Source organism: Erpetoichthys calabaricus, chromosome 9 (assembly GCF_900747795.2).
Source record: "Erpetoichthys calabaricus chromosome 9, fErpCal1.3, whole genome shotgun sequence".
Taxonomy (NCBI): Eukaryota; Metazoa; Chordata; class Cladistia; order Polypteriformes; family Polypteridae; genus Erpetoichthys; species Erpetoichthys calabaricus.
In genome coordinates, this window is record NC_041402.2 from 88,696,145 (window position 1) to 88,768,233 (window position 72,089).

General features: G+C 36.7%; 1 protein-coding gene across 3 annotated transcripts; it reads right to left on the reverse strand.

Annotated features, from left to right (window-relative positions):
• Positions 1-6,946: 6,946 nt before the first annotated feature.
• Positions 6,947-48,056, reverse strand: def8 (differentially expressed in FDCP 8 homolog). Of its 3 annotated transcripts, none has more exons than XM_028809848.2 (12): positions 47,861-48,056; positions 38,456-38,560; positions 25,989-26,086; positions 23,222-23,371; positions 22,393-22,534; positions 18,101-18,265; positions 15,796-15,923; positions 15,405-15,518; positions 11,787-11,867; positions 10,057-10,197; positions 9,596-9,705; positions 6,947-8,958 (listed from the first exon to the last, which is right to left on the reverse strand). In XM_028809848.2, the coding sequence occupies exons 2-12, from the start codon at positions 38,544-38,546 to the stop codon at positions 8,868-8,870; spliced, it is 1,311 nt and encodes a 436-aa protein (XP_028665681.1). In that variant the 5' UTR covers positions 38,547-38,560; positions 47,861-48,056; the 3' UTR covers positions 6,947-8,867. The 3 variants fall into 3 exon arrangements, with proteins under 3 accessions (XP_028665681.1, XP_028665682.1, XP_028665683.1); XM_028809849.2 differs by lacking the exon at positions 47,861-48,056 and adding an exon at positions 36,556-36,638; XM_028809850.2 differs by lacking the exons at positions 38,456-38,560; positions 47,861-48,056 and adding an exon at positions 33,354-33,372.
• Positions 48,057-72,089: the final 24,033 nt, after the last annotated feature.

Consider the following 72,089-nt stretch of genomic DNA (forward strand, 5'->3'; position numbering starts at 1 on the left):
GCTGATTGTTCATGACAGCATTACCGACCCTGGAGTAATTGTCAGAGAGAAACCCTATAGGCTCCCGGGAGGCAAAGAAAGCAGAAGTTGGAAATTAGGCGAATGCTAGAATTGGGGGTTATTGAAGAAAGCTATAGCCCTTGGTCTAGTCCAATTGTCCTAGTTCCTAAGCCTGATGGGTTGTGGAGGTTTGGCAACGACTTCCGTCGTCTTAATCAGGTCTCTAAGTTTGATGAGTATCCCATGCCGTGAGTGGATGATTTTCCTGATCGACTGGGGAACGCACAATTCCTAACTACTCTTGACATGACGAAAGGGTATTGGCAAATTCCTTTAGCGGCCTCCGCTAAAGAAAAAAACGCATTTAGTACCCCAAGTGGACATTGGCAGTATAGGGTTCTTCCTTTTGGTTTGCACGGGGCACCAGCTACATTCCAACGTCTGTTAGACACACTGCTATGGCCCCACAATTCATTTAGTGCCGCCTACCTGGATGATGTAATCATTTATTCCGGCACATGGAAGGATCATGTAGTGCAGGTTAAAACTGTTCTCTCCACACTAGCGTTAGCAGGGCTTCGTATTAATCCGAAGAAATGTTATTTTGGGTTATGTGAAGCCAAATATTTAGGCTACCTGGTGGGCGGAGGTACTGTTAAACCACAATGCAATAAAGTAGATGCCATCATTAATTGGCCCCGTCCGATCAATAAGAGGCAAGTTCAAGCTTTTTTGGAGTTGGCAGGTTACTATCGCCATTTTGTACCTCATTTCTTCGAAATTGCTGTGCCCTTATCTAGTCTCACAAAGAAACGTGCACCTTTAAAAGTGGTATGGGATAATTCGGCTGATAAAGCATTCGGTGACTTAAAGTTGGCCCTTACTTCAGCACCTGTTTTGAGATCTCCTAACTTTTCTCTTCCTTTCATCCTCCAGACCGACGCATCGGCCACAGCATTGGGTGACGTGCTGAGCCAATGCACCGACGGTGCTGAACACCCCGTTATGTACCTCAGCCGGAAACTATTACGTCCTTAAGGTACTATCTATTGGGGCATGAGTTCACTCTGGTGATGGATCATGCCGCTTTACAGTGGATGTCCCTTCATTGGGAGTCGAATCCACGCGTCACTAGGTGGTTTTTGGATTTACAACCTTATCGTTTTAGTGTCATTTATCGAAGAGGTTCCTTACAGGCCAATGCGGATGCTCTCTCCCGTGTCCACGACCTCTCCGTGCAGGTCGCCCGACCCGATGAGTCTGGGCTGAGGGGGGGGTCATGTCACACACGTGCGATTAGGAGGCAGTCAAAGAGCCTAAAGGTGAGTGAACTATCACGAGATATGGGTGTCACATGGTACTTACCTAGATTACTTCTTTCTACAGAAAACGCAAAGAAAAATAATGGCCTCCACTTCCGGGTATCAAAATGACCGCGACTATGTCACTTCTGGCCATCGTCAACAACATCACTTCCAACTTCAATGACGTTACTTCCAGTTCCTGTTCATAATTTCACTTCATGCCAACCATTTCCTTTTCCCATAATCCTGTCTGTATTTAAACGATCATTTTCACAAAGTAAAACTGTCAATTGTATTTTCAATCTTGAAGACTTTTGATCTGTTTTTTTTTTTTTCATATATTGTCTTAGGGCAATATATGGGGACGGTCCCCAAACCTTTTTCTTGTCTTTTGACTTGTTTTCTCTGGATTTTCCCACAATATATATAATTATATAAATGTAAGCCACTTTACGTCTCTGCCACTCGTGTTGTGAAGAAGGGGGATGAACGTGGTCGCTCCTTCAAAACCCCCTCTTAAAACGGTGATACAATGGGAAACAAATATAGTTTATTTTCCTCCTCTTTGCTCAATCAGCAGCTGGCATGATCTGCATCTTGAGTGACACTTCAATCAATCAATATATATATATATATATATATATATATATATATATACTAGCAAAATACCCGCGCTTCGCAGCGGAGAAGTAGTGTGTTAAAGAGGTAATGAAAAAAAAAGGAAACATTTTAAAAATAACGTAACATGATTGTCAATGTAATTGTGTTGTCATTGTTATAACTGTTGCTGTCTTTTATATATATATATATATATATATATTATATATATAATATACACACACACATAAACATTTATATACATATACATATATATACATATCAACATATACACATCTACATATATATACACACATACATAAACACACACATAAGACTTACTGACTGAAACGGGCTTTCATTGACAATCATGTTACGTTATATTTAAAATGTTTCCTTTTTTTTTCATAACCTCTTTAACACACTACTTCTCCGCTGCGAAGCGCGGGTATTTTGCTAGTATATATATATATATATATATATATACATATACACACATACATGCAGTTTTAATAACACAGAAATCAATATAAACATTAACATCATTATCATATGAGAATATGAAGTAATATATAAGAAGCACATTTCATATAAATATAAATTATTAAACAGTAAAATCTTCTTCTGTAATTTGCTACCGTGGCAATTTGTGTGTCTGTCCAGGATTTTAAATGACCTGTAGCTCGCAAACCGTTTCACCTATACACTTGAAATGTGGTACACATATAGTACGTCACGTCTACTATCCGCTTTATGGGTGATGATTGTTTTACTCTTTTTATCTTTATTTTATTTTATTGTAGAATCAACTCCTATCTGCGCACAGCAGGGCGGCCGTGGGCGGATGCGTATGGTGTATTCACTCCATGTTATCGTGCATTGCGCTGTCAGTGGTATTTTGATAAAAGAATTTGAACAACATATAAGAAGCGTATAAATTATTAAACAGTAAAACATTAACATTTAAGAAGTAAAGTTACATTAAGTACTACTGCAGTGCCTTCGGGTATACCTCATTTTTTGTTTGCCCATTACATGCTTAAATGTATACATTTTTTGGTGCACCTACCCGAGAACACACGACATATAACCGAGCGTGGGAGAAGCATGGATTTTAAACACGCGTTGAGTTCATCTGCTGGTCTCCCTCGTGGAATAACTGGTAATGTTTGACTAAAATCTACAGCAAGTAAAACGACATTACCTCCTATTTTTTTTTTTACGATCTCTGAGATCTTGCTTTTTTCGGTTCAAGGCTTCATAAGCTCTTTTATGTTGTATGGTGTACTTATCCCAAACCATCATCTTTGAATGTTGCAAGACTTTCGCCTTGTATGTAGATCGGGGTAATTACATTCATTGCATTCCTAGTCTGAATCACAATCTGATTGTATGGGTGGTTACCTGGCACTGTAGGGTTGCCACCCGTCCTTTAAAATACGGAATCGTGCCGCGTTTGAGAATGAAATTGCGCGTCCCGTTTTGAATCAATACTGGACGGGATTTATCCCGTATTTTTTTTATCATTTTTTTTTTAAAGCAGCGTCTCATGCAAATCATCCTACACGCATTTTATGAAGATGCCTCCTTTCCTACTTTTGATTGGGTAATACTTGATGTCATCGTTAGTTTGATTGGTGTTTTTAACTGTCCAGTGAGGAGGGCGTGTCTTTTAAGTACAGTCTGCATAGTGTTGGCACTGAGATGTGGCGTCAGCGCCATAGTTGAAGCCCCTAACGTTGCGGTCAGCAAGTCGGCTAACATCCGCCATGTGCCGTCTTTCAGTTGCGAGAAGCAGATCATAGAATGGTTGAAACTGTTGCCCCTAACATTGCGCCACGGCGTGTGGTTCGTTTATACCTCGTGTCTTCTCATTAAACTTTTATCTCGCGAATATGTTATTGCAATCCGCAGCGGGAGCGTTTCTATAAACTTAATTTAAACTTACGTTTTACACCGTGCTTTGTTTCCCTTATGAACATGCTTGTATGCTTAACTCGCTCCGTTCTCAATTGTTTAATTAATTTTTTGCTCTTCGCTGTTTGCGGCTGTTCCTCCATTTCCCCCTACTTCGTTCTTTTATCTCGCGAATATGTTATTGCAATCCTTAACGGGAGCGTTTCAATAAACTGATTGAAAATAGTTTTGCATTTACCTTTTTAGTAAAAGGCGAGCTTTTAAGCCTGAGAAATCACCCCGTAAATGCACACGTTTAATTGGACATGTGTTAATATGTATGGTTACACAGTATTAAAAGACAGTGAACAACGTCAGTTACCTTTCTTCCCGCGTTTGATAAAAGGTGAGCTTTTAAGCCTGAGAAATCACCCCGTAAATGCACACGTTTAATTGCACATGTGTTAATATGTATGCTTACACAGTATTAAAAGACAGTCAAAAACTAACGTCATTTACCTTCGTTCCCGCGTGTGACTCGTGCTGTAAATGTCTTCCTTGTTTTTAGTTCACGTGATTACGTAGGAGGCGTGATGACGCGATACGTGACTCCGCCTCCTCCATTACAGTGTATGGACAAAAAATATGTTCGTTATGACCATTACGCTTTGAATTTCGAAATGAAACCTGCCTAACTTTTGTAAGTAAGCTGTAAGGAATGAGCCTGCCAAATTTCAGCCTTCCACCTACACGGGAAGTTGGAGAATTAGTGATGAGTGAGTCAGTCAGTGAGTGAGTGAGTCAGTCAGTCAGTGAGGGCTTTGCCTTTTATTATTATAGATATATATATATATATATAATATATATATTATATATATATATATATATAATATATATATTATATATATATATATATATCCTCTGTGTGTGTCATAGATGCAAGCAGAAAAAGTGGCTTGCTGGTTTTGAGGGAATGATAGTTGGACGACACATTCTCCTGTTTGCTTTTCCCTGGACCAGAACACAAATTTTCAGGTGTACTATCACATCACGTCTGCCCCTCTAATATATATATTATATAAAAATGTGCCCCTTTTGGACCCTAATTCTGAAAAAGGACAGAACTTTACTTTGCAAATATAAGAAAGCTTGTATTTTGAGGATTACAGTTCATTGCCTCGTTTCTCCATTCCCCCCCCCCCCCAAATCAAATTGGCACCTTGGCACTTCAACATCCTGATGCCCTCTGGTCTTTTAATTTACTATGTTATATTCACACCCATTAACCCACTCAGTGTTTTTATGTCACAGTACTTGTTATTATAACATATGGACATGTGTATGAAAACCGGTCAAGTGCCAAAGTTTCTGTACTGTATACCTGAAAGGAGGGGTAAGAAAAGTGACTAACCAGGATGGCTGAGGTCTTTAATTATGTCATTTGCCTATCTAAAGCAACTCTTGTTGTATATCTCCAGCTAGGTACTGGTAATACTCTGTGCCATCTTCACTACCCACTGCAGTGCCTGATGCTCTCGAATTGAGCAGGTGCTATACACAGGATGCAAGTATGGACTCCAATGTGCACCTGTAGAAGTTAGTGAAAACAGTTGGAGAAATGCGATCTGTCCTTCGACATCTATAGTGGCATTAGTGAGACTTTTTAACAGAAATGTGTTGTTCCCACTTTAGTTTGTCAGTTATAGTCAATCCAAGACATTTAAAGCTGCTCACTCTTTCAACAGCATCGCCACAGATGTAGATGTTAGTGCAGGGGTAGGAAATGTCAGTCCTGGTGAGCCGCAGTGGCTACAGGTTTTCATTCCAACCAAATTGCTTAATTAGAAACCAATCACTGCCAATCTCAGACCTTATTTCATTTTATGGCTTGTTAGTCTGTGCAATGTAAGGCTCTTATATAGTAGATTTTTTTCCTTCCCAAGGATATCATCCAAATGATTGAAAGCCTAAAATAGATCATTTTTAGTCTGTCACATTTTTCTATTAAGTGTTTTATTAAATCAAACAGTGCATGATGAACACACACAGATGTAATTGGAAAAAAGCTAGCTGGAGAACTGCTGGCTGCTTTGTCTTTTACATCTTATTGCCAATAAGGAGCAATTAAAACACTGAATGCAGCAGTTTAAGATTGAAATAAGCAATTAAGGTTGGAGAACCTTAACAAGCGAGACCACTAAAATGAAGCATCAAAATGTCACTTAAGCAATATGTGCTTCGTCAGCAATAATTGAGTTCTCGTTAAGGAACTGGGTTGGAACAAAAACCTGCACATACTGCGGCTCTCCAGGACCGACATTGCCCACCCCTGTGTTAGTGGATTCTGCTGTATACTTTCTGACGCCTTTGGTCAGCTTCTTAGTTTTGCTGATATTAAAGGTGAGACTGTTATACTAGCACCACTTTGTCAGCAAACAAACCTCTTCTCTGTGAGTTGTCTCGTCATTGTTAGTGATCAGGCTTATGATGGTTGTGTCATCAGCATTATACCTTCATTTTTCTGGGTATTTTTCTTAAATGTTTTGAGACTCTCTCCTGGAATTTGTTTCTTTTAATTCTTCTTTAAACTTCCATTATTGTCAAAATTCATATTATTCATGAGAAAGTGTATTTTAGTGTCACTGTTAGAAATTATTACAAATTGTTCCACCTAATTATCTTAATTTTCAAAAATGCACAACTAAAAAGCAAACTGAGGATGTGCAAGACTGTTTACTATAAATCAGTATGTGGTGTGATGACATTTTTTTAAATATTCAAGCATCTCCCCAATGTGATGTTTTCAAATATGTGTATATTTATAAGCAACATAAAACATACTATCTTGTTATTTTTTTTCATTGTAATCATTTATAACAAAACAGTTCCAAGCAAGTGAATGTATAATGTGCTCTTTAATTTAAGATGGTAAGAGTTAATCCAGATTATAAAAAACACTACGTAACTTTAATTAGAAGTAACAGATTAAAAAAACTAAAAACAGGGCCATGACATTTTATAATTAAATGACCCACCAAAGTTACCACCATTGTGACATAAAACTGAGTTTATAATCTTGAATCCAGGATAACAAAGTGTCAAGTGCTCAGTTTTAAATTCAACACTCAATTGTAATCAACAGCACAGAGCAGTTTCATTTGTATTTTATTCATGCACAGCGCCTTACAGTACATGGATGACTGTCAAAATTTAACACAAATACATTCACAAGCATAAAATACAACTTTATTTCAAATGAACAATTCACACATTATCGAAAACAATTGCACAGTTGCATTTATTTCACTATGTATATGTATATTATGGGCATTATACATAGCATACCAATGTAGAAGTGGAATAAAAAATAACTCCATGTAACACTTTGAACAGTGTATTAAATCTGCATTTATAAACAAAAAATACAGTATAGTTACCCTTAGGTAAAGCATGCCTTTTGTGTATCTAGGTTTGGATAGATTTTACGATAGTTCAAATAGTAAATAATTCTAGTTATAATGATTATTGTATCATATTAAAAAAAACACACACACAAAACACATTTTTAGGTTTGTGTTTCCTTTGAGGCTAGAATAAATTTTAACATTGGGACATGCACATTTTCATTTAAATAATTGAGGTACACATGATCTATTCTGTACATGAACATTTAAGATATTCCCATCATCTGAAGATGACAAATATATCATGGCTAACACACTGAGAACAATACTTTTCAGGAGACAGGTGTTTATTTTATTGTTCTTTTAAATCATTGCTTTTAACCCGTTTCCTAAGTAAAGTGCAACACATCTAAGCTAAATGTAGTTTTCTGTGCAATAATTAAGCTGATAGGATAGCATTAAATAAAAGTGCAGCCTAACAGCTAATATCATTTGATTGCTTCCTGAGGTAATGGTTAATTATCAGGGTGCTAAATATTATAGCAGGCTCAAGCATTTGTTACTGTCATAAATAACTGTTTAAATATGGACATAATTAGTATATTAGATTAACTATACATTTTAATTAGGTCATTCAATTTTTGGGAAAAAGGCAAATCAGTGTGATAGCATGTATGTGCTGTATTGATCTCTTATGACAAAAGTGATTTTTTTAAAGCACAATTAAATTGGATGAATTTAATATAAAGCAGGTTTTTGAAACATTGATCTTCACAGAGGTATATACTTTAAAATCCTCAAACCAATTTATGGTCAGAAGAAGCCAAAGATTAATTTGGTAGCAAAAGGCAGCAATGCACTGTGGGTCCTATAGCTGATCTAAACACATATATATCTGTGATTTGACAAAAATTGAATATTACTGCAGCCAGATCATTTTTTAACATTGTTTCAGTTATTTTGCATGAGATTTATCTTTTCTACACAAAAAAGCAACTGCCTTTTTTTCACACTATAGGAAAATTACCCAACTGCATTTGTAGTGTTCTTTGCACCAGCTGCATGGTTATACTGCAATTTCAGCCTCTTAAATATTCATTTTGCTGTCAACCATTTGAGACTTTTAAATGTGATAAACCTTTTCCTACATTTAACACAACAATGTGTACTTTTACACTAAATACTAGTTTGAACTTAAATGGTATATTCAGTGTATAGTCAGTTTTCATAAAGGGAATGCTTTAGCTGTTCATAAATACTTCAAAATAGAACTCAGGTCTTCTCAAAATTGAATTCATCTCCAAATAAAGTGTCTTTTCAGTTTACTGTCAAAAAGGTTAACATAACCAAGTGTACTAAAAAAATTGTATAAATTTAACATTAAATGCCATGCGGTTTTAATACAAGGCAAGTAACAAAACAAAATTAGGGAAAAATAAATAATCACAGGTTTAATTTTCATAAAATATTGTCTTTCAAAGTGGAGATGGAGTTCGCTACGTGCAAACATCACATCAATCTTGGACCCTGCAGTAATATTTATACTAATAATTTACTAAATGTAAAAAGTCTCAAATTTATTGTCTATCGTGTTCTCAGACCTACTGTATCTGACATCTGTTACAAGTCACTACTGCTGAAGAGATCAAATGGTGGTATTAACTTCTCACTTCTCACAAACATCAGGCACAGTTTGCTTGCGTTCCGACATCCTTGCACATTTTGGGCAAGTGGTAGAGTTGTCATAGTAACAGTCTCTGGAAGCAAAAAACAGCATTATAAATCCTTTAAATAAAATATTTATAGTTAAAATGCATCCATTTATAAAACGCAAAATTCAGATATAGCATGAAAAACTACTGTATTACCATAGAAGATAATCACACTACCACCAATGGTACTGGCCTGATTTAGTTACTTACAAGGAAATAACTGCAACACGTTTTATAACATTTTGTTAAATTATGTCATGAGACCTATTTCAGGGCCTTTAAATTTAGGGACGTGGATACATTTTGTGATACTTTCAGATAATTTTCCCAGTTTTTATGCTCACATGAAATTAAGGAAGAGAACAAAAAAAACTAGTATTATAAAAAATGTAAGCATATTTTGCATTTTAGTTAATTACATTTGTAAATACTAAATAAAAATTCTAAAGTTAATATATATGCACAGAAATAAGTGCCAGAAATAAAAAGGTAACATTTTAGCACTTTATAAATTAAACATTACACCTCAATCTCTTGTGTATGTAACAGTTTTTAATTTGTCTGTCCTTGTATAGAATTGTGGCTGTTAGGGACAGTAGTATATTGTACATATGGTATGTTAAAAATTATTTTGTAAGATTGAACAGCGAAAGAAAATGTTAAAATATGCTTCTCTACTGACCTGTGGAAGACTGCAGAACAGTCCTTGCACACTGATGTGTGGCTGTCAAAAGGAAATAAGATGTCTCCTTCCTTGCACAATTCACAAACAAACCCCTTGGCTTGACACTTCTAGAACAAGTAGATGACTTTGTTTACAGTTGTATGTTAGGTCTTAATAACATTTACATTACAAAACAGTGCAACAGTCTCTTTCAGTATAGGTTTTGCAAGAAAAAAAAATTTGATCCACACATTTTAGAAGAAATTGGTTAACTTTTCCTTACTGGACCACTCTACAGTGAGTAATTAAAATGAGAGGTTTTTGCAGATACGGACACTTGAGATGCAAGCTAAGAAAAACAGAAAAATAAAAGTATCTCTTATATCCATATTGTAATTGGGAATAGGGTTGTACATCTAATCCGATGCTGTAATTTTTAGAGGAAAAGAGTATAGGAAAACGCCACTGTGCAATCTTACCTCACAATCCAGTTTGATGTGCTTTGCAAATGTTGTGTGGATTTCTGTTAAAGAGCAACTTAGGCGGCCACTATAAATATCGATCAGATCCTGTAGAGAATACATTTCGTCATTCTCCACAAAATGCTGGCGGTCCTGCAGCTAAGAGAGAGTTATACTTTATTATGCATTTACACTAATTATTTGAATGCCTATAAACATTTAATTCTACAATAAAGCAAAAAAATATTACTGTGAAGTTTTTTCAAATCAAATTTGTCAAACCAACTGTTAATCTGATCTTGGAAGACACCGGTGTTCATGAGACCCAAATACTAAATTCGGTAAACTCCTGTTCTTTACTGCATCTCTGCCCTGCTCATCTTAATCCTCAGTGTTTCAACTCACTCCATGGGTATGACTGTGGCTAAGAAATACTAAAATGCTAAACACTCTTATAAATGCTGTAGCATGCCACTCCTTCTTAGGTATATCTTCAGTAGAGACATTATGGAGCCTTATTTAATTTTAAAACTTGTGCTTTCCCACTTCACAAAAGTTAGACGCTGGGTAGGCTGAATTGAGACAGGCTGATAATGGTTCGTCATAATGTTTAAAAAGCAAGCTAAAAAAGAAAGAAATGAATGATAACTGCATACAAACTGCTGCACTTGTAAACAAGCAGCCTTTTGACCATGTCAGATGAAAGATAATAATACCAAAGGCAGTTTCAAAGCACAATTTAGGATAGGATTTGTCAAGCATTGAGTCAATTACCTAATCTTATTTTATTTTTGCATTCTTAGACCTTAGTGTGAAAGTGACCATTTCTGATTTTTTGATTGAAATACTTTATTAATCCCCAAGGAGAAATTGTATTTTCACATGACCTTTGGAGGTCAAAGCGCAGGGTCAGCCATTGTACAGCACCCCTGGAGCAATTTTCAGATATGCATATCTATAAGCTGAAAACTGTCAAAGTGTACATGTATGTCATCTGAATGGCACATTTACATTAAGAATTGGTTTCCAAATTCACACTACTGTATATACAATCACACTATGTTTTGATTTAGGCAATTATAAATAAAGTTATTGTTTTTAAATATAATCAGCTAGTGCACTATCACATGGGTTTCTTCTGTCCCTTGTTGTACACGGTGTGCATTTGATTAAATGTTACAAAAAGTGTTGCTTATATTCTTTCGGTTTTATATATATCCCCTCACGATTGTTTCTACCAACATTAGATTACAATAATCAGCACGAAGGACTATAAACACCCGTGTTAGAAACTGCACATGGTAACTGACAATATTGCCTCAAATCATAAGTATGGAGTCATAGCATTTAAAAACATTAAATTTTAGAAATTTAAATCAAATCATAATTCATAACACATTCCATTACACAACACTGTATATCTTTTTTTTAAATGTTTAAAATCAAATATGCCTTAAAGTGTCAATGACATTTTGCAAGAGATCACAGTAACCATCTTAAAAATATCAGGTGGAGGTTAAATGGCTGTCTGGTTTTCCAAAACACATTCCTTCAGGTCTGCACAGAGCACATTAAGTCATGCATATGTGTCTTTCCCACATAAAAACAAAACAGTAGTGCCTGTGAAGGATGCTATATTGAAATAAAGATTTTACTGCTAGATGAAGGGAATACCAATAAAATGACCACAAGGTGGTGATGTTAAGCAAGAAAAAAAAATTGAATTCTTTCATTTAATACTATCATACCTGAAGTAACAGTCTGGCCTCCATAGCTTCTTTGCAAGTTATAAAATATGGCTTCATGAGAAGGATGTCTTGACGAAGTTTCTTTAGAAGAGGAAGTAAAACATCATAAGTGATTCAATAAATATTATATGGTATATTATATAAAATAGCCAGAAGTAAACAAGAACAAAAGCAAGAGAATTAAGCCATCTGAATGCTGCAGTAATATGTTATCCAAAACCCAGTGTCACTCCTGCATCTCAGGACCATTTTATTAAAAGTGCAGACACTCAAACTTTTGACACATCATCTTAGTCCTCCTCTTAAACACAGCTGAAATGCAGGTTTAGCAATCCTATTATTTATAGACTCATTTGTAAAATGAAACGAAGAACTAGTAACTTATAGCTAGAGAAGTTATAATTTAATTTTTTTCTGTGCTTTGAATTTGATGACTTAAAAATATACTGGTGCCACATACTGTTTTCGTCTTTGTAGTCACAGCTGCTGGGGCAGGCTCTGGCCCCATAATTCTGTTCATAAAACAGATGGGTGGCAGTCATGAACAGAAATAAATGCAGCACATAATGTATAGTTAAAGCCAAATGTAACCCAAAGTAGTTGTTATACTTTTTTTGCAAATAAGCATCACTTTGAACTTGTGTGCTTCTTTAACATTTTTTGTAAAGATGTAGCAGCCCAGATTAAAAAAAAGTTTTATTTTGCTCAACTTTAAATGTGCTTGGCATCTCTCAGCGATTTGTACATTTACAAAATAACTTGCTTCATTTGAACTAATAATTATAATACTTATTATTACACTATAAATAACTCTTCATCAATATATTGAACTGCAAGCAGGTTAGACACTTTCTTGAAAGAAGCTTGGATACATTTTTATAAACTTCCTTTACTATCCTGTAAAAAAGTATACTTTTTATTATAACAAAGACATGGATATTAATTTCAAACCTATATCAATATATAAGAATTTACTTCTAGATATTCTGATATTACTGGAAACAGGACCGTTGAACTAAATTTTCATATAAAGAATTAAAGTCAGCCCTCGATGAAATACATTCTCCTTCAGTCTTTAAACAGCATGATTTAACAGAACTAAAAATTGTACACACTGACACACTTCTCTGTCAATTCAGACTTTCCAAAACATATCTAGGTCAAATTCCTCCTTGTGACAGATTCCTTCAAGCACCTAGTTCTCTTTGTCACAAGATTTATGAATGTCTCCAACAATCAAAAAAATTTTCTCAGATCATCTTGGGATCAAAATAATCCCTGTTTCTCTAAAAACCCTGAACGTCTTCCACTGCTTAATGAAAATCAGCTATTGCACCTTCCACTCTGCTGCTTCAAATGCATCTTATTTTTGCACAGCTGAAAGAATCTGACCCCTTGGAATAACATAATGGAGAAATGATTTCCAATTATGTTCTTAAATTAACACAAATTAATTCACTTTATTAGGAACAATTCATTTTTTTGGAATCTATCACACATTTACCAATGCTTTCCTCAACTAACTGAACATGCAGAACATTTCTAATCATTATGATATTTTAGTATCTTAGTGGTTACATGATATGAAATCATTCACTCTAGATAGGTCTATTATTATTACAGCTACTCATCTGAATAAGATGTAGTACTCTATGTAATGTATGAACTGCAAAGAAACCATGAAATCAAAAACTTGTTAAATAAAAAGCCTTTACACAGCATCTATATTGCTTTTAAACTTTTTAGAAATTAAAAATGCACAGTGATATTACATACTTTTTGCTATTTTAGCAACTGCCAGATTAATCAGTAAATATCTTCTTATTGTGATCACAACATGAATTACAGTGCTTTTTGGTGGGTATGATTTTCTGGTTAATTGAGGTAAATTACATAATAAGAAAAATCAAAGTTAAAAGAAAAAACAATTTACTACAACAAAGTATTCCAAATTAAAACTAAAACTCTAAGCAATGTCCATTCTGTTTTACAAATGACAGCATCTATTATTTCATATGAAATTTCCAAACATTCCAAGGTATTAAATGTGTGCTTAAACTTTCTTAAATGTGATTGTGCAAAAGCAGATATACAGGACTAAACTGGTGTGCACACAAAGCCAGTTTAATGAGCGTTTAAAAAAAAAAGTTCAACATGAACACTATCTTTGGCTTAGAATTACTGTAGCACATTAATATTAAACTGCAATCTGCTTTTGCTGATAACAATAGATAAGTGACATTTGACCGGTTTCTCGTGTTGACTCAAAACTGTTTAAAAAAAAAAAAAAAAAAAAAGAGATAACATTTAAACATAAGGTTAATATGTTTTGTAATACAAGTTAACAGAAGTGCTAAAGGAAGTTACAGATCCATTCTGATACTTTATGTGGTATAAACACAAAAGAAACACATATTGTTATTCTACTTCTTTTCAAGGTATGTCATATTATCAATTCATTACTTCTTTATATGTTCCAGTTTGTTTAGGGTGGCCATAACCTATCCCAGCAGCTTTGAGAATAAACAACGCTAGAGAGGGCACACGTCCATCACAGGGTACACTCATGCATGCCCAACTAATGCCATGTATTCCCACATAATATTTATTACAAAAAAAATAAATAAATAAATCAAAAGCTTTCCTTAACTTTGATTATCATTTTGCAGCGTACCAGAATGAATATGTTAGATGACAGTTCACATGACAATTCATTTCTGAACCGAGCAAAAAAAACATGAATTCTAATTGCCCATTCTTTTTCATCGGTCACAGACTTTCGATTTAAAACTTTGTTATTTTTAAAAGTGGAAGGTATTCTCTCTTTCTCTCTATCATAATGAGCTGGGAAACTTGCAGTTAAGTCATGAAAGTGCTAATAGAAAGTATGCACATTCTTGTACTTGATCCATTCTGAACAAAAACACATTCCATACACTTTATTCAGATTGTTTAATTTCTGCTGCAATGCTGCTATACCCAAAAATTGTCTTATTTACATACTCCAAGTTGGACAGATGGACAGCCAGACACACACACAAACAGGCCTATTTGTTCCCAGGGAGAAATTTTGCTTTTTTACAAAAGCTTATTAAATAATTAAATAAAAAAAAATTTCAAATAGGTAGATAAATAAACACTATGGTCTGAACACAAACAAGAATAACTGAAAACAAAGAAAAAAATAAAAAGACAGAAAACTTCTAACTTGGCAGTCACAGTGAAGCATTATACTGTACATGCAGCAGTGGCCAGTACTGGTCCTTCAAAACTCCTAGAGACTGGGTTGAAATTCCAGCCTGCTCAATGTTTGTGTTGAGTTTATAAAGTCTATCTAAATGCATGTGTGGGGCTTTCTCGGGTACTCCAGCCTTCCTGCTTAATCCCAAAGATTTGCAAATTAAGTTCACTCTAAATCAGTCTTATATGAGTGACTCTGGGTATATGAATGAGTATCTCTTGTCATGAACTGGAGTCCTACTCAAAGCTTGATGTTCAAACAACCTCTAGTGCCCCATAACCCCGATATGGATTAAGCAGAAAACAGGAAATAAATAGATGTTTTATTCTGCCAGGTACTGTACACATTAACTTAGGAGAATGAAAATAAACACATACCCTAATCTCTACTAACTCTTCCACAAAGTTAAAGAGTAAGGGATTAATTTCTTTCAGCTTCAGGACTGGTCGCGACATCATCAGGTTAAGGTACCGTAGAGAGGAGCGACACACCTACAAGATAACCCAAAAAGTAAAAATAAAATAAAAGAGAGTACTTAGAATTCTCTACATTATTAAACTATATAGCATATATATAGTCAGAATAACAAACCTAAGCAGCAAAATATTATCCAACAGCACTAAACATGATTTCTGCAAAAATCACACACTTTTGCCTCAAATACAATACAATATTTAAGTGCGCTGGCTTTAAATTGTAATACAAGCACACATTTTAGAAAATGGAGCAGGTTACTTAATTAAAATAAATTATAACAGCAGACTCAACCTTTTTTGTATCAAATTCCCAGTTGTGAATTACACGGGCAGGAATGATAGCGGTATCGTTCCAGTGGCAGTTGCTGCAGTAATATTGTCCGGTGTAGTCACACTGCCTGGCTTCATTTGGAATACCCCCTAGATGCAAAAAGAACAAACAAGCATTGCATTTTTAGGTACAAAACAAAAAATACATTAAGCTTTTGAAAATGAAAAATGTATAACTATAATGGAAAGCTGTCATGGTTTCAGATATTACATACTGTATCTATATAATATTTATATAAAAGATTTGTTACATTCAGTTATGTGAGATAAGTTCATACTTTATCCACAAGTGAATGTCTGCTCCAATAATTCATTTCTCATTAGAAAGGTTTCAAGAACTATACTTTACAAATGTAATACATTTAAAATAGAACACAATCCAAAACACAATATATACAAATATATATAAATTCAGATATTTTAAAATTTATTTTTCAGTCTTTTGACTTCATTGTAATGGTAATGTAAGTAGATGGTATTATAATGTAAAAAAAATTAGAATAATGCAAGATATGCTAATCCTAGCAATGATCACCTGGCAAACAGATAAAATAAATATATATGTATATACAGTAGACCCCAGCGAAGTCGCCTCAGTCATTCGCGGATTTTTCCTTAGAACCTAACTAATAATTGTTAGCGGAAACCACAAATATCCTATGCAATTGTTATGGCTTTTTTCGTGGCAATACTGTATTGTAGAGAGGACAGGAAGCAGCTGTAGAGAAAACCGCAACTTGGGATGGTGAAAGTAGCCAATAGAATTTGAAACTGCAACTCCCAGCAGTCCCCGCAGTGGCACTGATTGGTCTTCTGCTGAGGGTGCTGGGGCTGTTGAGGTCAAAGGATGTCAGCACGGCTTTTAAAAAGGGGGCCGTTGACCAAAAGCAAAAAAAAAAGTTTTTGTAATTTGTGTGTCAAGTTCCTGTCTGTCTGCCTTCTGTTGGGTTACCTGCACTTATTCATTTTGTTCTGGATCATTTCGTGCGTCTGGATTGTCTGCCGTCTGCCTGTGTACCTGAGGACCGTAAGTGGATTCATGGCCATCCTGCAAAGAAAGGAGCGCTCCTGAACCCGTCTTCACCATTTCAGAAACTACCGGTAGGACTATCTGTACATTCCCATTCAATGTGTGGATCTCTGGACTATCTATTTTCATCCATTGCCGTTTTCATGAACTTTTTCATGATTTACTGTGTGTGTTTTGTTTGTTCTTTGTTGTATTTAATGTGTAATCGCCGTAAGGGGAATAGGGGTGGTATCATTGTTTTCTTATTTCATTTGTTTTCATTACATTCTTTATTTGCTGTTTGATTACCGGTTTGCTTTGTTTTTGTCTCTGTGAGTGCGCACGGGTCGAGTCAAGGCTGAATGCGTCCGTGGAATCTCCACCATAAAAATAAATAAATCATCGTCTTCTCAATTGCGGCTTCTCGCGCAACGCTATGCTTACTTTAAAGCCTGAACACTGCCAGTCCTTTTTGGCTGATTGCTTTGTTTCTCTCTTCTCCCCCAGACATTCTCTGCTCCTGTTTGGGGGTTGTGCTCCCCTATGATGTTCGTCTATTGTTTAATTGATAACTAACCGTGTTCTGTGCTCCAAGCGTTGCACTTTGTACATATTGTTCCAGTAGTTTTTAAAATAGTTATTACAGTTCATTAGCAGTGTGTAAAATGATAGTGTTGCAGTAATTGTGATGCTCTTTGCATGAAAAAAGTGTTCCATTAAAATTTCACTTTTTCTTTGTGAAATTGTGATGTTTACTTAAAGTGCACCAAAAAAGTATTTGCCATCCAGGGATGCATTAACCCCACGTATGTGGCAGTTTAAAGGGTTAAAGCCCCAAGATGCCGCCGAAACGAGCTGCACCGTCTAAGGCTTCTGGCAATGAAAACGTGCTTGCATGAATTACAGTACCTATAGCAGTAACATCAGTATTTTACATTCTAGCACAGCGGGAGACATAGCAGTACAGTATACAGGTTTACCTTTACATTCTTTATTTTTAGGTAATGTATTAAGATGAGTTTGAAATTAAATTAAAGTGTTTTGGGGGCATATTTAGGGTTTAAACTATGAAAATAGGCATTTTTTTAATGACATCCAAAATTTGAAGTTTTTCGCAATTCGCGGGTGCTTTAGGAACGTAACCCCTGCGAAATTTGGGGGTGTACTGTACAATATAAAATGCTTATACAAGTATAGTTAAATTTCTTATCTTTAGGAAAAACAAGGACAGAGACACGTGATTAAAAAAAGCACTTACTTAATGAGATGAGTGCTCGACACTCAGCACAGCGATAATCCTGGCTGTCCAGACCAATTTCAGGGCAAATATTCAATTCATACTCAGACTGGTGGCTGACCTTTGACCTCACACAAGGTTTTGTTATCAGGTTCAAACATTTGCTATGACAACGATAGTAGCATCCTAAAAATCAAAAACGTAAAAATTATAATCAAAACTTTTGATTTGGATGAAATAACTAAATCTAGAAAATTTCTTTTAACCATAAATAACGAGGGTGACTTTTTTCTGGGAGGATGAGTCATTAAGGGCCATAGCATGCAGGCATCAAAATTTGTTGTATTTTGAACTATTCTTATTTCTTTATTGTTAATTTAGTTGAAAGGCTAATCCCTTCTCCAGAACACACATAAATAAATTCTATCTACTGTGTGTACCTGTATATACTGGTACATTACATTATTTTAAACAAAGCATTTGTGCTCCGCCTTCCCTTCAGCTACATATACACAAATGTCACTTGCCATCTATTTTTCATACACCAACTGCTGAATTTGTATGAGGAACTTTAGGATGCACTGTTATTTCACAGAAGTTAAAAATGACAGCCTCCCTGGATGGGGCCAATTAGACATAAAACAGCTAGAAAGGGTATGTAGTGTGTCTAAATGTTTTCTAAACCTCTCACTACTGAAACAGGAACCCTGCTAGATCACAGGAAATAGCACTGGTTTTAATTGACTGCAATGACAGTAAGGTATTTTTTGCATATTGACTGTTTTTAATCAAGGTATCATGAAATCAATTTTAAAATATAGTCATTACTAATGTTGCAAATGGCTATCACTGATTGAAATGGCAGAGTTATTATTTATTTTTCACATATAATTGCAAAGTCCCATTTTCAGCAGTCTTTACTCCAGTGCCCTAATGATAAGCCTTAATTAATCATGTATAAATAAAAATTAGTTACAACAGAAAACTTTGTAATTTTGTTAACAAGGCTGAAACCTGTTATTCTGTTCAATAAAGCAAGTGAATTTTTTTTTTCTTGGTTTATGAGGTACTGGCATTCCTAAAGTTCAATTCCAGGTTCCACATTTGGCCAAAACAATGAAATACATCACTCTATTTTTGTTTTGTGAAATTAAGGATATTTCATACAATTGAATGCCAAGAAACAAAAGTTTTACACAAATGTGCCCAATACTGTCTTGAAAGAAGAGGGCGAGCTGGACCTAACAAAGACAGAAAGAGAAGCAGAAGGCCCAAATGCCTAACTGGCAGCACATGCATACAGTAAATTTTAAAATTTATATAAAAAGTGATGGATTTAAGGTTATGTAAGTGGTTGGTATTATCTCAAGATACTGTCTGGTATTATATCAAAAGCTCATTCCAATCTAATAACTGCAGTAGTTTAAATTTATAAATAATTAATAAACATAGAATTTCTGAAGAATGTTAAAGTAATTTAACTTCAATAATTGTACAATTCCACAAATGATTCCTTTAATTTTTTTGCATTATTTTTTTTTTCAAAACCTGTACAATGACAGCTCAATGTTAGATGTCTGCCCTTGTTATTGTATCAGTATTGCCTAGCAACTGCTGACTCATATTTGAATAAAATAAGGATGTTTGATAAGCCAATAGGATACAGTCTCTGTCTTTGGAAGCATTGTTACCAAGAGACAGCTTGACACAAAATAATCAAATCAGATCAAATAATCAAAAAATCCTGGCACCTACAAAATAAATAAATAAATAAATAAAAAATCAGCGATCCAGTAATTGATATATACAAGAACACTAGGTAGATTTACCATGGTTTGGTGCATAAACAACATTAGCAAGGAAACACCTGGAACGTTTTATTTCCTAAGAGTTCTGCTGTCATCTTAGAAGTATGAAAATTACAGTAAACTGCCTTTACAATATGCTAGAAAATATATTGACCAAGACAGAAGTTTTTCTTCTTCCAAATATTCAACACTTTTCAGAAACCTCCCTCATTTTACAGAGCAAACCAGTGTACATGAAGAAAATTCATTCAGACAGAGGCTTAGTTGGCTATATGTCTGTGCTATTTGTCTATATCCTACAGTACATCTATAACATTACAAAGCACGCACACACACACACGCACAGAGAATACATATTGTGCACCACTGGGGCATGTACAGCCACCCTAGCCCAGATAAAGACGGGCAGGACACAAGTTGCAACACAGCACACCTTTATTTATTGGTGAAGAAGCGCTTTCTTCACTCCCCACAAGAGCACAATGTCCACAAGACAAAAGCACAGTCCTTTTCCTTCTTCTCTTTCTCTCTCTCTCTCTCTCTCTCTCTCTCTCTCTCAGCCAGCTTCATCCACTTCCTCTTTATTCTGGCTCTTTGAAGGGAGTGAGGCGGCTCCTTTTATTCAGCTCCCGGGAGTGCTCCAAGTAGCTCATCAGTATTACTGGAATCACTCCCAGGTGTGGCAGCCCCCACAGAACCCAAAAGGACTGTACCAAACTCCAAGTCCACGGTGCCCTGCAAGAATCCGTGGTGCCACAGCCACCCAGAAGGACTACCCTCTAGTGTCCCAGGGGAGGCAGTGCCTCGCAGATAGTCAGCTTACATCCAGCTGGCGTCCCAGCCAGGTAATGGCCGAGGCTGCCCGTCACAATATATACATAATAATGCATTATTCTCTAAGTATTTTCCATAATATTCATGATAAAAGCATTTTATGTTTAAGAGTATTTTCCCATTTATTCCTGCTTCTACTCTTAAACACAAATATATCACATTTGGCAAAAATGATTTGGGAGGAGAAAATGTTGTTACACCAATCAGATTAGAAGCCTAGAGCTATGGGTCAAAAGAATCATCCTTTAGCCTATGAAACAATAACTTGTAACAAGAATTCAGCTGAAAGACACCATTTAATGAATTTCTTGAACCATAATTTGGATGAAAGCAAAAAATAACTACTAGTATGAAAATTAGGGGGTGCATGCACTGATACAGCACATTGTCGCACCCACAACATGGCAAACCACCCAGATTGGGACCTGAGTGCAGCTGTACAATGGGTGATGCCTAAGCACCATGCTGGAATGCCAATCCTGCCACCAACTCCCAAGTTTTCCCTGTAAGTTGGAGGACCTGCTTGCAGGGCTGGATGCAGATTAATGTTATACCCATGACGAAGCAATTGTAGGTATGGGCCTTGCTCAAGACCCCAACAGAGTAGAGTCAATTCAGGCATTTAAGGGTTTCAAACCGGCAACCTTCTGATTGCCAGTGAGGATCCCTAGCTTCCTTGCCACTGCTCCACCACAAATTAAAAATGGTTCTGTAAATCAAAAATAGTATTAAACATGGTTCTATAAAATCTACACTATCTTAAAAACAGGAAATGTATTCATGCTAAATTCAACTATAAAAATCATATAACCAATTAAAGGAAACAACAAATTGAATAGCATTTTTATATGAAAAGTAATGTCAAATGTACATTGTACTTGAAAATAAGGAAGCTAGAATTTGACATTCCATAAGAAAGCACACAATAAATTTGTTACTCAAGCAAAAATAATACATTCTATTGCATCTTGCTTCTAAAAAATAAAGCACATTTTGTTTAAATATATCATAAAATACAAAGACATACTGTTATCCTTAGAAAACAGCACTGCAAATGCTTTTAGAAATGATCAAGTAAATTTAATGTGTACCAATCATTAGGCAGTTAATGTCTACACAAATCATTTCTAATATGATGTAAACCCCGAAGAGGTGATCAAAACATTTTGAACCTGAAGCTACAATGGGTACTGCTGATTGTGTAAGGGCATAGATTAGCTGCTACATTCTGAATTACATGAACTGTAAGTCTCTGGAATTTGTGGATTATAGTATGTGTTTCTTGTTTCAAAAAACAAGTATACATGGATGCCAAAAACAGCAAAATCATGTACTAAGTTGTCACAGAATTTGTAATGATAGAAAACAATACTCCTTAAGAGATCCATTATCACATTTTTATCATGTACCTGGATCAATTTCCTTTATCTCCTCCACTATGGCAGCTCATCCCTAAAAGATGACATTGCCAGGCTGGTCTTCAAGGACAATCTAAAGCTAATGAATTCAAACTGAGAAATATTTCAGAAATGTTCACAACTGGTGATGAAACCTAATGGATACATTCCTATGATTAGTGACACCTTTCATGTTCCTAAAAAAAATCTTCATAAAGATGGACTGAACACTATATGTATATTTTTTTAAACCAAAATCAGAGTTTTTTCCCACCTGAGCATGTATACCAAGTCTGTATTAGTCCCCAGATAATAGTGCTGCACTTGTCACAGGTCTGTTTCACACTTTTGCTCTTCTCCTTGTAAAACCGGTGTTCTAGAACAACCTGCAAACTAGGTTCATCTTCATTTGGATCCTTAAGAATAAAATGAAAATAAAACAAATTATTATTTTTACATACTAAGCAGACATCATGCAAGGTTCAATGATGAATGAAAACAGAAAACTAGTTCTGGTTTGAGAAGAAAAACCAAGAGGCTGTTTAATTTCTCATGACTCTGACTAGTATAAGCAGGTTTGAAAATGTTAAATTATGTCATCTTAATTTGTAGAGAGCAGAAGATTTTATTGTCCCAAAGAATGTGAACTCTAGAATCTTTTTTCTTCTCCTTTGGAAAGATCCTCCATCACATTCAATGATCTTTATACTGGATAAACTTGTGGAAGGCTATGGTGCACCTTTTTGATTTATCCATGTGTGATATTAAAGGACACACATTCCTGAAATCCAAAAGCCATTCATTTTAAATCAAACCCATCATTTACTGTTCTAAATGTTATACATATAATGTTTTAAAATCATTAGTCACCTATAAAGGAACTTTCTTTACAGTAGCCGAATGTCAATGACAACTAAAACATCCTACAGAGACTGTGCCAAAAATACCAGCTAGCATAAAAAGAATGCAGAGTTTGTGCAAGTGGCTCAATTCCCATTTTAATACACTTGACGGAAAGGGCCATCTTGCCAGAATGTTATGCAGAATGCTGACTGTTTCATGTGTTTCAGCAAACTACCCCAAGCAAAACACTGCATAAGCACCTGCAGATCTTGGAGTTTCAAGCGGAGATGAATCAGTCTGACTACAGCATCCTTTTGTCTCTCAGAATGCTCAGGTAATTCCAAAATAAGGCGCTTGCATTCTTCAATTGCTTGCTTCAGCCTTTCGATATCAGATGCTATGAAGGAACCCTAAGAAAAGTACACATAAATTACACACATACTGTTTGAAATACTCTTTATAAATTAAATATTAGGCATAACAGTTAAAATGTAAATGATTATAAAAGTTAGAAATTTCATTAAGAAATGACATAATTATATTTTGGATACAGTGTTGTATTAAGTAGGCTATGCCTGCATACTTCATTAGCTGGATAAACTAAAACAAGATCCCACAAATATCTGTATAAAGCTTAGAAAAGAAATTCATATTTTGCATGATCCTGAAACAAGGTGTTCTTTAATTAAGTTAATAACATACACAATACGTTGCATTTATAAAATTAATTTATGTATGTGAATATTATTTGAAAACCATTTACCATCACATTTCTCTTACTAATATAAGTTATTCTGAGATGTAGGAAACCTAATATTCATTTTAAAATGTACATGATGTAGTTAACATTTTCTTATGAATATTTATAATAGCAAAAACTTTTTTCTAGAATCTCAGTTACATACAAAACAACAAAAATGATGAAATCTGATGCAGCAGAAAATATGACTGGAAAGTTATAGGTGTTACTTGAGAAACTATGAATGACTGATTATCATACAAGATACAGAGCAGAAAATTAAAGTGCTTTCCAACAGTGTCTACATATGTAGGACTTGTCTCTCTATTATAAAAAAAAAAATCTTGGAAGGCTTGGAAGGAGACAATAAGTGATTTTCTCTGAGACACTTTAATGTCCCGTGAGAGACACTTTAACGTCCCACGAGACAAGGCAGTGAGATAAAAGGACAGCTGCTGCACAACAAGCAGAACAAGCAGCTCGGTGGCAGCAGCAGAAAGACAGCAGCTGATCCGACCGCATCTCCTTAGTGTGCGTTCAGCCCCCCATTCACAACGCGAGTGCAAGAGACTTGAAGTGGCTGGTGCACAGCGCCTCCCGGTTGTGGGCAAGCGAAGCGAGCTCTCAGCCCCCAAGTACAATAAATGTTTGACATATGAGTTTATTATGGTATGCTCCTTGTAACAATTGGGTGAAAGTTCAGCATAAACTAGGTACAGAGTTAAGGAATTAAAATGTTTCAACAAACAAAGTTGAAACATAAAACATTTTTGCTTTTTCAATTGTGAAAAATCATAGTGACTAAGAATTATAAATGTGTATTATAAGAATACTATTGGCACAAAATAGCAACACAAATAACTAGGAACAATTACTGACAACAGTTTGAACTTTAATCTCAATATAGCGCAAATCTTTAGATAGGAACAAAAAATGCTATTCTTTCTCAGAAAGCACAATTGTTTTAAAGTCAAAACTATAATGACACTTTTTAGAAATCTTTCTTTAAAAATACGGTCACATTTGGTTTTGTATGTTGGTTTAGAAACCATAGCAACAAGAAGAACAACTGTTTAAACCACATTGTCAAAATGTGTGGTAAAATGATTGGTTTTCATAAGTTTTCCCTTACTGTTAATGTGTCACAAACAATTCAGAAAAAAGGGAGACTCGACTCTGTCAGACAGGAGCTATCCTCTGCTTTTTTTTTTTTTTTGAAGTTTCAGTTGTTGCCATCGGGCTAAAGATTTTGGTTCTCAAGGGTCAACAACAAATTTAATAATTCTTGTATTCCTATAGCTATAAGGATTCTGAAGTTGTGGGGATCCTGCTAAATTCTGAATGTTTGAATTTTATTACAGTTCTGTAAAGTTATTTGTGTGTACTGATTGCAACAGTGTTGTTTCTTAGCTTATTTCTTGCATTTGTGTAACAATGTCTCATATTTTGTACTTTTCTTCTGCAAACCATTTCCCTTTGGGAAATAAAAGTCTGCCTAATCTAAATGCTACCAAAATTGTTCCAATGCTGGAGCAAATAACAGCATAGACTAAACAGGTTAATATGACCAAGTTCACCTTTCAAAATATATTACACAGTACTTTGACTAATGACAAATCCTTGGTTAGAAATTAAGACGACCACTGGGTCACCAATAAAATAATCTATTAAAATATTCCAAAATATTTTCTGCTGTGAGCTAAAGTACCTTTATTTCTAAAGAACACTGAAACAATAATTCAAAAAAAGATAAATATTTGGTGCAATAACAGAAACATAAAAAAGATGTTTTTCTTTATCTTCCAATAAAAAAGTAAATAATCTCTGACTGCCACAGATGCTCCTCTGCTTAAAATCATAATGAAACAAAGCTCAGCAAGAACCAAGGAAATAACTCAGATGATTTTATATCTCATTAATATTCTGAATTAACACTGTACTATATTAGACTTAAATAATGAAATAAAAGTTATGAAATGTTAATAAAAAACATATGCATAAATACCTATCAATCCTGTCTCACTAGTCTTTTATTGTATATCAACCTGGCTCAACTACCTGGGTATATAAGTTAATGAAGGTTTATGGATTTTAACCTTAAGACTTACAAGAACAAATACAAAACTAAGAGAAGGTGCAGTTTAAACATTAACTTTACCATTACATTTAACAAAACAAAGATTGCAAGCCAATATTTTAAATTAACTGATTAAGCAAAGCTAAACGAAACAAAAAACCCTTTAAGAGTTCTGCCAAGCACTCTCATATATATCAATACTGAGACTGACCACGGGGCGTGAGAAGTGATCTTCAGCCAGCCCTAAGTCCATTGTACGGTCAGCAGTCTGTAAATTAGTATCTGAAGGGTAGGCATCGGTCTTTAGTTCTGCAGTGATAAAAGAAAATTAAATATATAACTAGTATACATAAAATGATTACAGAAGATATTAGTAATAGGTAGTGGAAAGTAAAATGAACTTTTACATATTTAGCTTTTTTATACTGATAGAAATATAAGCACATGTATGTACATCATCTTCTTTGCAAAACAGTGTTTATTAAAGAATTCAATAATGTTGACAAAACTGGTTAATAATCAACACACAGTCTGCATGTATTAACTTCAGAAATAACCTTCCAGAAATTCAAAACAGTACTAAACACAAAAGCCATTCTGAAGACATATCAAAATATACTCTTGCCTATTTATACCATTCAAACAACCAAAACGCACATGAACTACCAAAACCATAGTAATAATAATACTAACTGCAATAATGGGTAAAATAGTTTAAGAAATAGTATAGCTAAGAATGCCAATCCAGAAAGGAAAAGCACAGACATAGTAAGTCACATGCACTATAAACATGTACTTAATGCTCTGTGTCATGCAGTACATTCTTGTTATATATACTGTGCATATACACTCACCGAGTATTAGGAACACCTGTACACCCATTTAACCATGCAATTATCTCATTAGCTAATCATGCTGCAGACATGAAAAGTATAAAATCAAACACATCCAGGTTAGAAACTTCAGTTAATATTCACATCAAACATCAGAATGGGGAAAAAATGTGATCTCTGAGATTTCAACTATGGCATGATTGCTGGTGCCAGACTGGCTGATATGAGCATTTCTGTAACTGCTGATCATCTGGGATTTTCACACACAACATTCTCTAGAATTTATTCAGAATAGTACAACAATCAAAAACATCCAGTGAGCAGCAGCTCTGCAAACACAATCAACTTGATGATAGAGGCTAGAGGAAAATGGCCAGACTGGTTCAAGCTGGCTGAAAGGTCATTGTAACTCAGATAAAAACTCTACAACTGTGACAGTAGAAAAGCATCTCAGAATGCACAACATGTTAATCCTGGAGGCTGGTGGGCTACAATAGCAGATCATGTTGGGTTCCACTCCTGTCATTCAAGAACAGAAAGTTAAGGCTGCAGTAGGAACAAGTTCAGCAAAACTAGACATTTGAAGACTGGAAAAATGTAGCCTGGTCTGATGAATCTCGATTTCTGCTGTGGTACACACATGGTGGAGTGAGAATTTGGCACGAACAGCCATGAATCCATTTACCTATCCAGCCTTATGTCAGCAGTCCAGTCTGATGGTGGTGGTGTAATGATGTGGGGATTGTTTTCTTTGCACACTTTGGGCCTATTAATACCAATTAGTCATCAGCTGAATGCAATGTTATTGTTGCTGACCATGTGCATCCCTTCATGGCCATAATTTTCCCATCTTCTAAAGGGCTACTTCCAGCATGATAATGCACCACGATAAAAAAACAAAAATCATCTCAAACTGGCCCCATGAAATTAAAGTGTTCTTCCAAGTCACTGGATCTGAATCCAATATGACACCTTTGGGATGTTGTACAATGGCAGAGTCACAGCATTAGTGTGCATCTGACAAATCTGCAGAAATTGCATAATGCAAACATGTATACATGGACAAGAATCTCAAAGGAATGTTTCCAACATCTTGTGGAATACAAGCCATGGAGAAGTGAGGATGTTTTAGAGCAAAAGGAGGTTCTACCCAGTATTACTATAGTGTTCCTCATACTTTGCTCAGAGAATGTACAGTTAGGTCCATAAATATTTGGACAGACAACTTTTTTCTAATTTTGGTTCTGTACTTTACCACAATGAATTTTAAATGAAACAACTCAGATGCAGTTGAAGTGCAGACTTTCAGCTTTAATTCAGTGGGGTGAACAAAACGATTGCATAAAAATGTGAGGCAAATAAAGCATTTTTTAAACACAATCCCTTCATTTCAGGGGCTCAAAAGTAATTGGATAATTGACTCAAAGACTATTTCATGGGCAGGTGTGGGCAAGTCTGTCGTTATGTCATTATCAATTAAGCAGATAAAAGGCCTGGAGCTGATTTGTGGTGTGGTGCTTGCATGTGGAAGATTTAGCTGTGAACAGACAACATGCGGCCAAAGGAGCTCTCCATGCAGGTGAAAGAAGCCATCCTTAAGCTGCGAAATCAGAAAAAAAACCCATCCGAGAAATTTCTACAATATTACGAGTGGCAAAATCTACAGTTTGGTACATCCTGAGAAAGAAAGCAAGCACTGGTGAACTCAGCAACGCAAAAAGACCTGGGGCCTCATGTATAAACGGTGCGTATGCACAGAAATGTTGCGTACGAACGTTTCCACGCTCAAATCGTTATGTATAAAACCTAAACTTGGCGTAAAGCCACGCACATTTCCACGGTAACTCATACCTTGGCGTACGTAATTTATCCGCCCGGTTTTGCAGACTGTCGGCACCCAGCGTCAAAGCAGTGCTACTGTTCCTGTGTGATCACCTTTTCTTTCTTAGATCCACATTCCTGGCGCGGCTTTATAAATACACTGAAATTAACTGCATATTGTTTATTAGTGTAATGCATCTGATTGTAATTAACCTGTAGCAATATAATGGTCCAGGGAATAGCCATAGTATTCCAAATACCATAACTGCTTTAGCGGTATAACTCTCACTGCGTCTTCTTCTTCTTTCAGCTGCTCCCGTTAATGGTTGTAACAGCAGATCATCTTTTTCCATATTACTCTCACTGCACCACTCGGAGTATTTATATCACTGTATCTGAGTGGGAAATCACAGCAGCAGCTGATCGGAAAGAGAATTATCGGTACACAGCATGAAGCCGACGCTGCCTGAGCCACAGCAAAACGCTTTAGAGACTTCCCTGTACGGACTTCGCGGTTTAGAAACCGTTTCATCCCAAGAACTATAAACGCACTACATCAGTCCATCAAGTGCTCCTTGTAGAACTGTTTGTACTTATAAGTACAATCACCTCACTGTAAACTTGGGATACAGTTATAATATTGCACAACCTGCGCCACTTTATAAAGCGCGTATTTACATATGATGACGGTATTCATTTTTAAGATGAAATGCAGCAAAATATGTTGATTATATTATACAGATAAAACTTTAACTTCATTTAAATAATCTGTATTGTTAATAATTAAACATGTGAGGACACGGTGCCGCAGCGCTACCTAGTTCAGTAATTGTTCCTGCATTGCATTGTATTCTTGCTGGTGCTGACGCGACACTGGAAGATAGACGGATATAATAATTAAACACGTACTACGAAGATATTTCAATGTTCCTTAAAAGTTTTGAAGAATCGGCGTTCTAAGCTTACAGATGGCTTCACGTCTATTACATAGCTGATTGTGTGGCGATTGGGTTTTTGGAGAAAGAAAAGTAAGGACAGGAATTGGAGGTTAGTACGTTTGAAAGAGACAGTACTGCTGTGATAAATTATTTCATTGAAGGTCACGCATGGCGCAGCAAGCCTCTTGCGTGAGACATGAACAAGCACTGTGCCACCGTGTTCCCATGTTTAAAAACATGCTTTCATTCCTATCATCATGAAAAAGATATCACGTATACATCTCAGTATTTTAATTAATCAGAGAGCTGTAATTTCACGAATGTAATGGATTATGTGTCCTGTCGGAGAAAGAGAAAACCCGTTTAAAAAGCAGGTAGTGATTCACACACATAGAGCACATAGAAGATCAAATACAGAACAAAGCATTTAACATGCCACTTTAGTTACAATGGGATTTGAGAAATTAGTAAATTAAACGATTTTAAGATGAAGTTTATGATGTTCTACTTTAATGGCAAAATAAACTACGTGATTAAAGTGGAAATTTCGAGATTAAAGTTGACATTTTGTGCTTTTTTCCCCACTGTGTGCCTTTTTTTTTTGTCTGTACCCTAATAAGCTTTCATATGACACTCAGACGGTGGGCTACGACTCGCCTTTTCACGGCGACTTTGATATGTGATTTCTTTTTTATTTCGGGCACTGTGCGACTTTGTGAACTTGAGCCTTCGAATTTCTCCGACACTCTGTCACTCGATCAACTTCCTTTTGTTGATTATACCACTGTTTAAACCAACAAATAGTACGTTTTTCCTTTGCCTCCACTTGGTATTCGCTGAAATTCTTATATTTTCTCCCGTGCTTTTCCCATTGTCTTTTCACAGAAGGCTATTTATATCAATTTGCATATTCAAAGAGGCGTAATTCTGGGAGGAGTTGGGGTGGGACAGAAGGTGCGTGCACGTGCGTTACTTTTCACGCTGATCGGGATTTATGTAGTGGAAGAACGTGAAAGTTTGCGTACGTACAGATTCCTGCATCTGGATTTTTCTGTGCGTACACACATTCCCGCTTTTGTGCTTACGCCATGTTATAGTGTGAGTTCTACGGACGCCGTTATACATGAGGCCCCTGGACGTCCACGGAAGACAACAGTGGTGGATGATCGCAGAATCATTTCCATGGTGAAGAGAAACCCCTTCACAACAGCCAACCAAGTGAACAACACTCTCCAGGGGGTAGGCGTATCGATATCCAAGTCTACCATAAAGAGAAGACTGCATGAAAGTAAATACAGAGGGTGCACTGCAAGAATAGAAAGGCTAGATTAGACTTTGCTAAAGAACATCTAAAAAAGCCAGCACAGTTCTGGAAAAACATTCTTTGGACAGATGAAACCAAGATCAACCTCTACCAGAATGATGGCAAGAAAAAAGTATGGAGAAAGCGTGGAACAGCTCATTATCCAAAGCATACCACATCATCTCTTAACACACGGTGGAGGCAGTGTGATGGCTTGGGCGTGCATGGCTACCAGTGGCACTGGAACACTAGTGTTTATTGATGATGTGACACAGGACAGAAGCAGCCGAATGAATTCTGAGGTGTTCAGAGACATACTGTCTGCTCAAATCCAGCTAAATGTAGTCAAATTGATTGGGCGGCGTTTCATGATACAGATGGACAATGACCCAAAACATATAGCCAAAGCAACCCAGGAGTTTATTAAAGCAAAGACGTGGAAAATTCTTGAATGGTATTTAATTATATACAGGACATGCTTAAGTATGTACAAAAGACGCTTCAAAACACACAAATACTAAAGCAAAATAATAGGCACTGATAATCCCTCTAAATTAGCAAGACATGTGTACAGTGCGTGGAATCCTGTTTGTTTTGTTAGTGATTTTTTAGCTTTACTCTGTCTTGTTAATTGTTTTCTACCTTTATTTACAATAACCTCCTCCAGGTTTATTGAGGTATTGACTTCAGTTTTATAATTTAATTAATGCCTATGTTGTGCTATTAAAATCCTTAATAAATCAACATATCAGTTTTTGGGTTCAATTCCTATACATCTAAGGGTTTTTCTGTTTATCTTATAGTACATCTTACTGTCAAACTGCATACATTTCCATGGCAGAACAAATGATAATCTATAGTTTCTCATGTTGATGGGTGCAAATTCATGGATACTATAAATTTGTGTTTGTCATAAATTATTCTCATCTGTATTGGTTAATACTGTACATGTGTAAAAGACATTTTGAAATAAGATGAGAATAAGCTGCAGCAGAAAGAGTAGAAGGGAGCATTAGTACATGAAATAAAGTCAAATGGCTTTTGGCTTTCTGATCTACAGATAGAAAATATTGCTGTATCTTTTTTGTGTAATACTTTCAGGTATCAAAAGCAGAATACTTATTTTATTAGTGTATGTTGAGGCTTGCAACATTAGGCTCTGAAAATATAGAGATAATCTTCTTAAGTAACTCAAGTGACTATCCGCTGTAGTCCATGCCTACCACATTGAGTGAATGTATAATGATAGGCAGCCACTAAGAAACCTAACTGAACACAATTGTTCTATTGAAAACCGTTGCAGACTTTGTTACACTGACCAGAGGCCTTGTGTATAAACGGAGCATATGCACAAAAATATTGCGTACACCATTTTCATGCCCACTTTGACATGTATAAAAATTAAACGTGGCGTAAAGCCACACACATTTTCACGGCAGCCTCACACTGTGCTGTGTATATAAGTTTCTGCTTGGTTTTGCAAACTGGTGGCCCCCAACGTCAAAGCATTGCCACCGTTTCTGTGTGGTCTTCCTTTTTTTCAGATTTGAATCAATGACACGGGATTTATCAAATACACTGAAATTAACTGCATATCAATTACAGATTTAATTCATTTGATTGTAATCATTCTGTAATAATATAATGGTGCACTGAATGGTCAAACTATACCAACTACCCATAGCTGCTTTAGTGTTGTTAGAAGGCATCACAAATGGAAGAATTAGAAGGGAGTGTGTATTTTGATACTGTATAATGATGACTGGCTTCTAAGTTGATTTCAATTGCCAAGAGCCATTCTATTGGAGCTGTGTCCTGAACTGTTAGCAGCTTTACAATGGCAGACTTTGAGGAATTGTGCTCTACCTGCTCCTTTGCAAGTTCTGTCCACCCTCTGGTTTTTAGACACATGATCTTTTCAATGTGAACTTACTGATGATCAGTTATTTCACAAACATCACTGAAGCACTCCATGCCAGCAGTATAGGATAGTATTATCGGCTTGTCATCCAGATACAAGATCTCCTTATACTGTGGTTGAACTGGGAAACATCAAAGCGCAATTCGTAGCAACAGCCAGTTTTCCAAATGCAATCAAATCGGACAACTGCATGCACATTGCTACTGCAACAGCGCTGGACAAATTACATCAGCCAGGGATGAATCACTAAAACAATGAGCTGAAATTATATCATATATAGCAGGAAATCCTATAAAAACAGCAACTTCACACTGTCACAGGTGTTTTTTTCTACTTGTGTGGCAAAAGGGAAGCAGCCCTTTTAAGGCAGCAAGTCACCTCAAAGAGCAATGTAAAAAGCAGAGAATTGATCTGTTGTGGCACTTGGTGCCGACGCTACACTATAAAGGCGCCTTCAGAATTAATTTGATTATGTAAATAGAAAGCATTTCCACTCTATTGTGCTGTTCTATAGTCCACAGAAAATGTGTTGCAATGTAGAAGCATGTAACGTGCTGCATAATGTGGCACACAATCGTGGCTTGCCCGTACCTGAAGAAATGCAGCATGATGAACCTGACCCTGACCTACCATATTTGACAGTGTTACAACTTCATTTGAATATAATTAGCAGGATGTAAAAACAGGTAATAAGATGCAGCTTTTAATTTTTAACCAATTCATTTAATTTGTGGTCAATATCACATAGTACAGCCCTTACATTCCTTAGTTCACTGGCCACATCTCTTACAGCATCCACTATTGCATTTTGTGACTCCAGAACAGCATCCTTCACCACACAGCCATATGGTCATCTGGCAGTTTCCAAGGCAGAGCCCAAAGATGTGCTGGGTAAAGCAGACCATTATCTCATCCTCAGCATGGGAGTCAGCTTTTGTAATATTGTCTGAAACAGAATAAACAGACGGTGGTCTGCGACTCGCCTTTTTATGGAGACTTTGACATCTGACCACTTCCTTTTTATTTTGGGCACTGTGCAACTTTCTGAACATCAACTTTCGAGCGTCTCTGCCATGCTGTATCACTCCATAACTTCCTTTAGTTGCTTATACCACTGCTTAAGCCAACTAAGAGTATGTTTTTCCTTGCCTCCACTTCGCATTCACTGAAATTATTCTTTTTTTCATGTGCTTTTGCCATCGTCTCTTAAATCACTATAGGGAAGGGGCTTTTTATATTGATTTCCGTATTCAAACATGCAAAATTCTGGGAGGAGTTGTGGGGGCCTTAGGCACATGCATGTGTGTTAAATTTCATGTTCATTGGGATTTATAAAGGGGAAGTATGTGGAACTTGGCATACCCACATAATTTTTAAGCATCTGAATTATTTTTGTGCGTACGCCATGTTTTAATATGAATTCTACACATGCCATTATACATGAGGCCCAAGAGCTCTAAGGAATATTTGACGATTTAACAAACTTAAAATTAAATAAAATTAATTTTTTCTTTACCATTACTTATCACAGTTTCAAGAAGATGCCTGTATTGGAAAAGTATATACAGTTTAATGAGTGTAACAATACAGCAATAATTACCTCTGAAATGCACTGACAGTGTCTGATATACAATCACACTTAAAAAGTCGTCAAGACAAAAACACTCGCCATTGATGAGAAAATGTATTAATCGTATGCAAAATATTTATAGCCAAACAAACAAAAAAAGAAGCATTATTCAGTGTACTCCAAAAACACACAATATATACTGTTAAATATGTAATACTTGTGAAAGACGCATAACTGCTGAATTACAGTTATTCCTTTATAAAGTAAATATAGTAAGTAAAGATTTTTTTTCACCTATACTGTATTTTCCATTTGTCCTTTTACTCATTTATTACTTAATATAAAGTATATAAAACGATACAAAATACAGGTTGGCCCTTGAAATTCACAGGTCTTAGTGGATTTGTCTTCAATTATTAAATGGAAATTATTTTGAGAGTTTTGTGACCTGTTACTGAAAGCTACAGGCAATGCTGTAGTTGTGCTACTGACATTAGCTGTAAATCCCAGCAACCCCAGGAGTACTGCATCACAGGACAGTTTTGACCATTGCTGCACTAGCTTTAAAACTGAGTAATAAGAAGCATGCAGGATTGCAATCAGCGATGTCTTTTTGTTTCAGTGCTCCACTGCACAACTGGATTAACATTACATCCATCAGATAACAGTTTTCTCTGGATTTATGTTCTTGTCCCGTGCCTGCTTGCTTGCTTGTGTGATTTTGTCTGGGGAGTGTTCCCAACTTCTACAAATCTTCATTTACATCGGCATCACAACATTACATAAAACTTTCAGGAGGTTGTTCATAGGGGATTTCATATCTACTCCACCATCATTACATCTGCAAAACTAGACTGAGAAGAGAGTGTTTGTTGATCTGTTGGATTTCTTTTCTATCTGTAATATTAATCAGTTTTGTCATTTACAACAATAAATATACACACAACTTTATCACAATAAGTTAAAAATTGTAAAACTTACAGTTTACTATAGAACTGCTGAACTATGAGCTTTGTCTTGACAGTGAGCCTCATACACATGATTTGCTTGTGCAGTGATCATTCTATCTCACTTTTCTCGCAACTTTTTGCATCTTATTTAGTTTAATGAACTTAGAATATACAATAATCATAGGCCCAAAATGTATTTGTGAATTTTCACATTTGTGGGTGTCCTATGCCTCTAACCCCCTTAAATCACGGGGGATAACTGTATTTTTGTTAAATATTCCTATTATATGTTAAATAATAGAGCTAAATTAATGTTTGACATATTCTTTACTTCTTAACAATCAGTATTTATCTTTATGAAATGTCACTCTTCCTAGAAATACAGGTAAACCCAATTAATCTTTTGAAAAAGGACTATATAATTCACACATTTCAGTATCACATTATGGTGTATATAAAAATACTGTTCTTTACCCATATATTACAGCTTTCTTTTAACTTATTTCCAAATTAAATTTGTTGTAATAAACTTTTTTTAATTTTTTTTTTTTTAAACTGCACTGCCCCTATTTAAACTTGCTTATAAAGTTTCCAGATCACAATGTGGTTCCAAATAACCACTGACAAAATATCTTTAATTTTGCAAGTGTACCAGAATACATATTCATTTTATTGTAAGTATTTTTGGTATTCTGTTTTGGTAAAAATGACATTTGTTCCTCAGATGTTTGTAACGTACATAAAATAACAATAATAAAAATAACAAGTATAAATTATTCACTAAGAGTGCTTATCCTGCAAATAACAGTAATCTGTATTTTTCAAACATTTGCAGAGAAGAGAACAGGGACAACATTACTATTAAATCACAAGATACAGTATACATTCACATAATAAATTTAGAAATTGCACTAGTTCATTAAATAAGACAAAAATCAAAATGCTTCTATAGCTTAAATTTGTTTGACATGTCTCTGACAATCCTTTAAGGAATGTGAAAAGTTTTTTCTATTTGAATTCCTCTGGCGCCTCCTTAAAATGGAACATGAACTAACATGTGTTTGTCTACAGTTTGAAAGGTAAAAACATGACAAATGTACAAATATTCTATAGTGGCTTTTTGAAAACACTACAAGTTTACATTCTTAACCTGAAACACAGAGAGTATCTTTTAAATCTTTACCAATTTAATTTTCTTGAATATACACGGCATACACTCCAAGTAATGTTACATCATAAAAATTAAATGTACTCCCATCACCCTATATAAGGTAAATTGAGGGCATATTTTATCATACTTTGGAATATGTTACAGCATAGCAGCTGTTCTACTCCTAAAATTGCATTCAGTTAAATATTAAGAATCAAGTAAACACACAAACATTAACTTAAAGATGGCACACATCTAACAAAAGAAAAAGGCACATGAATATTCCATCTACCTGCATAAACCTCACAGAACAGCATCTTGAACAGTCTTCGAGTACTTGCCACTGGAGACAACAGTTACAGCAACACCACCTGTCTGATCAAGTTCTGAACAGTTAACAAGCTAGGCAGTGCTTCTGTGATCTTACACCAAGGAAGAAAGCCCACACCATGAAAGTAGGAGAGAAACAAGTTACGAAACGTGGTTTGTATTAGATCACAAGCTTTGTAATATAGGAAATGTTCTTTAACCCCAAGAGAAGATCAGAGTATGTTTCTGTTCCTCATTGCAATCTCAATATCTCAATCCTGTTAGCTTTTAACATTTGTGCATTTAGACTAACAGAGCAAAAAAAGCTGTATATTCACAGACTTTCTCACAGTCTAACATTAACTAAAGAACCTTTTTGATTCAACTTAGGTAGCCTTTTACATACCAGCAATTTTTAATCATTATTCATGTTAAAAAAAGAAAACTATAAACTAATCTTTAAGCATACAGCTTTCAAAAACCTACAAAAATGTCCACTTATACATTTTAAGAGTCAAATAAATAAGCTATCACCTTATTTAATAACTTAAATGTTACAACTGATTTGCTTAATCAAAAGTATATATCATTCAATAAATATTAATTTTTCCAAATACTATGTTAAATAAACTGGTGGAATACAAATGATTGACTACAGAAAATATATAACAGTTAACAAGTCTGCTACAGTTTATAAACAAAAACACATATAAAATCTATAAAAAAATGATGTGTATAGTATGATACAAAAAAAATCTGAAAAAAACAAAAACAAATTCCCACCTCTACCTAAGTCTTCAAGTGCTTATGAGCACGTAAAGAAAAAACATCAAATCAGAAAAGCAAACCTCTCAGTAAATGCTGACTAATTTTATAAGTTTCTAATAGAAAACGCATTCATGGATAAATACACACCATTCTTAAGCATGTCAGTGAAGAGTCATGAAGCACAAAGTGGTTAAAATGAAAACTGGATAATTAAATAAGCACTAAGGCTTTTACAGGTGAAGCTTGTGGGCATCTATTTGTACAAACTAAGCATCTGATTTATATTACTCTATGCACTATGTTATTTGGACACCTTTACTTCAACAAGGGCCATGCAATTAAAAATCAATTCAATCAATATATGCTAATTATTGATGACAGTTTTTAATTTTTCTTAAATAACGAATCAATTTGATCAGTCTGTATACGCTATTTTAAGCTGTGCAAGGTTGTTAAAATTTTCTAACATTTTGACACTACCCATTGCATCTAAGTAGGCTACTTATTATTAAGAAATGTTTACCTGTGCACGCTCTAATACTATTCTCACACTAACTTTCTATCCCAGATAGTAATATCTGCCCTTTTTATCCCAGATAGTAAGCTGAACTTGTATTTAATTTCACAATACTGTAAAAAAAAATCAAGATGATTGTTTTAATTAAAAATCTTGGCAACCTACAAAGGCCATGAAGTCGGCAAAGGGTATCAGTGACAAACTTCAAAATAAACAGATTTTAAAATTAATACTTGCAAGGTGTTTTCCAGAAATTTTCAATAGGACTGTCAACACTAAAAGAGCTGCTAGGAATTGTTATTTGATCAAATGAAAGGAAGCAAACCAATAAATTTGTAATCAATTGTCTAGCTTTAAACAGAATTTAAACATTAACAATATGTATTGTTCTTGGATTAAAATTGTACACCTCACTTTTTTCATGCCACTTATGCAAGTCAATTCCTACAGGAAAGTTGATTGATAAATGTCATACCAATGTAGGAATTTTCACCACACTATGCTGCAATCCAAGTTGGTATTCCAGTGTGAAATATTCTTAAAACATATTTCATTGTTTAGCCAGACAAACACATAGCAATGCTACTTATCTACTTACCAGTGCGTGAGCAATTGTTTTCTTCTAATTCTCTGTTGAAGGGGTTTAGGTGACCTTGTCGGAAGCGAGCGAGTCTCTCATCATATTCCATAGTATCAGCCACATCTAAATAAAAATACGAACACACATTAACCACATATTCAGAAAATAGAATTACTTTTCTAAATTCTTTAGCAATATGACAAAAGAATGATTGACTTTGCAGTTAAATGATTGCACATTGAATCAAATTAATTACATCAAAATATGAATTATTGAGTGTGTGTATTTTTGTGTATGTGAAAACTGCAGTATGTTAGTGTCATGTCATGCATCTGAAGATTGGCCCTCGATTTCAGAATGTGATAAGACATTTAGGTGGTTAAAAGTAGTTGTGCATTTGAAACCTAATTATTGAGAAAGTCACCGAGGAATATTACTTTATTTATACAACACAATAATGAGCAAAGGTTTCTCCAATTCTCCTCCACAACATAATCTCAATAAACCACTGCTCACACATTGCCTTCACACCCGTTGCCATAATTGCATCTTGCCAATCTAGTCAATGGCTGTACTACTTTTTTTACAAGGAATGCAAGGTTTAAACTGCCTCTAATGGTCTCCTGAGCATTCGGCTACCCATAATGGTCCAGGTTTCACATCCTAGTAGGTAATTTACATCACGTTTTTAAAGAGAGGACCCCCTTGCTGTTACCTGGCTGAAATGAGTTTTCGTTTCCTACATGTTGTTTGTACGATTACCTACTCCATGATTAGCTACACCAGGGAATACCACAAGCTTTCACCCAGGCCATCATTCACTTATTTTTTTTTCTCCCCCTAATAACTCTGTTAACCTACCAAGGTATCTAGAGCACATACAGAGTATACCACCTTTCCTGGAGTTCCTTTATTTCCACACTGGGAGCAAGCAGAACCTCTTCTCCTGCCTTTGTGACTCACATTCATCCTTGAAGTCCCTATATGAGCCTTTGTCTATGCCAAACAGATGGCTCATTGCCAACTCTTGCCTACAGGGCACCCTCTCACAACTGATATACAGCCAAGTAGATTTATAATAAAAAAAAAAAAACACAAAGTACGCCTTTTGTGATGCTTTTTTTAGGAGGATATCTGGTTGGCACTTAGCCTGAATCAACCATCTTAATACCAACAAACAGTGAGTCTGTTTCATACTCCATCACTGGAGTACTGCCAATGAAACTTCTTTGTGTGGTGCTAGACTCACTCATGTTTAATATAACTACACCATGTTCTGGGTACTGCCTTAAAGATGAATCACTATGACAAAGCAAAAGTACAATTCAAAGATGTGGTTAAACGTCATTTTGAGAACATTTCTGAATTATACTTACAATACAGTAATCCCTCCTCCATCGCGGGGGTTGCGTTCCAGAGCCACCCACGAAATAAGAAAATCCGCGAAGTAGAAACCATATGTTTATATGGTTATTTTTATATTGTCATGCTTGGGTCACAGATTTGCACAGAAACACAGGAGGTTGTAGTGAGACAGGAACGTTATTCAAACACTGCAAACAAACATTTGTCTCTTTTTCAAAAGTTTAAACTGTGCTCCATGACAAGACAGAGATGACAGTTCTGTCTCACAATTAAAAGAATGCAAACATATTTTCCTCTTCAAAGGAGTGCGCGTCAGGAGCAGAGTCTGTCAGAAAGACAGAGGAAAACTCTGGATAAGAGCGTCTGCTAAATGTTGTAAATGTAAATGTAAACAAATCAATAGGGCTGTTTGCTTTTAAGTATGCGAAGCACCGCGGCACAAAGCTGTTGAAGGCGGCAGCTCACACCCCCTCCGTCAGGAGGAGGGAGAGAGAGAGACAGAGTTTGTTTTTCAAACAAAAATCAATACGTGCCCTTTGCGCTTTTAAGTATGCGAAGCACCGTGCAGCATGTCCTTCAGGAAGCAGCTGCACACAGAGGGTAGGAACGTCCCTATCGTCTAGGTGTGCGAACAGCCGCCCTGCTCACACCCCCCTACATCAGCGCAAGAGAGAGAGAGAGAGAAAGTAAGTTGGGTAGCTTCTCAGCCATCTGCCAATAGCGTCCCTTGTGTGAAATCAACTGGGCAAACCAACTGAGGAAGCATGTACCAGAAATTAAAAGACCCATTGTCCGCAGAAACCCGCGAAGCAGCGAAAAATCCGCGATATATATTTAAATATGCTTACATATAAAATCCGCGATGGAGTGAAGCCGCGAAAGGCGAAGCGCGATATAGCGAGGGTTCACTGTACTAAGAATAGAAACTGTTATCATGACCCTTTGTTTTTCTGAGATGTTTAACCATTAAACTTTAATGCACTGGTTTAAAGCAATTCTTTCATTATAAGATGTCTTTCAGAATAATAAACCTACAGACAAAATAAGGTTGCATGATAATATGCTATAAATAATAGGAGGTACTCTAACAGCTTCTGTGATCCTGTAATGATACTGAAGCCAAAATATGAAAAAGGTGCATTTATTAACTCAAAAGTACCACAGAGAGGTCTTTCTTGTTATCTCTCTGTCTCTCACCCTTTATGGCCTTTCTTCCTCGTGCCAGTTATACTCTTTCCTTTTCTTCCTCCCAGACATAACACTCAAATATGTTCATGTTATGAAGTTCTTTTTAAGCCCCAGCCCAGTGCAATTTCCAGAGTCGTTTGAAGAAACACTTCTGGAATCAGGTATGGTTTGTGAAATGCTGTTGCTCTGTCATATCTCAGATCTCTCAGTGGCAGCACCCTTTTGCACTCCAGAACCACAATTTTCAATTAAAAGGGAAAATCAGTCTTGGTAGCACCCGATGTGCCTACCCTTCATGATATACACAAGGGGTGTTTTAATACACTGTACTAAACCACCTTGCTTCCACCTACTTACCTGATGGACTTCTCCAACTTATCCAACTATTTCAATGCCAACTGAGTAGTTAATTCTGAGACACTCTCTTCATATACAGTAGGTCATATTGTATCATTCTTCCACACTTAGATAGGAAGCACGTGCTGATAGTGCATTGCCACATCCACCACACGACGAACCAACTGGATTGGTACCTGAGTGCAGCGGGTGACACCTCAGCACCACACTGGGACAGTATAAGATTTTTTTATTTATTTGTTTGTTTATTTTTTACAGTGGCTGGAGTGCCAACCCTGCCACCAACCCCTAGGTTTTCCCTGTAAGTTGGAAGACCTGCTTGAAGGGCTGGATGCAGATTAATGTCATACCCAGGACAAAGTAATTGTAGGGTAAGTGCCTTACTCAAGGGCCCAACAGAGTAGATTCACTTATGGCATTTACAAGATTCGAAATGGCCACCTTCCGATTGCCGGTGCAGATGCCTAGCCTTAGAGCCACCACTCCAAACCACACAAGCATGGTATACACCTTGCTCCTGCTTATAGGGATCTCTGTCAATTTTTCTAGGACTTTGTCTTCTACTGCAGGAAGAAAGGCAGAAACAGGACACCTTGCTACCTGCTTCTTTTCCATAGTGTCTTCATTTTTTAAATACATCAGAAGCAAATCTGAAAAAATGCTTATTACAAGCAGGGTAATCATCATTTTTTTCATTAATGAACATATTTAGAACAATCTAGTCAAGAACATGCCACTCAGTCCAACAAAGCTCACCAGTCCTATCCACTTAATTGTTCCAAAATAACATTAAGTTTAGTTTTGAACGTCTCTCAAGTTCAACTGTGTACCACTCTACTTGGTAACTTATTCCATGTGTCTTTGGTTCCCAGAGTGAAGAAAATGTCCTAAGGTTTGTGTGAAATTTACCCTTAACAAGTTTCCAACTGTACACCCATGTTCTTGCTGAACTCATTTTATAGTAATTGTCTCGATCCACTGTACCACTTCCCTTCATAATTTTAAATACTTCAATCATGTCTCCTCTTAATCTCCATTTGCCTAAACTGAAAAGACTCAGCTCTTTAAATCGTTCTTCATAACTGATCCCCTGTAGCCCCAGATTCAGCCTAGTCACTCTTCTCTTGAATTTTTTCTAGCGCTGCATGTCTTTTTTGTAGCCTGGAGACCAAAACTGTACACAGTACTTAAAATGAGGTCTAACCAATATTTTATAAAGCTTGAGCACAGTCTCCTTTGACTTATTCTCTACATATTGCCCATATACAGTAACTTAACATTCAGTTAGACTTCTTAATGGCTTCTGAACATTGTCTGGAAGTTGATAGTGACAAAGTCCACAATGACTCCTAAATCCTTCTCATAAGGCATACTTTCTATTTTCAGACCTCTCATTGTGTATTCATACCTAACATTTTTACTTCCTACATTTAAAACTTTACATGTACTTACATTAAATTTCATCTGCCACAAATCTGCCCAAGCTTATATGCTGTAAAAAGTCCCTCTTGTAATGATTCAGTGGATTCTAAATTATCTGCCAATCCACCTAGCTTGGTATCATCTGCAAATTTAACTTCCTTGTTATTTATATTCCTATCCAGTTCATTTACAGTATATATATTACAAATAGCAGCAGCCCTAGAACTGACCCCTGTGTGACACCATTTCTAACATCACCCAATTCTGATAAGGTTACTTGCACCATTACCCTCTGCTTCCTGTGTCTGAACCAGTTTTGCACCCATTTACACACTACATCCTGAACTCCAACATTTTTAGTTTGATGTGCAACCACTCATGAGAGACCTTATCAAATACTGTTCAGTAAAACTCATGTTCTTGCAATATATTGTTCTATCTTTTTCTTAATAACTCCAATAATTTACGTGCAATGCATGTTAAGCTCACTTGCCTGTAGTTATTTGGATCTGCATGATCACCCTTTTTACATAATGAGATAATATTTGACATTTTCCAGTCCGTCAGATATTCCCTAGTGGGCAGTGACTTCCTAAAAATATACGTCAAGGGTTTATTTATACACTCACTAACCTCCTTAATAATACGAGGGTAAATATTATCTAGTACTGGTGATTTGTTTGATTTCACCCTATATAATCTAATCAGTACTTCTCCTTCTACAATTACCAAATTATCCAGTACCTCCTTAGTAGTCACTGTTAATCCTGGTAGGTTATCCACATACTCATATGTGAAGACATCAGAAAAATGCAAGTTTACAGCAGCTACTGTTTTAGTATCTGTATTTTTAATTCCCCTTTACTATTCCTGATACACTTTACTTCCTCTGTGACTGTTCTTTTACTACTGAAATAAGTATGTTGTAAAGCAACTCAACGCTGGATGAACAAAAAAAAAAAAAAACACAAGCTGGTTAAGGACAGCACTGGTGCAGTGGTAGTTATGACCGGTCAATTAAAAATAAAAACATGCTCCTTGAATAGCAAGTACTGTTACCCATGTTTCCAACTCTATTATTTCTGCATGTATTTTCTTTCCTCTGTTCCAAAGAAAACAGCAAATTCACTCTTTGACAGTAAACAAATGGAGTCTTGGCCTTGTACTAATTATGTTATTGATGTGATCTGAAATGTCATGGCTCCCAGACAAAGGTAGGACTTTATTTTTACTATGTCCAAATATCAATCAGATAGAATGAGACAAACAAATGATAAAATGTAAGCTACTGTATAACTCTGAATTACCATTTGAATTAACATCCAGCTGTCAAAGTGTAAGAAAACATGGGGTAATCACAGACCTCCAAAGCAGAGCAAGTACTACACTGGCAAAAGAAAAGGTTCAGCATGTACCTTTAAATTAGATACACCGTATAATATGTCTCATCTGTATATTCTCCCACTGTATGCATGGCTCAGTGTCTTTTCTACTCAAATCCCCAAAAAGCTGCAGATTAGACCAGTGACTCTAAATTGGCCACAGTGTGAGTGAATGAGTGTGGGTGTCAGAGTCCTGTGGATAGACTGGCACTCAGCCCAAGGTTGTTGCCTGTTTTTTGCCCATTGCCACCTGACCCTGATCCTATCTGCACCAAACACATATGACCCAAAACTGAATTAAGTGTGAATTTCACAGTATTTGGCTGTAGGTATTATACTGTATGGTCAATAACCAACTGTAAGGAGTTCTTTAAGTAAAGAATTTAAGAATTTAGGAAGAATATTGATGAGAATAGGCCATGCAGCCCAAACTAGTTTCTCAATCCTTATTCTGTCAGTTTTATCACCAATTCAAAAATTTACTTTACTAAAGTACCTTACAACTACAGTATCTATAACATTAAAAATGTAACCACACTCTGCAGACCTCAATAATTATCAAGCATGCCTAGACATTCTATTACTACTTTTAAATCAAGTATTAATAAAATGCAAGACCCGCTCAGTGTGATATGAGGCAGTTTATGCATCAGCACACCAGCAAGACCAGTTTAGGTCTGGATAATGAGGAGGAAATGAAGGGATAGGTCTGAGATCCTAGTGTATGCTGTGGTGGCAGAATGGAGATTAAATGGTATATCAAAACTAGATGCTGTAAGGATTGCAGACAAGTACTGTAGCTGCACTGTATCACAAGTGGTCTCTGAAAACTGTAATACTTGCAACTGTGCCATCTCACATGGATTTCTGAATATGTGAAGGGTTTATAATGTACTTGACCTACCGAAAGGAAGATTCTGATGTTTATAGGTTGTAGGATACATGTCCGGCAGGGGGTAACAGGATTAATATTGTTGTATATTGGGATAATTTCTTTAACACATGTGACTTGTTATGTCAAAACAAGTTGCAACTGTTTAGAGAACATTTTTTATGCTTGGCACACAGGAAGGCGGGTAAATGAAGACAGTAAAGCAGAAATTGAACCTGCAACCTTCTGGTTTCAGCACTTGCTACTACATCTTGCAGCCTGATGTTGCCAAGTGAAGTAAGGCTTTAGTGAGATGTTCTTTTTGAATGCTGCATACTACTTAATGTACCTTTAAGTTTTTATTTATTTAGACTTTTACATTGAGGTTTTCTGCCCAAAACTTGTTAACTGCGCTGGCATCCTTCTGCTGCTCTTCTCAGAATATTTTATCTTTGGTTAAACACAGTCAATATATCTTTGCTCATGTAAATAACATGTAGGTTGTCTTTTCAGTGCTTCAAGTCAGCAAGTCTTGAGAAATAGCACATTCATAGTCATATATTTTCCATCCATCCATCCATTTTCCAACCCGCTGAATCCGAACACAGGGTCACGGGGGTCTGCTGGAGCCAATCCCAGCCAACACAGGGCACAAGGCAGGAACCAATCCCGGGCAGGGTGCCAACCCACCGCAGGTCATATATTTTGATGATGCTAATTTATTAGTCGAATTTAATGTTAAGAAAACTGACTAATAAAACATGATTCACATAAAATATTTGTTTTAAAAGATTATAATGTGCACTGAAAGAAGCCTATCACTGGAATACATCCTGAAATGCTGACCGACTACAAGTTCAGCACAGACACACTGTATGGAATATCCCCAAACAATGTATTGCTAAGTGCCTAGTTTTTGGCATTTACATATAAAGAGAGCAAAATGTTTTATTCTGAAGTAGCAAAAATAAAACTGGCCAACTGTGTGACTTTAACATTTTGTCCACAAGCTGCATTATTATTTAAGTTCTTCTCAAACCTCACAAAGACATGTTGTTTAGGTTTATCAGAAACTTTAAAAACAGAATGAATGTGGGTATAAGTGTACCCTATGACAGATTGCCAAACAGTCCAGGGGTGGATCATGTCTTGCACTAGACGCTGCCAAGGCAGGCTCCTGCTCTGCATGACACAGAAATGAATTAAGACAGGTTCAGTATGGGATGGATGGACTTTTTCATGGAACAAAACATTGACAGAGAAATGCTAAATATAGATATATAAAGATAGACTGTGGTAGCAGTGAAGGAAGTTTGCAAAATAATTCTCATACTTGGTAAAAGCAGAGAGAAGCCAGAAATTCCAAGTCTACCCAGAGCTTCAGTCAGAATATAAACCAAGACTGATTATATAAATGGGTAAACAAAACAGCAAAGTAAAAGTTAGCACTGTTAGAGTTGATGAACGAAGCCAGTTTCAGATAGATAGATAGATAGATAGATAGATAGATAGATAGATAGATAGATACTTTATTAATCCCAAGGGGAAATTCACAAATCAAAATACAACAGTAATAAAACTAAAGTAAATTGTAAAAGAAAATGAGTGGATCTTCTTTTGCGATATGAACCTTATGGGACAATAGACTGACAATTGAGCTTTTACAGTTAAGTAAGAAGCCGTAAATTTAAATAGATGATAAAGACTTGAGGAGCAGAACTCTGGCTACCATGAAGTCTGGTGTGAGGGGATTCATTGGCCATATGTAGACAGGTGGAAAATATATTCACTTTTACTGGACTGCACACTCTCTTACTACCTCTGCATATTTTTTTAAGTACACCGATAGGTTTTGCAGTAACGTTTAAAAAATGTTCACGCTCTCATTGTTCCTCTCATTTCGTCTTCTATTTGTTAATCTGACCACCATTCTACATTTTCTCTAATTTCTTCCATCTATTTATTAATCGATAAAAGGTTTCTGCTAAAGGGGATAATAACAGCTTCTGAGGCCATGGGTGGAATTTATTCCCCTATGGAAAATTAAATTTGATAATTTTGGTCAATAAATGATCAAAAAGAAAAATTCTCCTTACGTTTTTATTCAAGTACTATATATCACCTTTATCTACACGCACTGCTTTCATGGGGATCTACTATTTGTCTGTTCAAATATGTTGAAAAAGGCAACAATTTCCATGCGATGCACCTACTTTTTCACTTGGCTATATGGAATCTAATAGTGTGTACCTTGTATACAAGTATTTTTTATAGAAATAAATGTAATTAATCTCCTGCCCAGCTCTATTGTAGAAGGTAAAGCTTTTAAGATATTTGCCAAAAACTCTCGATTCACAATACAAAATCCCAAACCGCAAGCGCCGGATCAAGAGTACACAAGGAGACTTTTAAAGGTAATTGGGATATTAGCCGTGCTATTAGAAATCCGGTTGTTTCACATATCCCAACGCCCACATGAAAGGAATTGGAAAGTTGAGATTTTGCAAATGCGGCACATTTGATGGAGTTTCGCCTCTCCCATTACACCGCTGTGCGTTTAGTGTAACACGTGACTTCGTGGGGCTGCAATTAAAACATCCGAGAGCGTCCTAAGATCCCCAGGGTGGCTCGTAATCCGCGAGCATTTAGAGAAAATGTACATCAAACTTGTCCGCCTAGCCTATTCCCTCGTTAGCTAAGCAAAAACACAAAAAGGAAACTTAAGATCAACACAAACGGCTGTGATTTAAGAGTTCTCGTGAAGTATGGGAAGGACTGGTTTTTTTTTTTATTATTCTCACAAATAAGCGCGGCCACGAGCCTCTCGCGTGAACTCACCTCCACGCGACGCGACAGGCACCGCGCGCTGCTCATTTCAGACGACTCCTTATGTCATAACTTCTGTTTTCGTCAGCTGACAAGACATTCTGCCTCTTTGTCAGCCGCCTTTCCTTTCCTTTTTAATTTTGTTGCCTGCACTCTGCCGAGTAACTTATCCGCCAACGATACCGGTTTTCTATGGCGGAGTCCACCCGAACACACACATATCGAGACTCCTAAGTGCTGGCCTCTACTGACCGGCTGCTGTAACACAGTTCTTTTAAATTTACCTTTGACTTTTCACGGTAATTACAACATATGCAATTCAATTTTTAATATGTTGTTTCTGGAGAAAAGGGGTTAACATTTGATTCTGCGTCTTTGCATTAGTGAAGGGTGATGCAAATATTGTGGGCAGAAGGTCCCAAGGTAGTTGAGGTTGTGGCTGAATATTACTTCTCTTTTTTATACACTATACATGAAATTAAAAATTATTTTCCAACTTTTTCATTTCAAGGTTGCACAGAACCAGGGCCTATCCAGGTGGAACTGGATGCAATGGACAGTATGTATTAGACCTAGATTAGAGAACAGGCCATAGCAAGATATATATCCTCGTATAAAGAAAAGCCAAGCAAAATGACACCTTTTATTGGCTAACTAAAAAGATTACAATATGCAAGCTTTCGAGGCAACTCAGGCCCCTTCTTCAGGCAAGATGTAATAAAGATACTGGAGTTCCCTGTGTTTATTTACACACTCTAGGACAAGAAACAACATTGGTAGATCTTTAAATGAGAAATTTTAAATGTAAAAAATTAATAGATTCATTCATGCTAAGTATCTATCTATCTATCTATCTATCTATGCTAGGGTTAATTTAACAAGAGAGAGAAGAACAATGTATGGTCAAGATCTTTGGATAAGATAACTGTCCAACAAAGTCTTTTGAAGTTTGTAATAAGTTTTTCAAAACAATGTGGATCTGTAGACAGGTTGTCTGTCATTCTGAGTAAACAATCCTCATATCTGGCCATAAAACTCTTGTCTTTATTCAAGCCATGTTGTAATGTATTAAATTTTAGCATGAGTTTAACTTCCCATTCTTTTCTCTCTTGCTGTATTTTGAAGTTGCCCATAAGCACTGTGACTTTAAAGTCCCTTTCACAGTGTCCATGGCTGTTGAAGTGGGCCACTACAGGAACATCTGTACTGCCATGTTTAATGTGGAACCTGTGTAAATTCATTTTCTGGCGGAGTGTTTGTCCAGTTTCTCCCACATAGAGTGCAGTGTCAGGACATTTCATGCAGAGAATTAGGTAGACTACATTAGATGATCTGCAGGAAAATGATCCCTTTATGTGATTTTAAGTCGGCAGTGTGGTATAACTATACGGTCTGTATCATAAATATGGGCACATGTTTTGCATCTTTTCTGTAGACATGTAGATGTGCCATTTTCTGTTGGTTCACTTAGGGAGCTTCGAACAATTAGTTTTTGAAGGTTTGGTGGTTGTCTGTATGCCAGGAGGGGAGGTTCAGGGAATACATTTTTCAGTGCTTGGTCATTGTTTAGTTTTAGCTGAAGTTCTTTTATAATTTTTCGAAGTGTTTCAAGATGTGGGTTGTAGGTGACAACAAGGGGGATGTGGTTCTTGTTGTCTTTGTTTTTATATTCCAGAAGGTTGTTTCTGGGTATGGCAGTAGCTCTTCTTATTTGAGTGTCTGTTGTTTTGGGGGTGTAACATTGTCTGATGAAATCTTGTCTGTGCTCCTGCAGTTGTTTATCCCGGTCTGTTGGGTCTGAGCAAATACGATTGTACCATATTGCTTGGCTGAAAATAATGGAGCACCTTATATGCTTGAGGTGGAAGCTATCACTTATCAGGTAAGTCCGTCTATCTGTTGGTTTGTGAAAAACAGAAGTTACAAGGGTGTTGTCTTTCAGTTGAACGGTGGTGTCAAGGAAGCTGACTTCTGTTTTTGAGTAATTCAGCTTCAGCTTTATATTGGGGTGAAACGAATTATATTCATTATGAAAATGGAGGAGGTCCTTCTCACTGGCAGTCCAGATTATGAAGATGTCATCTATGTAATGGAGATACAACATTGGTTTTACGATGCACATTGACATGAAATCTTCCTCCAATTTTACCATAAATAGGTTTGCATAGTGAGCTACAAACCGACAGCCCATTGCAGTCCCCATTTGTTGCAAGTAGCAATCTTGTCCAAAAGAGAATAGATTACAGTATGTGTCAGAGTGAATTTTGTCATTTCTATTACTGACTTTGTGGGTAAATCATGTTGTTTGAGATACATTTCACATGCCAATATGCCATCATCATGGGGGATGTTTGTGTAAAGTGCCTCAACATCCATTGTGGCCAGTAAGGTTCCCTCAGGTAAGGGGCCTAAAGCAGACAGTTTTTTGAAGAAGTCAGTGGTGTCCTGGATGTAGCTGGTTGTATTACGGGTGAGGGGTTTAAGGATGTGCTCCACCCAACCTGAAATATTTTCTGTAAGGGAGCCAATTCCTGAGATTATAGGCCTTCCTAGGTTCCCTTCTTTGTGGATTTTAGGAAGCATGTAGAAGTAACCCATTTAGGGGTTCTCAGGAATTAAACTGTTTACGTGATCCCTGATGTCAAGAGGAAAGCTACTTACTATCTTTTTTAGTTCCTTTTGCGTGGCTTTTCTCTACATTCATAATGGCTAACACAGTACAACACCCTAGTATCCTGATATAAGAAATATTTAGAGATGCTAGTCAAGTTAAAATGCATGTTTTATAGGGTCATTATTGTCATGTGTACAGGGTACAGTGAAGTTCTTTCTTGTCTCTGGTATGGATGTAACTAACACTGGAGAACTGCAAGAATCAGTCCTGTCTGATCTTCTCTTCACATTGTAAACCTCAGACTATAAATATAACACCAGGTCATGTCACTGACAGAAATTTCCTCATGGGCTGTATTGATAAGAAGGATGAGACAGAGTATTGGAGCCAAGTGGAGAACCTGGTTTCTTGGTGCAGAAAGTACTAGGGTGTTGTACAGTGTTAGCCATTATGAATGTAGAGAAAAGCCAAGCAAAATGACACCTTTTATTGGCTAACTAAAAAGATTTCAATATGCAAGCTTTCAAGGCAACTCAGGCCCCTTCTTCTGGCAAGATGTAATACAGAAACTGGAGTTCCCTGTGTTTATATACACACTCTAGGACAAGAAACAACAGTGGTAAATCTTTAAATGAGAAATTTTAAATGTAAAAAATTAATAGATTCATTCAGGCTAGGGTTAATTTAACAAGAGAGAGAAGAACAATGTATGGTCAAGATCTTTGGATAAGATAACTGTTCAACAAGAAATGTCTGCAACTTAACATCAGCAAAACTGGGAATACAGTATGCCTGGGTTTCCCTGGAAATATCCTCTTTTTAGGCACCTACTGAGATGTCTGGATGGATTTTTCAAAACTCTGTTTATCTGGGTTTTTCACACTGTGGTCCAGTGTTTCCAACAAGGTTAACTTTGTTTCAATTCACATCCTTTTTAAAGTTTTATCTATCATACAATTCTTAACAAACATCTGATTCATTGCCACTGAGAAAAACTCCAAGGAGGACAGGGACGGGGACCCCTCACCCCCGCAGTCTCTTTCTTTCTTGGGAAATATTGTAACCTTAAGCAAAACCAAGGAACTGGTTATCCACTTTCATTGCACCAAAGAGCCTCTATGGCTGGTCACTTTTCAGTGGTGCACTCCTACAGGTACTTAGCAGTCCACATCAATGACAGGCTGAACTTGTCTCGAAGCACAAAGGGACTATATAAGCCAGAGCTGTGGCTTTTTAATGTGGGCAGTGACATTCTTTACAAATTCTACAACTCTGTGATGGCTAGTTCGATTTTCTACGCTGTGGTTTGCTGGGCTAGTAACATCACTTAAGGGTAGGCCCACAGAATCATCAAGCTGATTAAAAAGTCAGGCTCAGCTGTGGGATGCATTTTTGATCCCCTGGAGGTAGTAGCAAAAGAGAGAATGATAATAAAACTGGTAACAATTATGAACAATGCTGTACATCATCTCTCTAACACAATAACACTGCAAACATACAGCCAGTGAGTAATTAATTCAGCAGAAGTGGGGCTCCTTTATATCAACAGCAATACGCCTACATAAAGCCTCACTGCATCTGTAACTACCAAGTCATAGACATTTTCTATCTTTTTACTTTTCTTTCTTTTTAGTCATTCTGGTGTATATTTAAGACAAGTTTGTTGTTTATAATAATATAACAATGTTTTTTTATTTAATATTTATTGATCATTCTGTAAAAAGCCAAATAGTCCTATGGGACAAATAAGGTTCTATCTATCTATCTATCTATCTATCTATCTATCTATCTATCTATCTATCTATCTTGCAAAATATTGCCACTCTCTGATGCCTGATAAGTGAGTGAAACTTCCTTACCTTAAGCTAAACCTTATTTTGAAACTCCTGTCTTCCACACTGTATATGAAACATCACAAATGTGTTTTTCATAATTTAAGATGTATTAAGTTCAAATCCTTGTCATGTTTATGAGACCATTCCTTAACTTTCATAGATGTATAGCCATTTTCCTGCTGAAGAAGTACATACTCCGATCACAGTTACCATGAACACATTTGAATATTGTTTCTACTTATATCAAAGAAACAGTGTCATATAAAATATGCACACAATATAATATACTCAACACCAGCCTGAACAGGTAATTCTATGAACAGTGTATATCTATGAATGTCTAGTCGCCTGGGACCAGAATTCTTGAGACCTGACATTCAGTGAATTTATCTGCTCGTTAATAACCTTGGTGGATATTCACAGAAACGTGGTTTCTAAAATGCTCTGTAAACCCTTATTCCGGTTAGAGAAACAGGGTTATTTGTGTCTGAGAAACCAGGTTAACATACATAACCTGGTTATTTGACCATTTAAACCCATAACCTGGTTACAAGTTAAGACATGCGTTTGCTTCACACACACTTTCAGTTGCCACAGGTGGAAGCAGCCACAAGATAAATTTCCTGAGGCAAATACTCAGGTGATCACATGATTCCTGCTCTTTGTTGAAATAGTCCATCTCAATATTTTAGAAATCGCTAACTTTATGGCGACGAGCTGAAAGTACAGTGATAAGCTCAGCAGCACTCTATCAGGAGCAATGTTGGGGGTGACACATTAAAAGTAACTTGCTTTATGTAGTTTTATTACTTTTTAAAGTAATAAATAACCTGACACTATACTCTTTTATTGAAGTAAAATTACCGGCATTATTATTATCCAAGCAGCACTGAGTGTAAGTCGAAGAAGCATGTATCGATATGCCGCTGCTTTGCAAGTTTCAGTCTCACAGTCAAGCAGAAAAGAGTGCTGAATGCAATCCAATAGTAGAAACATATTGTACATAAAGTGTCTTCTTTAGTTTTAATCTAGTTATTTGCTTTAGATATGCTGAAATTGTTACAAGTTTCATGTTTGTTTTTAGATTTACAGCGGTCGATGATGACATTTAACTCTATCTTCCACAGTTGAATGATGTTGGAGCGTACTTGTGCATGTAAATAGAAGTTTTTAAGAAACCAGGTTTCTACCTTAACCAGGTTACTCATCTTCTTCCAGTTTTGTGTGTGCATGTAAATGCACTGCCTGTTTTTTAAATGTTCCAGTGAAGATTGGCTTTATATCTTATGACTCAGAAGTTCATGTCATATTAGTAACTTTACTGTCAAGATCACCAGTCCATTGAAAACCACTGGACTTTAACCATTAGCAAGATATAAAGCAGGAGATTTTAAGTAGTAAAATGATACACTATTTAAAGTTTATGCCATCCCACTTTTGTCATATTTCAGATCATATCTACCACATACAATTTACCTCCATAAAATCTCTCACTACAGCTGTAAAGTGACTGCAATTACTATATCTGGCAGTCACCTAGAACCATGTTTCCTGTCTTGTTATATATTTAAACAGCTCCCAAGCTTCACTTTTGTATTCAGTTTAAGTGCCTATTTCAGTTTTTTAATTCCCAAATTTTTATATCTGTGCTGCATTTTCACCTCTGCTTTGCTTAATGACAAAACTGTACATTTTCTGCAGCAACACTTAAAAGACAGGTTATGTTTAAAACAGCCATTTGCTCTTTTAATTTCTCATTGTGTTATTTTTTATTTTGCTAGAAGGTGGCTTCTCTTTTCAATATATATAAAATATTTGATTTTATTGAATTTGCCTTCTTACAAGGCTGAACAAAAGTAATAGGTTGTTTTTATTCAAACAGGGAGACAACACAGCCCCTATGGATTGGGGTATTGTTATCCTGGAGCATACCCCCTCAACAGGAAATAAATGGCATTCACTAGTGAGCACTTGCTGACAGAGTAACCCATATAGCCCAGTCTGGTTCAACCTGAAAAAATTTTGTGGAGCTGTCATGTGGGTTCAGTACCACTCAGGTAACAGGCAAGATATGGACCGATACAGGCATACTCGACCTTGGCGATGGAAATTGGTACTTGGGACATGAACTATTCCTTCTCCCAAGGTGGAAGAAACTGAAATATGTCTTGGAAGTTGAAAAGTACTGGCCCAATACAGTTTGACTCATCTCTAAACACATCACTGACTCTGGAATCAAAGTTCTAAATCAAGGGTGTTCTTTCTTTTAGCCTAGTGATTTCCCACATGAGAGGGTCTAGGTGAATATGGAGATATCCAGCGGTCCACTGCCAGATGCCATACAGTTGAGGTTTGTTCTGGTGGGCAAGTACATTGTCTCTAGTGTGACTATGACTTAAAGAGAAGAAAAATTTGGCTGTTATTTGTGTGAATGCACTAAACAGTTACCAGGGTATTAAACCTTTTTAGAGACAGTAGACTCTATGCTCGAAACAGTACTATCTACTAAGTCTAGTCCAACTGAGAGACCTCAGTGCCCATGCCCTGTTCTAAATGTGAACTAATAATGTTTTTTCTGGATTTCTATGCTAAAACTGGATTGTCTATGATAAACAACATATTTGAACACAAGCGTTTGTATCATTAGACTTATGGTCAGTCATCATCATATCTTATCATGCCACTGCCGTATCTAGGTTAAGAATGCCGTCATTAACATCCTTAAGATCTTCATCGGTACATGTAGGGCCTTGGGAATATTCATAGAGAATGTGGTCCATTGTTTGGGTGGGCTCACCACAGGGACATTCTGCGCTTGTTGTGTGGCCCCATCTAAACAGGTTGTCCCTTGTTTTGCCCACCTTTGACCTAGCTCGGTTAAACGTGACCCAGTCTTTCATAGATAGGGATGTTCCATTGGGTAGATGCTGTTGAGGTGCAGGAAAAGCTTCATTGGGAGGGCTACAGTCAGTCTCTCGCTACCTCTCGAGCCTATGTTTTGTGGACTGCTTTGGATTAAGGGGTTCTACTGTGGCGAAACTCCGACGAGAAGGTAGTCTGGTGATGGTGAAGTGGGTATCTGGAGTTGCTTGAACCTTTGTACTCTTGAACTACTTTCTCATCGTACTGTATATGTATAAAGCAGGAAGGCACGTTGTTCGCAATGAGCCAGTGATGATTCGGCATGCACTATTTAGCTCAGGGTCAATCTTGTTGGCATGGGTTGACCTAGCCCACACTGGTGCACAATACTCTGCTGTTGAATAACAGAGTGCCATGGCTGTTGATTGCAGGGTCTTATGTTCTGCTCCCCAGGATGTGTTTGCTAGCTTGCTAAGGAGATTATTCCTGCTGGATATCTTCTTTTTGAGTTTAAAAATATGTTCTTTAAAAGACAGTGTCCTGTCCAGAGTGATGCCTAAGTAAACAGGATGTTTGGTGTTCTTCAGTACTTCGTTATTCCACCTGATCTCTGGAGTTGTGTTTGCTTGTCTATTGTTTATGGTCAGTGATTCAGTTTGAACCAAAGCTATATGATCTGGACCATGGGTTAAAGAGGAAAGCTGAGCAGTCAACTAATCACTATATGGAAGACCCAAACACTTAGTAACATTTTGCTGGAATGACTAGTATTTGCTCTTTTCAGAACAGTGACAGCTGTTTTCATATACTTGATATTAAATCATGATCTTCCAGTATTGGAAATGGACTGCACCAAATGTGTGTCTTGTCTCCTCATATGTTCATGATATTAAGGTGCAACTGAGCTTGGGAGTTTATCCTGTTTAGAAAGCTAAGGGGTTCATCTCTGCTGTCACAGTCCGATCTCTGCTTTCATAAGATTGTGATTTCCAGTGAGCACTGTTAAAAGTGAGTGTGAAAATAAGTACCTTTGAATCTGTGGTTGTGGGTTTCTCCCAAAATAAAAAAATAAAAGCAGCATGTTTCCTGCAGGTAAAGGATGAGCAGCTGGTCGACCAAGCTCAGTGTATTTCTATCATGACTCTTAGTTGTCAGTTCAGACATATTAACTATTTGTACTTCATTAATTGTCTACAACCTAAATGTAATTGTCAGAAAGCATGAATTTCTTAATTCCCTATTGTGTGTTTGTGTGTAAGTGTTTTCGCCCTACAGTAAACTGGTGCCTGTCCAGGGATTGTTCCTGACTTGCACCTGATAGGTTCAAACTTTACCAAAACCCTGCTTAGGATAAGCAGGTTAGAAATGGATAGAATGGTGTATTGTGAAATTAAAATTACAATTGATGGGCCTTGTTTTTAACAAAGATGCAGCTACATCATTACTTAATTTTCTTTTGTCAGTGTGAAATGTACAAGGAACTCTTGTTGAACCTTAGGACCAAGGAGGAGAAAATTAGTTTGTTTTTTTAAGGAAAATCAGGGGGAATGTAAAGTGCAATAAAAAAGGATTAAAATAACAAATACCTGGTTGCCACATTATGTACTTGTACAAACAACAGATCCCAACTACTGCGTGGGGTGACTGGTTTGCTTATACAGTACAACAACAACAATATTTATTTATATAGCACATTTTCATACAAAAAATGTAGCTCAAAGTACTTTACATAATGAAGAAAATAAAAATAAAAGAAAGTAAGAAATTAAAATAAGACAACATTAATTAACATAGAATAAGAGTAAGGTCCGATGGCCAGGGAGGACAGAAAAAACAAAAAAAAACTCCAGACGGCTGGAGAAAAAAATAAAATCTGCAGGGGTTCCAGGCCATGAGACCGCCCAGTCCCCTCTGGGCATTCTACCTAACATACAGTAAATGAAATAGTCCTCTTTGTATTTAGGGTTCTCATGGAAGGACTTGATGATGATGGTCATGCAGACTTCTGGCTTTTAATCCATCAATGTTGGAACATCACGGTGCTTTGAGTTGCCACCACCACAAAGAAACTGGAAAAAGAAACAGAAGAGAGAGTAGGGGTTAGTACGGATTTTAGAGCCACCATGAATAGTTACTATAATGAATTGAATATACAGAGTACTGTATCAGGATTAAATTAAAGTGAAGTTATGAGAAAGCCATGTTAAAATAATGTGTTTTCAGCAGTTTTTTAAAGTGCTCCACTGTATTAGCCTGGCGAATTCCTATTGGCAGGCTATTCCAGATTTTAGGTGCATAACAGCAGAAGGCCGCCTCACCACTTCTTTTGCTCTTGGAATTCTAAGGAGACGCTCATTTGAGGATCTAAGGTTACGATTTGGAATATAAGATGTCAGACATTCCAATATATAAGATGAGGCAAGATTATTTAATGCTTTATAAACCATAAGCAGAATTTTAAAGTCAATCCTGAATGACACAGGTAACCAGTGCAGTGACATTAAAACTAGAGAAATGTGCTCGGATTTTCTTTTCCTAGTTAGGATTCTAGCAGCTGCATTCTGCACTAGTTGCAAACGATTTATGTCTTTTTTGGGTAGTCCTGAGAGGAGTGCGTTACAATAATCTAGTCAACTGAAAACAAAAGCGTGAACTAATTTCTCAGCATCTTTCAATGATATAAGAGGTATAACTTTTGCTATGTTTCTTAAGTGAAAAAATGCTGTCCTAGTGGTCTGATGAATATACGATTTAAAATTCAGATTACAGTCAACAGTTACCCCTAAGCCTTTTACCATGTCTTGACTTTTAATCCTAATGCATCCAGTTTATATCTGATAGCCTCATTGTATCCATTATTGCCAATCACTAAAATTTCAGTTTTCTCTTTATTTAGTTTTAGAAAATTACTATTCATCCATTCAGAAATACAAGTAAGACATTGTGTTAGTGAATCAAGAGAATCTGGGTCATCAGGTGCTATTTATAGGTACAGCTGTGTGTCATCAGCATAGCTGTGGTAGCTCACGTTGTGCCCTGAGATAATCTGACCTAAAGGAAGCATGTAGATTGAGAAGAGCAGCGGACCCAGGATAGAGCCTTGTGGAACACCATATAGGATATCATGTGTCTTTGAGTTGTAATTACCACAACTAACAAAGAATTTTCTCCCTGCCAGGTAGGATTCAGACCAATTTAAGACACTGCCAGAGAGGCCCACCCATTGACTAAGGCGTTTCTAAGAATATTACGATCAATGGTGTCAAATGTGGCACTCAGATCTAGGAGGATGAGAACAGATAAATGGCCTCTGTCTGCATTTACCCACAAGTCATTTACTACTTTAACGAGTGCAGTTTCTGTGCTGTGATTTGTTCTAAAACCTGACTGAAATTTATCAAGAATAGCATGTTTATTGAGGTGGTCAATCTGTCACTCCCTGCTCACCTTCTACCAGTACTTTATCTCCATCTCACCTTGACTTCCTTCACCAATTTGAATCATTATTTAATTTTTACTAGCTATATAGACAGAAGGGGCTTATAGGCACTAGCCCTGAAATACTTCTGAGTGTCTCTTTCAAATTACTTTGAGGGATCTTGGTTAGAAGGCTGCAGACCTGAAGGACCCTGTAGTGGCCCGTGGTACTCCTGACTTTCATAGATAATTATTGTTAAGTTCAGGGTAGTCTGCCTTAGTGTCCCTGAGAAGCCTAAACATATAATAATTCTCCATGGTGCCCTCTAGTGAGTAAGAAGTTCTCCATTGCTCTTATTTGAAATAGTTCAGGGTCTCTATCTGTCTTGTACTGTCTCCTTCCTTCCCTCTCTACAACATGCAGCAACTCCACATGCACCTTGTAAAAAAAAAAGTTCTGTAGTCAGAAACATAAAATGCATTCCATCCATTTTTTGGAGGAGGGCTGAACCTAATTTGTAACTGTGAGGATAATGATATGCTTCTCATCTCTTTTGATTTTTCATTGTGGTTACACTTACTTCCAGACAGGGAGGACAAAGAGTTGAATTTACAAATATTATAATAAGTCTCAATATAGTTGTGAAATGTTGTTCCTAGAGCTTTTTCATGTTCAGTTCAGTAATGTTTTACGCAGCACATGACTAAAATAAAATTTGAGCACAAAACTGAGATATTTCCTGGGAATGTCAAAGGTTGCACATTTTACAAGCTACCCTGTAGATTACGGTTACTCATAATAGTTTATGGAGAGATCAAAAATATAACCTGAGAGATAATACTGTGTCTAAAAAGTAAATGTAAAATCTGAAACAAAAGGTTAGTCAAAACACAAAGCCAAAATCAAAGTCTTGACACTACCTTGTACTTCTTGCCCCTAATTTACTCTAAAATGATTTCAGTTTGTTTTCTTTTATTTCATAAGATCCAACACTAAAATAACAGAATATATCAGTCACCATATTATGTAGGTGTATTGTAGTCGCATGCATGTCACATAATCTGTATCAGTCTTTCTCATCCTTTTTGGTGTCATGGCCCACCTTTTCCCAAGTAATTGTCTTCAAGGATCCCCCCGAATCACACCCCTTGGCAAATCTTGCTCCATTGTCAGACTAGGGGGGAATTCCCCTGAAGTGGTGACCCATTGATATGACCTGCAATCCACTTGGCTGAAAATCAGTGACGTACATGGGAACAGGCATACAAAGAAAGTAACAAAATGGGACGACCAAAAAAGAAAGAATACTAAATTACATTACCAGAATAACAATAAAATGAATAAACACATTGAAAGAAACATAATTGCAAAAATGAAACAAACTGAAAAATAAATTACAAAAGTGTGGAATCATTACAACACATAGGCTATTGACACATTATTACTACACCAGATCTAGGCTGTTCTCCTTCACATGAACTCTCTAAAAGTCTTCCCCATGAAGAAGATGCAGATACCACACATGTCAAAACCCATGTTTGAGAGTTTGACAAAGAAAATATCTCTCTTGTAAAATTTGAAGAGGAACTGAAATGTGTGATTTGTTTACACACTTTATCAAAAATACCAAAGTCTGTAACATTTTGAAATCCCAGCAATCTAAAGAAATCACTGTCTGAGCATTAATTATGCATCTTCTTCATTCTACATCTGCGTGACAAAAGGCTGCTCAGCAGTTGGTAGTTGATTTTTTTCTTGCTTCAGGCCTCTTCTGTGGGTTTAACTTAAATCTATGAGGTGATGAACTAATGTAGGCAGATCATCTGTGCTAATGTCTCCTCTTCTGCAATTGTTCAAACATCTGCTCCCAATTTAGCCACAAATGACATGTCTGTCTGTCTGCCTGCCGTCTCGTTAAAAATGTGTACTAAAATTAATGTATTGTTTATGTATTTTTTATATAAAACATCTGCTTTGCTGCTTCTATAATTTGATGATTGCTGTAAGAAGAGAATTAAAATTATTTTGAATGAGAATGTCGACTTTAGTTTTATGTAATGTAAAGCCCCATTCTGAGCTATAAATGCAATATTCTAAACTATGAATGATTATGATTTTAAATAATGGGTTATGTTGGATATTTTTGCTGTAAGGATACGTGTGAACATAAATAGGTAGGAGAGATACTTTAGTTAAGGCAGCAACTCAATAAAGTGAATGTGAATAGATGCAAAATTGTGCATGGTGTTTACTTATTATAGTATCTACAATGCATGTGTTTGTACATGTTATTCCAAGTTCATTACACTAAGGTATATTCTCAAGAGTTGTTTGTTGATCTGTAATAGACTATTGGCCTCCTTTGAGGTGTTGTGATGCATTGTATAGTGCTTGCATTCTATGATAGATTAATCTTTAATAACAGAAAAGGCAAAACATTGTGTAAAATCTTGGTGTAAAATGCTGGTCCACCAAAACCTAAACTACACTTTCTCTCATTTCCCATATCTGGTATTACTTCCTCTTTGCAGGTCTTTTATCTACTCATATTATAACATTACACTTACTGTTTTTTTAGGTTGTAATGTTGTACTGATGGCATTCTACACCATCACTGAAACTTGCATAGCAAACCCACTTAAGTCATCTTGCACATAAGAAAATCCACTCTACCTACCTTCTAATTATACTAGCAAGAATCCAATGTATACTTTTCCTTCATTTTTTTTCTGTTATACTCAGGAATCAATAGGAACTTTGATTCCTCTAGAGTTTTATCCTTCTCCAGACCTCCTAGTGAGACAGCAGTGAAAACTATACCTACTCCATTTTCTACCCATTTTTATATCTGGTCACATCAGCTTCACAATGGAGTTTTCCTTCACCAATGTGGCTGTTACTCTGGCTTTAACCATTTGGGTGTTAAAGTGTTATGTTTATTGCTAGTAGTGACATCAGAAGTTTATTGTATTTGTATTTTATTATAGAATACAAAGTGTGTATAGGTTGTTATACTTTTCACCAACTGTGGCTTTTCATGTAAAGCATGCTAATCCCAACCCAATTTATTGTTGTGTAAATTATGTAGTATACAATGTTCAGTCAGTTAAAATAATGAAGTTATTGGGATATTCTCTAACTCAGACACAGTATCTGTGGACTTCAATTTCCTTAATAGGAAGCTGCAGTGCTTTAAACCTTAAACATCCTGTTTTCTTTTCTTTCTTTGCTTTCCTAATTTTCAACAACCTTGAAAATCTTTTCAAATCTGTTTACCTCCATCCTTTATAATTTTTTATTATCTTTATTTTTTTTGTTTCTGGTGCATGTATGAGATCTGTGACTCAGAGACTGTTGCTACCGTATATAACTTCAATATTCAAAGCATTAGCATGCTGGTTTGACAATGCAGTTTCTACAGATAATATGGCCATGCCAACTGTGGTGTTGGAAACATTTTAAGAAAATGTTAAAATAAATCAGAATACGCAAGCAAATTACACAAGCATGTCAGAGCGCTCCTACACTGAAGGTGCATCATAAAAGCCACAAAACACGAAAAAATAGCCAAGCACTGTAACCTAGTAAAATTATTAACATGAATTCTGACAGATTCCCACTTCTAAGCAATGGTCTCCAGAAATGCCCATCAAGTTTGTTGAAATAACACCAGTAAAACTGACGCAAGAGCCAAGGTGCATAGACATCATTAGCTGATACATATGAGTGCTCCTTTGAGCCAAAACTATGTCAATGTTCCTGAACATTACTTGAACTCGCCAATCAGTGGAGGAGCACTGTCTTGAGTAAGGGAGTAATGACAGTCTTTAGGTGACTAGACTGATCTTTTGCACAGTTTTACACAGTATTATGTATCCTTGAGCCAATTTTCATGATTGAACTTACAATTGTATATCTTCTATTTCTAGTTATACCTTCTGCCCACTTTAAGATTGGGTAATACATGGCATTTGGGGGTCTGAAAACATCATGGAAGTGGTGTCAGTGGTCAAAGGTCTTTCCAAAACCCTGGCCCAAACTGTCTTCAAATAATCTGTATGTCAGTGCAGACTTCGAACTCTGGACCTGGGAGACTGAGTGAACAATACAATAGGAGTAAATGAATATTGATATTCAAATGGTGACCGACTAGTGGGATGAATATTCTTGGAGAACTTAGCAAATTGTAGCAAAGCATTCCATCCATTCTAGAATGAGGTGGCATGACATCTCTTAAAAGTCTCTAAGTCTTGATTATCTCACTCTCGCTGCCCATTACTTTTGGGGTTATTTTTTTAAACCTACTCTGGCACAGAAAACCATCTACATTCCAAAATAATTCTTTCAGAAAGCCATAAGTCACAAATAGTTCTATGCCAGTAGACAGCTTACCATCTAACACATTCCTTATTCATGCAAAATCAGACATACCAACTGTAATATTTTTTATGACAACCTAAACAATGAATTGAATCAACCTGCATTAGTAAAATGTTAATTTAAAAAAAATAAGCTGGTGTAAAAAGAATATACATATAACATATAATAAAATGGGCGGCACGGTGGCGCAGTGGGTAGCGCTGCTGCCTCGCAGTTGGGAGATCTGGGGACCTGGGTTCGATTCCCGGGTCCTCCCTGCGTGGAGTTTGCATGTTCTCCCTGTGTCTGCGTGGGTTTCCTCCGGGCGCTCCGGTTTCCTCCCACAGTCCAATGACATGCTGGTTAGGTGGATTGGCGATTCTAAATTGGCCCTAGTGTGTGCTTGGTGTGTGGGTGTGTTTGTGTGTGCCCTGCGGTGGGTTGGCACCCTGCCCGGGATTGGTTCCTGCCTTGTGCCCTGTGTTGGCTGGGATTGGCTCCAGCAGACCCCCGTGACCCTGTGTTCGGATTCAGCGGGTTGGAAAATGGATGGATGGATGGATATAATAAAATGCTAAACAACTTATGCCCATATTCTGCAAGCTTTTCAAAGCTCTGAAAATTGATATTATTGAATAACATTCTTCCAATGGTCAATTGGACAGTTTCTGTTATTTACTGTTGCAGCAGTTTGGCACAACTGCTTTAGAAAAAGAAGCTAACCAGTTAATAAATTTGGGTAAGAATAATAAAAAGGAGTGACATTTAAGACTAATTTTATTTTTAGCTAAAGAAAGATGATGGAGGCCACATGGCCACATCTGCTCTGGCAATCCAGTCTTCTTCTAAAAAGAAATTCCTTAGTGTATGTCTAAATAAGAAGAGTATTCCAGACTTCCACTGTACTGCCATTAGATGTTCTAAATATTCCCAAAAGTTGGTACTGGATATCACAGAGGACCCCCTTCTTTGGTGAAAAGAAAAACAAAAATTGATTTCCAGTGCTGTCAAAATCAGTAAAAACACATGGGTGTTTGCACCATCAGCACTCCCTCTGAGTGCATGTTCAGTATGGCTCCAGAGAGATCTGCCCTTTTTGTTATCATTCATTTTTATATGCAGTTACAATTTGTAATTATGTAAGTTATGTATTTTAATATAAATGTTTACTGTTTAAATAAAAAAGTGTTTAAATAGACTACTATTAATTGTGAAGTTATTTTCACTATTTAAATAAAAGGTTTCACTGTTCGAATAAAAAATTGCACTGTTTAAAAAAACACATTTAAAGTGTTTATTTAAATGAAAAAACTGAGCAAAACAGTAACTTATACTACAACATACCACTCATAACTGCACTATAACCATCTGCTGTTGGCATTTCTTTGTTACTTATTTAAATAAAATAAATACCCTACTGGCACAGCCCTGGTCTCAAAACCCCATTCAAGAAAATATGTTACCTCCTGGTAGTTTTTTGAGGGGTATGAAGTAGGCTGCCTTTGTCTGTTCGATCACCATATTATCCTTATAGCGTGTTAGATTAGGAGTGGACCTCCATGACCAACTTCATAGAGGCACTGTTTTTTTAAAAGCACAAACAGGGACATGTGTGACAAGCCTTGGCTCAATTACAGGAGTTACACCCCTGTAATAGTTTTCAATTCCTAACTCAATCCTCGGACATGAAAAACTACTCCAAACTAACTTACCAATACCCAGGTAGCCAGTTATTAGACAGTTATGTCCCTATGTCAGTGCTTTATCCCATGCTGTGTCAGGTACATAATGTATAGAGGTGGTTACACCAGACAGTTTTGACTATTCCAACTTTAAAAAGACCTCCACTACATCTACGGACCCACCAACCTACACAACTGCAACCAATGTTTCATGAGGAATGATTGTCTCTGGCTCACAATCTGAATCAGTGTTATTATGTTTGTGAGACAGGGCATCTATCTTCATTTTTTAATGACCATTTTTGTAAGAAAGTAGAAAAATAAACTGCTAGAAGATCAATGCCCATTTCATTGCCTAACAAAGGATTTGGCAGCCCCTTCACACCAGTGCTGCCATTCCTCTAGTGCTAGCTTAATAGCTAGCAGTTTTCTATTTTCTATATCATAATTCTGCTCGGCCATTAGCAGTTTCCTAGTGTCTTTAAGTTTGCCTTTTACATATTATAGGTTTTATTGATTTTGTCTTTGTTTCTTTTTATGTAATATGATTTGATTAATATTTTCTTTGTTGGTAATTTTGTGTTTCTGAATAATTATAATTTTGTACGAGTGATGTTTTCCATCCATATGTAGATGAGCTCTAATGTTTTGTGCAGTTGCCAGAGCTTTATATGTTTCTCAGGTTCCAAAATAAGAAAATACATTTGCCAAACATGCGATTCATTCACAGAGACTCTCTAAATAGCAGACAATTCCCCCGGCGATATATTGATCATCACTAAAGAGGGAGCACATCAGCACTTTTAATTGCCTGTCTGAGTTGCCTCCACTTGTCCCTTCCTATCTCTCTGTCAGTTTGCTTACATGGCAGTAATGTTTTTGCTTTTCAGCTGGTTTGCATGGCTTCAGCTGTATTTATTTATGGCCTCAATTATGCATTTTAAATAAAACATTGCATATCGAATAAACCTCATATATCTCAGTGGCACACTTCAAACCTTTGGCTACAGTGCCTTTTGAATCGGGAGGGCTGAATCTTGGAGTATGAAGCTACTTGTACAAAAGCAGGGGCTTGATAATTCCCTATTAGGTCATTCTGGTGAGAGTGTCTTATAATCAAAGGTCTAAAGCTCTGAGAATCAAGGTTCATCACTGATAATTTGTCTAAGCTACACCATAAGGCTTATTACAAAATCTGAATCCTTAATAAATAATTAAACATACTGTATATAGAATTTTGTTTTTGTTTTGGGTCAGATGCTTTTTAATGGGGTTCCTGTTTCAGTTTTTTTGGACATTTTTGGTAACTGTGACATAAAAGGCTTTATCCCTTTTTTGAGCATGTGCAAGTAGTAAGCCTGCTTTTGAGTTTGGTGCCAGGCTACCTGAGGTGGTGAGGCCTGCTCTTTTGGAGTTAGCCTTCAGCAAAGTTCAGATCTGGCTTTTGTTTTATGAGGTCTGCATCATTTTTGAGCTTATTAAGTTTCATGCTCACAAACAATCATTTAAAACAAGTAATGGCATCCTACATGTCCAAACAAAACTCTTCATTATTCTTTTTGATGAGTTTGGTTATATGGGCAATCTCAGTGCTCCAAATATAGTAATTAAGAAGGATTACACACTCTGGGACCTGCTTACTTGAGTGAGGTCCCTAATAATCAGTATCTTTGATTTGTCCATTGAAAACCCTGCACTTTATATCTGCTGCCTCAAGAAGAGCATCACATCCTTATGTAGTTTTCATTTTTTGGTTTTTACAAAAAGATAGTTCTTCCACAAATGTGACAGTACTTCACACATATGTTGTGGATTAATTTTAAATGTTACCTATTTAGACAAGCACATAAATACCCAAAAAAAAGACACATACTGTAAGACAAAAAAAAATCCCTGTCATTAACCAGTGTGGTGGACGGCTGGGGCCTTACCCAGCTGGGACGTCTCTTCTGCATATGGTCCGGGGGAACAGGCATGGGCTGTACAATACCTCCCCCGGGACACTAGATGGCAGACCCCCTGGATGGCAGTGGTGCCTCAGATACCAGCAGGGCCCCATGGGAGATGGAGTTCTCTTCGGCCCTGTTGGGGTCTGGGGGCGCTGCAGTGACCCCTGAGCCTGTGTGGGAGGTTCTTCCGCCACACCCAGAAGTGCAGCCGGAAACGAGCAATCAAGCACCTGAAGCACTTCCAGGTGACTTATAAAGGGAGCCAGCAGCCACTAATCCGGAAGTCAGAGTCGGGAGGAGGGAGATGAAGCTTGCCAGGAGGAGCGCTGGGGGAGAAAGAAAGAGAAAGAAAGAGAGAGAAGAGAAGAGAAAGATTGTGTTTTGGTGTTGGGACTGTGTTGTTGTGCTTGTGGGAATGGGGAAGATGTTTCCACAAGGGGGGAAAAAAGAAAATAAAATCCCTGTGTGCTTTGAACCTATGTCATACGTCTGTCTGTGTCAGGGCTCGCCTTTATACCAGTCACTTCCCATTTTTGAATTTCTGTGGTGGTCTTTTGTTTTTCATTGGTGCCACCATTTTGTGGATTATATGTTTAAGGTTGCTATCACCTTACATTCCTAGGATAACTGCAAATCCACATTGAATGATGTTACCCAATGATATTTAAGTTCTGATATTAATTGTAGTTTTAGTTTTTATTTTATTTTATAAAATTAATTTTAATTTTTATTTTGTTTTAGTTTTCAGTGGAGTCAACAATTTTTATTTAGTTCTGTGTTTATAATTTTAGTTTTTATTTTATTTACTTCTGGCCTTTTTACATAATATTAGTGCCATTTTTGCTTTTTTCTGTTGCAAGACCTCAAATGCTGGCCCACACATATTCCAGTGCAAGTTATGTTTCAGTCAACAAAATACACTCACAGGTCATAATGCCATTAAACATAGCTTAACTATCAATGATCAAACAGATCATGTGGCCTAATGAGTATAGTCAGCAAGAAACCAGTCAAGAAACCAGTTTGTGCAAGCATGTTGCTGTTAAGCTTTAAACAAGCATGCATTTTGAGAGATTTGTTCTTGTTGTAATGATGTGCGTTACACAGATAGCCACACAGTGAAAATATTCGCTCGACGAACACCTGTGATGCAGGTGCACAGACAAGGTCCTTGGCCAGTGGCACCAGCAAACTGTATATTACTTGCTGTCTCTCTTTCTGTCTCAGCTTTAATCTTGTTTTCCTAATCTAATGCGCTTAAAATCTTTGGAGGATGTCAAGCTAAATGAGCCCATCACATTTGTAGTATTCTTCCCACTAATTAACTACAAACCGCACTTTCTTCTTCTTGCACACTACATTTGCTTTTATTATCATGTGTGCTGTAATTAAAGTATTTCCAAACATTACTTTCTCGCTTTCTATCCACAAACATCTGTGCAGAACTCGCCATTGTCAACCACATGTGCTTACTGCTTCAACCCAACGACCCAAATGTGCTCAACAAACAAACAACAGTCCTTTACAGAAGTTGCGCCACATGACTATAATATGCCCAAATTACAAGATCATCGCATAGTGAACAGTACAAAGTAGCTGAATGCTCAGGGCAACTTACAAACAACCAATGTGCATGACTGAACCGGATTGAATGAAAATGCTATTGTTGTTTTTTTCGATTTTACTACATTTTCATTCTCGTTTTGGTTCGTTCACATATTGATAATTTTTATTTTTATTTAGTTTTAGTTTCTCTGTTTGCCTTAATTTCAGTTCTTGTGCTTATAAAACAAAAAATAATATTTTTAGTTCTAGTTCTCGTTTTCGTTATGAAAATATCACTGGTTACCACTATGACGGTAAATGGTCAGCATCGCATACTTCTGGGTTGTGCAAAATTGGAAATACTTTATAAAACTTTCTTTAGTACTTTTCAAAGTTAGCTTACTGGTTTTGAACCTTGCCTTTAACCTTTTTGAAAAGAATCTAGTTTAGTGTTTTGGCTCTGACATTCTGGTTTATTGATCACTCTGTTCTGACCCTTCATCCATTTTTTTGACTTTCCCTCTATGAGTGTACTACCAATGTAAGGTAACTTAGCAGCCAAAACAAAGGATGGAATAGGAATTAACTGTATATCCAAAATGTTGCATTTATCAAAACCAGAAAGACTCAATATCTGTTGCCAAAACAGAAATACTAACTTATACATTGAAGTCAAAGTAGGAATCACCAACATTTACGCTTCAAACTGCACCAAAATCATTACAGAAATCTACAATCCTAAAATTACTGTCAGCATGGAAGATGGTAAAACTTACGAAGGAGATGAACAATTCCCAATGAACAATTCTACTGGGGATGGGACTCTGGGCCCCCTACCCACCATCTGTAGCAGAATTGTATGTTTCATTGGATGGATTTTATTCTGAATTATTTCACTAAGGTGGAACAAATGGAAACATTTGACCACTCCAGAGATGGCCATAATAGGTAAAAGTGGGAAAATATGAATAGAAACCCATAGGAAAAAGCTGTTACTATACATAGGTTGAAAGCTGCTGTTCACCTTTTGAAACCCAGTACTGCTTGAACTCTACAGTTAGTCTCCCTGGTGCTTGGGACACTTGCCAACAAATCAATTTCGAAACTCTCAGCCACAGACCTTGTTGAATGCTCTTGCAATGCTCCTTCAGTTTAACAGGAGATTTTCCATTCTCCATAAGAGTTTCGAGGGCTTGGAATCAGCAGGGGCTTTTTGCATTTTCACTGTGGAACTAGATGACTTGTTTCACTTTTCTGCTCAGCCAGGTATGTGCCCAGATTGAGCAGAAAAGTAACTACATTCTCCTAGGTGTCTCAAATCTAATAGTTACACATGTCATTCTTTAAATCTTCTGACAAGCCATTACAAAATTGAAAAACAAGGCAGCATCTCTCCCCCTGTGTCAGATGATTGGGTCTTGAATGTGTGTATGTATTCACCAATTTATTGAAAACCCTGCCTTAACTTATGGAGCTTATGTGTGGCTATAGACCTTTTCTCCAGGGCATCAAAAACTACCCTGGATTCATGGAGGAATTTTTCCATGTGCTGAGATGTAACACCACCAGTTAATATGAACACTGCATGATACAGTAGATACTTGATGCCCATTATGTCCTTAATCCCATTGTTGAAATCACCATTATTTTAAGAAGTAATAATTTAAACCGATTCATCAGACATCAGCCTTGTAGATGTGTTGGCTCATGTATAAAACATCAGTCCAAAGTAGGATCATTCGTGAACATTTGCCTCCAGAATGATTTCTTAAAAAACATATTTTTACATATGAGTGTGTTTTACATAATCAAATGACTGATGAAAAACATAAAATATACTGTAGTTTTCTTGGAAAGAAAGGCACTGCAGTTTTTGAGTGGCACAATTAAAGCTTGGCAACAAAGGAGCTTACATTCAAGGTATCTCATCCCTTCTGTCAGTTATTTACAATTCATGGTTGCAAGATAGCATGCAAAACTGTCATTCAAGTGGTAAAACTAGTGGGTTGCTTTTTCTATCACAATCACTGTGGAGAAAACAGCAGGAATTTCATTTAGTTAACTCTTACAAAAAAGAAGAAAAGGTTCACATGCATATTAAAACATTATTAGCTTTAGATTTTGCTCCTTGTGATGCTGTGTCTCCTGTGTTTGAAGAGTTTGTGGATATGTCTCCAGCAAAGTTAGAGATGTCCGAATCAAGATGTGCTCACATAATTGCTGCCTTCAACATTCAATACTAGCATATGGATGGGTGCCACTTTTAGACTTTTTTCAAGGGATTGTACGCATGTTTTTAATTGCATTCCTTTATCAGAGATACAGTTTTCAGACTTATCGATTCACATAACATCTGCCTTTGTACATGCGTGTTTTTACCAAGCAATATCACATATCAGCTTTGGAGCAGTTTTACTTTATGTACAGTGAAGTATTTTATTTTGCTCACAAGGTTCATTGTTGCTTATAGACATTTGGATAGTACTGCTGTAGTTGCAGTTAGGCTGCTACACATAAGAAACACAACTTTCTTGAATGTAAACCAGTAAGGCTGGCGCCAAACTCATTAACAAGCAACCAAATAGAAACAAAAGATCAACCTTCTGGCTGGAATATTGCACCCATTTGTAGTGTGTGTAGAGTTTGCATATTCACGTTGTTTCTGCTTGAGTTTTTCTGCCACATCCCTAAAGATATGCAGGTTAGGGTGATTGGAAACAGTGTAGATATGAGAATGTGCAGGGATTTACCCTGAGATGGACAGATGCCCTGACCAGGGCTCTTTTGTTTTGTGCCCAGTGCTGCTGGGATAGTCTTTAGCATCTCCAAAAATGGATTAATTGGATAGAAAAATGTTATGCAAATGGTCAATGCCCTTTTATTCACTTCACACTTTTGCTGTCTCTTTACCCCCATCTATTGGTCTACTCATGAGAAATACAAAAGCAGGTTGCCACATCCCTAACAGTGGTTTCCAAATTTAATCCTGGGGACCCATGCAGACTGCATGTTTTTCTTCCCATCAGTTTCAAAATCAGTGAGTCATTTTAACTGTAACTAAGCTTATTATTTAATTAGCTCACATTTTTCTTCTCTTAATCTGCATTTAGAAAGCAACAGTAGTGTGAGAGTTACATTAATTAGAAATTTAGTAATATTTCTATTTGAATCATAGATAGATAGATAGATAGATAGATAGATAGATAGATAGATAGATAGATAGATAGATAGATAGATAGATAGATAGACAGTGTGAAAGCCAGCCCGACCACAGACAGACAGACACCGTTTTTCAGTCCAGCACACCTGGTTTATTTACAGTTTTATATACAATGGTCACAGTCCCGCACAGCACGCAGTGCTCCAACACCAAACAACCTTCTCTCGGGCCTCACAATGCTCCTCTTTGGGCCGCCTTGTCTTCTTCCACCCGACACCAGCTCCTCAACTGTTGGAAGGCGGCCCCCTTTATACTTCCCGGGATATGCTACAGGTGCCCCATGATGAACCTCCGCCGGCACTTCCTCATGAGCACCTGGAAGCACTCCAGGTGACCCTGGAATTCCTTCTGCCAGTACTTCCCGGTGTGGCGGAAGTGCTGGCTTCCAGGGCTCTAGAATCCAGTAAGCGCCCCCTGGTGGTGGCCACAGGCCCCTATTGGGTTCCCGTGACCCCCATAGCAACCAGGGCAGCTGTCCTCTCGTGGCCCGGGGGAGGTATAATCCCTCTCCCGGTCCTTCCAGGCATCCCCGCTGGGTATGACACCCAGCCGCCTGTGACAATAGATAGATAGAGGTTTGGTTACTGTTGTCATTCCTTAAAAAATGCAAAAACAACCTGAATGAGAAAACAATCTGTTTTGTCAATTTTTCTATTATTTCACCTTTTTCTTTTACGTTTTCTTTCTTAATTGTATTCTTATAATGACAATTAAAAATAATCACAGTAGATGACAGGGCTGCGGTGGGGTTGCGCCC

Coding starts and splice junctions, on each gene's coding strand:
- def8 (XM_028809848.2), bottom strand. CDS start 38,546: ATGGAATATGATGAGAGACTCGCTCGCTTCCGACAAGGTCACCTAAAC. Junction 18,266..22,392: donor GACTTGGTATACATGCTCAG/GTGGGAAAAAAC, acceptor TTTGATTTTTAG/GATGCTACTATCGTTGTCAT. Junction 15,924..18,100: donor TCGAGCACTCATCTCATTAA/GTAAGTGCTTTT, acceptor TTTTGCATCTAG/GGGGTATTCCAAATGAAGCC.